A 56,249-nucleotide genomic window follows, 5' to 3' on the forward strand; every position below is an offset into this window, starting at 1 on the left:
ACAAACAGAAAAATCCTCCAGTGTTTCTTTGTAATTTTAACATTGGAGTTTCACAAATACAAAAAGGAATTATAGCAAAGAACTGTCTTTTCCTGTATAAAATTATTGATTTACAGGGAAAAGAGTTAAAGGCCTACTACAGTGTGAGAAGTGGTATTGAATGCATATATAAAAACCTACTATTTTAATGTGAGTATATTCATAATAAAGTTGGTTATAAAGTATAGCTTAAAAGCCTGTTTAATCTAGTATGTATTTCAAAATGCTGCTTTTTAAATCTCTATAGATAAAGCTTAATTTCAGATACTGACACCATACCTGTACAAAATAGTGTAGGTTTTCAGCCAAACTCACACAAACATTTCCTCTTCTTATATTTCTATTTCATACAGTTTAAGCACTGAAATAAGCAGCAATTCACAGTGGATAAGAAGTTTAAGCTCTTTGCCATCACCACCTTTTTGGTAAAATATATTTTATCTTGACTGTGCAACGCCCTTGGGCTGCTGGGAAATGCACTGGAACAATGCAGGTTTATGCCTGTTCTACTAAGAACACAGTTGAGGTACTAATTAAGAAAGCAAATCCCACACAAGCCTAAAACTATGACATTTTATAAGATATTTCCTTTAAATCCAGTAGTTAAACTAACTTTAAGTTTGATATATGGGGGCGGAATTAAAGATGTCGAAATGTCTGAGGCACAGACTAAAAACTGAGAAAAAGAGAGAAAGGGGAGAGAGGACAGAACAGTAGGACATGGATCCATTTCTGGAATGAAAAAGAAACCAACAGCTATTGTTTTGATGGAATTTTTTTTTTCAGAAGAGATACCCCTTTTCCTGAGATGCAAGATCAACTAATATAATTTAGCCCTATTTCCTACATACATCATTGTATCTCTTTTTCATAGTGGGAAATGGAGAAAAATTGTATGAAGCATACATAATCTAAATCAAAGTGACCACATTTTCAATTTTTTTTTAACTTACCCTTATTATTTTTTCTTTTAATTTCTTAATCCATTTTTCTTCCTTCTCTCTTTGCTTTATTCTGGTTTCCTTCAGTTGACTTTATATGCTTTATTTTGCTTTTTCTGTTTTCTGTCTTTAGACTACAAATCTAGATCTGGTTTATCCTTCTCATCTTCTCTGCATCTTTTCAGTTTCTCCATCTTTTTCTCATCCCTCTCCATTCCTGGGCTCTTTTCTGCTACCCGTTTCCTGCACCACTACAGAATTGCGTTCTGTACTTGCTGACCTTAGCCTCCCTTCCTGCAGCCAGCACATTTTGCTTTGAAACTCCTGGTATGTTTCTAACTTGTCATCTTCTATAGCTCACACATTTTTCCTTTCCTCTGTATCATTTTTTGTTTGTTTGTCAGCCAAAATTCAAATCTCTGTTCCACTTTCACCTCCTCCACTTTCCATGATAGTCTCTTTTCTCCCCTTTTCTTTGCCACCACCTGCAAACATACCCCACTGTCCCCAGGAGCAAGAGGTGCTGCTTCAGCAGCCAGTGCCCAGCTCACTTCTTCAGGCAGTTAGTTGGAGATGTCTAACAGTTGCCTTCTGTTATTAACTCTGCCAGATGTCAGTTTGATTCACACTGCCATGGACGCAGTCATCAGCCACCATGTAAGTGCTCTCTCACCATCATACAGCTCAACTTTTCATCCTTGCTGTAAGTCACAGGATTCTCTTTTAAGTGCTGTGAAATGTCATGAAATGGTCAGTGGTGACCATCCCAGATGCCACTAATTGCCTTCCAACTGCTGTGGGAGTCATCTTAGTTCTGGCAGCATACACTTTCCTATAAATGAGCTAGCTCTGTAGTTACATACTCTGTACCTTACCTCCAGTCTCCAAAGACCACAGTTAGCAGTGGTCCAAAATGCTGTGAAAGCTGTGTCAGCTGCTTCCAAGAGGTGCAGCTCTGCTAGGATTCTTCCCAGTACCATGATCTTCATATGAAGCCAGATATTCCCTCTTCATATGAGGGCTGCCCAAGATCACACACTTGTAATGGATTTACACACTGAAAGATGCTTTCTCATCCCCCTTTCTACACATAATGGGGGAGGGACTTTTTAAGATATCGGGTCGTGATAGGACTAGGGGGAATGGAATAAAGCTGGAAGTGGGGAAATTCAGGCTGGATGTGAGGAAGAAGTTCTTCACCATGAGAGTGGTGAGAGCCTGGACTGGGTTGCCCACAGAGGTGGTTGAGGCCCCATCCCTGGAGGTGTTTAAGGCCAGGCTGGATGAGCCTCTGGCCAGCCTGATCTAGTGTGAGGTGTCTCTGCCCATGGCAGGGGGGTTGGAACTAGATGATCCTTGTGGTCCCTTCCAACCCTGACTGATTCTATGATTCTATAAAACCTCTGTTTTTTGGCAGAATTAAAAACACTGACAAGGCATTTAAAAATATCATGTTGCATTTCTTCTTCCTGATCACTTGTCATCTCTGACTATTGTCAAACAAAAGACACTGAGGAAATGCATTACAGTAAGAATATCTCCCATAGGCTGGTTGATCTATGGCTGTGATGATTATAACTAAAATTCTGTATGTTTGTACACCTCTCCTTTCCAGTGTATAGTTGATGCCACTGGTGCATTCTTCTTTTATCCACACTGCTTTAATTAGTCTTCCTGCAGGATCTACATTGCTGTATTGGTGCATGTGATTGTAAGTAAAAGGATAAGGCAATCTTAATCTCTTTTGTTGTATACAGAATAAAATACTGGAACTAGAGGTGCTTATAAACCAGTGACATTTCAGTGTGCATACAGGAAAAAACAACCCAAACACCAGTCTTTTAGAAGTGGAAATAAGGAAGATTAAACTCAATATATTGTGGAGTTGGAGAATATGAACCAAAAGAGGGAGTACTTCTCTTTGGGTGCATTGCCCATACTGACATAATGTTTCCCACTCAAAATAATTATTTGTGGCTGCTCCAAAGTGAGTAATTATTACTATTACTACTGTTATTATTTGCCCCTTTTTTTTTCCTCCATTTGAACTTTTCCATTTTCTTGAACTAGACACTCCTCATCCAGGGGAGCCAGATTATTTTTTTCATCAGGGGAGTTTCTAACCAGCTGTTTGCCTACTAAAGGGCACTGTTTACTGCAATAAAAATATGAATCTTCTCTCTATAGGTTATACTTAAGACTGAGCTAAAAGATTGACATTAAGGGCTGACTTTCTCTTCACATAGACTGCTTGCCCAATTAATATATAGGAAATTATTTACTTCAACTTTTTTTAGTACTCTCTCCATGCTAGAACAGTGAAAATTTAACTAGAGAAAGACTGCTCAAGTGTGTCCATGTGAGAGAGAGAGAGAAATGAAGGGTGTGTTCCCTGTTCAAACAGGGAGATCTGCTCTCCAGGCTGCATAAATAGCATGAAGAGTAGTGCCATAAAACACGTAAGGTCACAGGGCAGACAGCTTGGGACATTTGGAGAACAGCTCTCTAAGCCGTGGTGCTCAAGGAAGCAGGTCCTCATGACACCAGGATAAACCTGTGGGAGGCATACTACTGTGTCACTGTTGTATCACTGATGGAAACATGTAACCAAGGCATGGGCCCATGCAGCTCCAGCAGACCTTTTTACTCTTAGACAATGGCTCCCGCTGTATTGTCTCCAGCTGCTGGGTTTGAATCTTATTCATTTGAGTCACACAAATTAGTGAGATTTGTGCACTCTGACCTGCTGCCCCAAATGTAACTGCCCTGCCTGATCCCCATCCACCCTCACGTTAGTTAGTGACTTCACCTTCTGCGACTATGTCTGCCAGATGCTACCAGTTGTCTCTCATTGACCCGCAGATGGCTGGGGAGCCGCAGAAGTCCCAGGAGAAACAGCACTGAAAGATTAATTTTCCAGCTGCGTCCTAGCATTGTGGTTCCTCTGTCACAATGTGAATTGCCGCCTTCGTTACAGGGGGTACATCCCGTCTCATCCGATGAACAAAGACACGGTGTGCGACTCATGGGGCAGGACCCCGCCACGCACCAAGGACTCTTCCAACCTCCTCATCTGGAGAGGGAAAAAGGGTCTGGGGAAGGAGGCAGCAATTCTTCTTCTCCTCTGAATGCTGCTGCAGCTTGGGGCAGCGGGCATCCGTGGGAAGTCTTGGAGCTGTCTCTTTGCTGCAGAATCCCAGGGGAGCCTGGTGGAGAAGGCTTGAAGCAGCATTTTTATTGCAGAACCCCTAGGCGTGCCTAATGGGGACCAGGATGAGGCAAGAAGGCTCTAGGGCGAGAAACGCTCCTCTCAGAGCCTGGCTTGCTAGCGGAGAGGGGACGGGGAAGGAGGCAATTCTTCCCTCCCCTTGCGTTACGTGACAAAACCTCTGTCACACGAGCGAGTGAACAGCGACACAAGGCTCCCCCGTATCGGTACTGAAGCCCACCCCCCACTGCCCGCGCCCTCCTCTCAGCCGCCGCAGCAGCAGCGCGGGAAGAGCACGAGCTCTCGCCCCGCCCCCGTCTCGCCCCGCCCCGCCCGCCAGCGCACGTGGCACCCTCGCCTGGGCTGGTCACGTGACGCAGGCCCCAGGCTTCCCCCCCCGAGTCTGACCCCGTCTCCCGTCTGGTCAATAGCAGGCGGTGGCGGCGCATGCGCGTCAGGGTCGCAGTACTCCCCAACCCTGCGTCTCCCCCCTCAGCGCGTCTCCCTCCGCCCTATATAAGGCGGGCGCGGTAGGACTCCCGGCTCCGCAGTGTGCGTGGGCGGCCGCGGCGGCTCCGCGCGGCTGTGCGGGGACCCGCGCGGCCTTTCTCCCCTCGTCCCGGCCCAGAGCGCCGCCGCCATGAGTTCAGGGACCCCCTACATCGGCAGCAAGATCAGCCTGATCTCCAAAGCACAGATCCGCTATGAGGGCATCCTTTACACCATCGACACCGAGAACTCCACCGTGGCGCTAGCCAAGGGTGAGGCGGCGCTCTGAGGCCCTCATGGGCGGTGTATGGTGGGGGGGGTGTGTGCGGATGGGCCTAGGCTGGCTCTGGCGCCGCGGCCCGGTGCTCGCTGTGGGGACGCGGGGGGCCCGCCCGCCTCGCCTGCCGTTTCTGTCCCCTGAACAATGAGCCGGGCTGGGTGATGAGGCAGCCGGAGCCCGCCCGCCATGGCGGCCTGCGGCGGGGGCCCGTGGCCCATCCGCTCTTGGGGCGGGGGGCGACGGGGTTTGGAGCACAGCATCTTCGGCGCTGCTGGTTTCCGTGAGTCAGCATTTGTGAGGCCGCTCCGTGATGCAGAGACGAACCGTGGAGGGGGTTTGCTCTGCCTCCGCTTCGAGTCGGCGGGGTGGGCAGGGCCCGCAATGCTGAACAGCCGTTGGTTTTCACGGCGAGTTTCCTAGTGTCTTGAAGAGAAAGAAGAGCCGCCAGCAGTGCTGGCTCATGCTAGAGCCGGAAAGGTGATGGTCTGCATCGCTGTTTATGGTTTGCTTCCTCTCTTGTTTGTGCATTGATGTCCAGCAGTACCTTCGTGCTTGACTTGAGCAGGGCCCCAGGCCCGTGCTGGGAAAAAAGAGTTGCTATTGATGTGCCTTTGTTCCTTTGGTGATCAATAACTGGACTCTGCTCAGGTGAAGAGAGTGAGAACTCATGTGCAGGACACTGTGAGCTGTCTGCACGTATGTCTGGCTCTTTCTGTCTTTGCAGGCTGCTCATCAAGGCTTTGTGTCTTGTTTCACTGTAGAAACAGTGATATTTTTCTTCTATTTAAGTGGTGTCATTTGTCACCTGTACTGGGAACTCCCATATTTGCTCTCAGAAAAACCTGTCCTGTCTTGTTTGGTATCTCAAACAAGGTCTTACTTCTGTATTGCTTTTAATGTCCAGCTTGGCTACTCTAGCTAATGTACATCAGCTTTTTCTTTCCCTCACTTTTGCCCTTCCTAGTTCTGAGAAGTTCATACTTTCTTCCTTGCCTTCATCAACCCATCAGGATTGTCCCCAAATAAGATATCTTTTGTTTTGAAAGACTATCTGTTGGCACATGAACTTACTTGATTTTCAATTAACCTCAAGGTATCTTGTGCCAAAGTGTTTATTCGGTATAATAATGTTTATGTGGTGCTGGACATGAGTATTTGACATCTATTTGTGTGTGTGTTCTGGAGTTAAAAATGTGAATTGTCGCTTTTTAGCTGCTTATTTAAATACACAAATGGGGCTGTTTGTTAGTGTTTCACTCAAAATAATTGAGAGGTTGGAAGAAGGATGAAGCTCATTTACTGCGCATGCAGGAAGGTTTCTTCACCTTTACCCAGAAGCAAGTAGAAATGGCTTCTCACAAGGTTCTGACTTCCACATGACACTTGCTATTTCAGAGCTGAAGTGGTGTGTTTCAAAGCCATATATGATTGAAGTGCTTTATAGTGTGAGAAAGCACATGGTCTGTATAAGATTTCTGGCAGTTCTTCTATTGATGGCCTCTTAGTGTTCAATTTTGATGACCTGGAATGCCTAAGAAGTAGTTGTTTCAATAGATAGAGAATACCTTTTTCTTTATTAAAGTGCTAGTCTGTAAACTTTGAAAACCCTGCTTTTGATTTTAGCTCAGGGCGGTCTTCAAATTTCGAGACTTTTTATCAAAAGTAGTGTCAGAATGATGAACATAGCAACCATGTTCGAGTTGGTGGCAGTGGTATCAAGAGTGTGCTTGGGTGGGCAGGACAGTGGTTTGAAAGACTTGATTTGAAGGGTGAGAAGAGCCATGAATTACTGGCATGCAGTTGAAGTTGTCCAGATAGGTAGTACATTATTATTAGGTCCTTGATGCCTCGTTTAGGACTCAGGTAGCCTCAGTAGGTAAGTGCTAGCCTTGACTTGTATCATCCAAGTGATATAAAGAGAAATTTATATTGAAGGAGACCTCAGGAAGGAATCTGGTTCAGCCTCTTGCTCAGAGCAAGGCTAACTTAAATTTGTTTGTATTTGATTCCTGTTTAATCTCAACAGATGCACAATATCTTAAAACACTGAGCAAGGACATTCCGTGTGCTTGATTAAGCACTGCAAGAAAGTTTTGGCTTGTTAGGTGCTAAACTTAAATTGCAAACAAAGGGAGTTTGTCCTGCTGGCAGTGAATGTCAGAAACTTACTCCCTCTTCTGTAGAAGTCTGAGAAAACTACTGTGTTTGAGCAAGAAGTAGCTATATAAGCTCTGCTGTCTAGACAGCCAGTCACTAAAGTTATGCTTCCTGACCCTTCAGAGGTACAGCTCAACTGAGCCCTCCTTACACATGAGCACAGTGTGGTGTGGGACTGATTTCCTGTTCATCTGAAAACAATAACCCCTGTAACTCTTCATGGGACACAACCCTTTGGACCTCCTCAGGAACTTAAAGCTGTGCTTTGTGATGGACTGGAAATTGTTAAAACACTTAAATGCAGGGGCAGGCATGCTCAAGCAGTCTGAAATGCTCACTGCTGCTTTATATACCAACAAGGATATAGTTTTCTAATCTTTTAGTTGGAGACCTTGGGACCAGCCATCTGAGCTTCAGGCTTTGCAAGTCATGTGTTTCTCCATGTGGAAGCTGACAGACAGACAGAGGTTGCTCAAAGGCAATGTGGTTCTTTCCAGGCAAGCCATGAGATTCTGCAGTATGCCCTGGATAAACTTAGTAGGTCTTGCCATGAGCTGTGTGCTGCAATAATCTAATCTTGAGCATGGATATCAGTGGTACAGTTCACATCTAAAAGGCCACAAGGACTGTTTGCAGTTTATAATCTGTTTGTAGTTGACTAGGTTACAGCTGTAATGTGATCAAACAGCAGCTGGAGGTCTAAAATAAGTTGGAGAGGTTATAGACTCTAGGAACTAATGGAAGACAGCCTTTCAAAGGAAGTGACTGACAGCTTCTCCTTTTCCGGTTAAGATTCTCTTCCAGTTAGAGGTGTTGAGGTGTTAAACAACATCAGCATGAGAAACAAAGTTTGACCCTTGCTGCTTGCTGCTCCCTGAGAGACTATGTATGTGTTGGACAGAGGTGAAGACTGCTTGCAGCACTAACTGCTGCTTGGTGAGGAAGCCACCTGTCTCTGGGAACAGGGGTCTTGATGAGTAGCCCTGCCTACAATCATCAGTGGTCCTAGAAAGTTAACAGTATAGTACACCAGGAATACTCAACACTGGGGTTGAGTGGATCCACTTTTGCTGCCCTTTTTCTGGCCAAACTGTGGTGTCCCCTGTCATCCATGTGACAAAGCTGTCCATGCTTATCTTTCCACCTGTACAGTGGCAATGGCAACTGGCTGGCACATCACCATAGACTGTGACATGGCAGTGCTTGTGAAAGGTCTGTTAAGGATGTCATTTGTAAAGGTATTGCAGGAATCATGGCATGTCCTGGCAGGGAAGTACTTCAGTGGTGGGTAACCTGTTAGAAGAAAATGATGCAACTCCAATACAGGATTCTTCAACTGGCAGAAAACGTGCATCAAACCAGTACGTGCTGGTGCTTATCTCAGCTGGCAGAGCCTCTCAAAGACAGAAATTAACTAGACTAGTGCACTGGATAAGCTTCTGTGACTTGGAGCCATCTCTGTACAGACCATGCTCATTCACTAGCCCATTTCAGTTTTCAGGTGTCAGTATCTGTTGTAACCATGCTGCCTGTTTTCCTGCACTAACTGTCCAGTAAGTCCCAGTCTGACCTCTTAGTGGCTCAAATTCACTTACACTTCTACCTGGTAGCTGCCACACAGTCAACTGCAGACGTCTTTCCACTCTCCTGTGTAACTGGTTAGTACCTGCTCAAGTGTTCTGACAGCTTGTACTCAATGAAGCCTCACTAGGCACTGAGGTTTTAGACTTATCACCAAGCTGTGGGTATTAATGATATAATCAGTGGCATGGAGTAGTGAGAGTTTTAATAGGAAGTTCTTGTAACTGATAAAACTTTACCTCTGTGTAATGAATATATGAAACCAAAGGTGAAAGTTTGAGCTTTAAAGTGTTCTAAGATTTTTTTTTTCTCCCTGCTCCTCTGGGGGCCTCTTCTGTGGGCTGCTGCAGCAGCAGTTGTCTCGAGCTGAGTGCCTGCATGGGACAGGTGCTGGGAGGGAAGGGGAATGTGGCAACACAGTGCTGTAGGGAAGTCCTCATCTTTGGACCAGGATTCTTCACTCCAGCTGGTCTGCAGTCTTTACCTTCACAGCTTGATGTAAACAAAACTGTTTGTACAGGCTGCTGAAAAATTTGGCATTTGATGGAACTGATGTGTGTGATAAGGAGATTCAGGGTTCTGGAGGTAGCATTTTGTTATTGTTGTTAGAGTTGGCAAGTATTGCAAAAGGACTTTTAATTGCTTAAGTCTGAACTCGCACGGCGCTGCAGTGGTAATTCTGAGCTAACGATCATCTTTTCCATGAAGTGCGATCCTTCGGTACTGAGGACCGGCCCACAGACAGACCTGCTGCTCCAAGAGAAGAAATCTATGAATACATTATTTTCCGAGGAAGTGACATCAAAGACATCACTGTCTGTGAACCTCCAAAAGCTCAACATACTCTGCCACAAGATCCTGCCATAGTTCAAGTAAGTTAGACTGAAATGTTGATAGAAAGCTGTGATAAAACATTGCTGATGAAAGACTGGATTTTGGCATACACTTATAAAAATGAAGACCAGTAAGTGTCTCCAGGAATCTTCCGATTGTTTGAAGCATCCTGAATTTCACTGTAATGTTTAAAATAGCAGCAATGTTAAAGACTTCACTCAACAAAAGCCAGAGCTAGTTTACCTAGCTGAGAATGCAGGAAAATCGTAAAGAGGTAAACTAACCCTCCTCAGTGTTTAATTAAGCTTTAGTAATGCTGTATGTGAAGTAAAGAATCACTGCCAAAGCAAGCTGACTTCTGAACACTGTAAATGGAAATGTACTTTGTCTTGTTACAGTCTTCACTGGGCTCTGCCTCTACATCATCCTTTCAGCCACATGTGCCTTACAGCCCATTCAGAGGTATGCCACCTTACAGCCAGCTTGCTGCCAGCTCTTTGCTTAGCCAGCAGTATGCAGCTTCCTTAGGTTTAGGTAAGTACAAACTTTACTTGCTAAAATAAAGATACAATCCTTGTATGCAGCTACTGTGAAACCAATTAACCACGTAACTAATACCACATTCCTTGCCAAGTCTTGGTCTGCAATAAGCAGTGCATAAGTAGTTAACAACTTTGTGCAATGATCTTACTGCAAAGAGGCCTGTGTTTCACTTGCCACACGCATGCACACGAAAGAGAAACAATCCAAACAGCTGAAACTTTCTTTCTGGAAGTAATGTGAACACCTAACAGTTGAAGCCAGTCTATTTCTAACCTTACACACATCACATGTGAAAAGAACTTGTACTACCAGAGAGGTCTGTAAATAAGCTGCTCTAATGCTGTTCTAGAGATTCTTGGATCTCTTTCCAAGTCCTTCAGATGTTTCACTACCTTGTATCTTATCCACGTATCTTTGCTTTCTCTTCTTCCCTCTATCTCTTCAGAGAAATTGGTAAGCCCTCCAGCATCAGCAGCTGCTTCCAGCCCTAGTTCTTCTCCGTCTCCACAACCTGTTTCAGAGCCTGACATGTCTTCAGAGCCCCATCAGCTCTCTTCCAAGGGTAACAGCAGTTTGAGGACTCCAAATATTTGGAAGAACTGCATGGCACTTGCAAACACTCTGTTCTTGTTAACCCCTCCTAGAATGATAGTACTTACGTGGGTAATGCTAGCAGAACTAGTTTGTTCTCAGCTCTTTTTGGCTTTCATTACATGAAGTATTTCACCTGCCCTAGAAGTATCAGGAAAAAAAATGTACAGGACAGTGGATCCTCTTGTGTAAGTATCAGGAGAGGGCTAAGGTGTAGGGATGTTCATGTGGTGCATCCTATCCAGGAACATGTCACCTCAGGGACTGAGTTAATTAGCCTTTCCTGGAAAGATAAGCACACTGCTTAAATTGTGGGTGGCCCCAATGTGAGAGACTGAGGTTAACAGAAAATTCAGGAGTACTGCTGCTATTGAGGAAACATCGGGATACATTTCATGCATGATGGGGCATGATACCTTGTCAAGACTCCCAATTAGTAAAGCATGACTAACAGCAATTTCTGAGTTGCGGTAGGTTGAGATAACGTAGTTCTGGGTGCTTGCTTCTTTGTGTAAAATACTTTCAAAGAAGGTTGACTAGAGATACTAGACTGACTGTCCTCAGAGCAGAGAGACCAGGTGCAGCCTGCGTTTACACATGGTAATTAGTTTAATCTGTTTTTAACTTAAGCATGTGTGCTTGTTTTGGCATGAAACTGTTTGTAGTTACCCTGGGTTTGGCCATCTATCTGTACATACTTTCTCAATATTCTGGCTAAGCTTCAAAACTTGAGTTAAACTTGCACAGCAGCTTTGTCCTACTGAATAATCCTTAGGATGTGTCTGTCTTCCTTGCAAGTTTTCCAGGTGTACACTAACTGAGAGCCTGCATGATGTTACCTACTGGGTATATCTCATGTGGACTTGGGTGACCCAGAAGTGTCAGTGGCTTGGTTTGTGTGTACTCTTCAGCTTTTCACTCTTCTTGCTCTTAAGTATATTCCGTTAAAAGTTTGCTTCCAAGCAGTTCTTATGCATAACTACATAAACCTGTAGTAGCCCCAAAGCTCTAATTAAATCTAGAATGCAGTGTTTCTTCTGAGTACTGAAGACTGTCACTTTTTAATATAATTGGTGTAAGGTATACCAAACCATGAAAAGTATTTACGTGTTTTGTAGTGTGAATAAATAAGCCTGGATGGAAGAGCAACAGAAGTCTTGGTAACACTTTGGCCTTGACCAAGAAGGAATTTAAAAGGGTAACTTTGAGATCCTGGTCTGGTTTCAGGTTTTCTTTGTCTGACAGCTAACAATTTAGCAATGAAACTGAAGGACTTCTAAAAGCGGCTTACCAAATGGGATAGAGTTGAGATGGTTAAGCTTTTGCTGCAAAACGTTTGTGGTTTTTCTTTGGTTTTGGTTTTTGGTTTCGTTTTTTCTTGACAAAGTGGGGAAGCTTTCTTGGCCAGTTTGAAAACTGAATTTTTGCCTCAGATTTAAAGTGTTGTATAAAGTAAAATCCTACATAACCAAGGATACACCTAAACAATAGATTTTGGTATAAACTGTTAGAGACTGACCTGACTTGCTTATCTCATGTATGTCTAACTTTTAAGAAATAAATGGGTAGATGTCCTGATTTTAAGGCTCTGGATTAGAGAGCCACGACTGGTACGGCAGTAGTGCCTTACCTAGTGTGTATATGCCACTTAAACATCACATGTAATGATAAACATTCATAGCTTTGAGTAATTCCTGACAAAATGGTTTCTCCATAGAGGTGGGTAGGGTTTGAGTAGTGCTGACAGATTTTTCAAAAGGCACTTAGTCACTGGGATTTTTTCCAGGTGCTGGCTTTCCTTCTGTTCACCCAGTCCGCAAAAGCCCCATGGTAGAGCAGGCAGTTCAGACTGGCCCCGTTGACAACGTGAATTCCCAAAAGCCACCCCCAGTGAAAGTGACCCCCGGGGTCCAGCGCAATGGTCGGCAGGTTCCGCCGGGCAGCGGTAAGACAAATGGTAGGTGTGCACCGCTGCAGCCTGAAGTGTTGTTTTGAAGCGTCCTCCAAAGGGGCAGAGCAAGACTGAAGTGGTTTGGTTCTGTTCTTGTGCCCCTGTAAAGTTTATCCTTCTTGTTCAGTAGATACAGTCCAGCCAGCACCTGTGCAAACCCAAGGACAGGTGAATGATGAAAACAGAAGACCTCAAAGGAGAAGATCAGGTAGGTTAACCTGACACTAAACAGTCACGTAAGTTCATAAAGACAAATATTGCTAACTTCTGTGAAGGATTATAAGGCAGAAGATTGGGAACCAAATAAAGCTTAATAAGGATTTGGGCATCCAAAGATGCTTCCCTGACAGAATAGGTTCTGGAGTTACAGAAGTCCAGACTATTACAGGGACTGTCTTTCTAGAAACTTTAAGGTACACTGTAAAAATGGGTGCTGTGACTTGGCAGCCGCAACTAGGTTTCTCTGAAATGTGAAATGTTTTTACTGGGAAGGGCAGCCTTTTTAAGGCTCTCCAGAGCTCCCGTAACAGAGGAGCTACAGAGTCCTTGCTTCCATAGATCAGAGTTCCTATCTTAAGACTGCATTTTAAGCACAGATCAGAAGGCAGCAAAACTAAAATCAAATATCACTGCCCAAGTTAAATAAAAGTCAGGTGACAAAACTGCAGACTCTCAGGTCTTCAATTCAATTTACCAGAGGGCAGCACTGTAGAATGGGTTATAGCCCTTCCAAAAAGGAGTTGTTGGTGTCTCAGTTGAGAACTAGAAACTATACAAAGTACAATCTCCCTTTGTGTGTGGATGAATCTTGGGTGGGTTTTCTGAAACCAGTGACGTCTTCCACTTCACCCATTGTGATGGGGTTGTAGACTAATTATGGTATTATGCTTGCAGATGAAGACCAGACAGGCAAGATAGTTTTCCTCACTTCCCTCAGCTTCAGTTGGTGTAATACTTGTTCTGATTTCCTATGTTCACACTGGAAGGGAAGTTGGTCTGTCTTAGTGGTAAGACTGACATCTAGGAATGCTTTTCAGAAAGTTAAAGTGTTGCTGTAATGTGTCTTCTACAGCCAAGTTCAGAAGTTTCTCTCAAAGAGGTGTGGCCTAACCACAGGACTGGAAGCCAGAAACTCCTGAGTTCTAACCCTGGTTTCCTCTGGTCTTGAGCAAGTCATTTTAACCTCCTTGTGCGATACCAAGCGTTTAAACTCTCCTGCTTTCAGGAAACAGGAGAACCAGAAACCGTTCTAGAGGACAAAACAGACCAACAACTGTGAAGGAAAATACAATAAAATTTGAAGGTGACTTTGACTTTGAAAGTGCAAATGCACAATTCAACAGAGAAGAACTTGATAAAGAATTCAAGAAGAAGCTAAACTTTAAAGGTTTGTGACTTCATTAAATATGAATTGCTGAGCTAGTAGTAAACACTGCACAGAAACTCTTTCTGAGAAACTGCATGATTACATGTGGCAGCATCTCAAATCTTGTTTGAGGCAGCAGGAGAACAGATGGCTCTTCAGAATGCATCAAGGGAATGTAATACATTTTATTATCTTCAGATGACAAAGCAGAAACAGGGGAAGAAAAAGGGGACCCTGGAGTGGCAACTCAAAACAAGGATGGTAATGCGGAGGAGGACCTTCTGGGACCCAACTGCTATTATGATAAATCAAAGTCCTTCTTTGACAACATTTCTTCGGAACTGAAATCTAGGTGAGTGTGCTCTAAAAGCTTGCTTTTTAAAAATGCAATTTTAGGTGTAGAATTCTAGAGGTATGTCACATAGTTTGATTCTTTAAAAATCTTAGAACACAAGTCAGCAGAAGGGTCTTTAGGAGGGAGTGTCACCATGGGGTTGGTGGCACACAACTGATCTTAACCTAACTAAAGGCAGTGGGATCAAACAAAGCCTAAGGATTTCAGCTGATACTGATATACTTGCCTAAACTACACTACAGGAATTTCCAGTTCTGTTTCCTGGTACTGACTTTGAGCCCATTGATTTCAAACAAATTTCTTATCTCATTTGTGGGAGGAGCCATCAGCGTTGTACTGTGCTGAAGATGGTGCCACTTGCAGACAAGAGCAAGCTAAGCTTGCAGCTGGGGTAGGGAGGAGGTCAGGTTTGTCCCTGAGAATGCATCAAGTTAAATTTTGGGAATATTAAAGCTTCATCTTTTGCTGCAGACACTTGATATTACTGCCTGGTGAATTCAGACTTCCTTTTAGCGTCAGTGTGTGAAATCCCCTTGGTAATGGCTCTGCTTCGTTTCTTATTGAGTGCTTGCTGGAAGGTGTTCAGGATTGTGCAGCTCTGCTAAGGAAGCAGCATGCTGGAGCTGTAGAGCTACCTCAGCAGCACTGCAGAACCTCATCTGGGACAGGGCTTCCTGGATTTCTGGAGAGGCTTCACTGGAGTCAAGAGCTTATGGTTTTTGAGAAAACAGAGTAGAAGTGTCAGTAACATTGTGGTCAAGCCTTTTTCTAGGCCCATCTTCAGTTTTCCAATGTGAAAGTAGCTTAAGAAAACCAATAGGTGTCACTTTCAGATTTGTGCTTAGCAGGGGAGTTCAGTTAGTGAGTGTGAGTGCCACAGCTGGCATTGGTTGCAGTTTAGTTGCAGAAAATGGGGAAGCCTGAGGCTTCCTGGCTAGCTGGGTTGGTGGCCATCTGATGTTTAGATGAAATCTGAATGCAGTGTGCTCAGTTCCAGGCGCACCACGTGGGCTGAAGAAAGGAAGCTCAATACAGAGACATTTGGCGTGTCCGGACGGTTCCTCCGTGGCCGCAGCTTTCGTGGTGGATTTCGAGGTGGAAGGGGTAATGGAGCAGCACGGCGAAACCAGACCACTCACAGAGCTGGTACTGGCAGAGTGTAACTTCAGAGGCAAGTGTTATTTTTAGTCGGAATAAATTCTGAGTCAGGTTGGTCTCTTACCCTTTGCCTGGTCTGTGCAACCTCTTTCTCTTCAGTCTCATGGATGTAACAAGAATTGTTCCTTATTGGATCTGATCAGTCCTAAGTGGCAGAAGGCAGTATGAGCTATTCTGATGTGTTATTGATTGTGTTGATTGTTCTGTTGATTTCTTGGGCCAGCCTTCTGTTTGAGCTTGTGTTAGCTGAGGCTCTAGTTGTGCACTTCAGTTGCTACATGGGTGTGAACTTTGCTGCTTTTCTTGGGGAAAGATTCCTGTGATGCCAAATCTAATTCTGCCTCCTCTTCTGAATAGGTTCTCACATATCTCCTGAGAGGATGAAACTGTATATAGAAAGAAAACCACCAACTGCTGCACTAATGTGGGAAAATGGTTCATATTGTTTACTGTCTCAGCTCAAGCGACAGAACTTCATGTACTACTGCTTATATTCTGGACTTATTTTGGACCAGCAACTGTCAGCTGGAATATTCTTTGGAAGAGGGAATGTGTTCAGGGGTACCTTCTTCAGGGTGTCTTTTTTTGTGTTTGGTTTTGTTTTATTTTTTCTAAGTGCAGATTAACTTACATGGTTCTTCTTTCTGGGTCTCTCAAAGGCTGCTACAGTCTAAGCTTAAAGTCAGACTCCTTTTCTGAACCCTGAAGAAGATAAATCATGCTATTTGAACATGGAACCAAAGCTCACTTGAAACAAACCAGCTATAATTTTTGTTCTGAGGAACCAAATGGATTCTTTGGTGCTGCTAGTCTCACTGTTCTTGGCAGCAGGTGTGAAGTAGCACTTGGTATCTGAAAGAATGGATTCCTGGTGCTGAAGGAATTGTGTATATTGTCACTTGGGAATACTGGATTGTTGATCATGTAGTAGTGTAAGTGATTGTACAGCTGTTTGTCTGCTGGTACTAACAGGGAGGTACTGCAGGTTCACACACAACTATGAATTTCTCTGCAGCTGGAAAGTGCTGGGGGCTCCTCAGAAGCTGGGAGTGCCCTGCTGGGTGAGGGCAGTATTGGGGGATAATGCTGCATCTGTGGTGGGACAGGAGAAACACATGTCTCTGCTCACAACAGAGCTTTTGGCAGTAGCTGACTGTCTGGGAAGGGGATCTGTAGCTCTGACCTGGCCTCAGTCGGTACCTCGCTCATGGGTAGTACCACACAAACAGTTCCGTACACTAGTAGAGTGTGGTGGAACACTATGGAATGTTTTCATTAAGTTAGGGATGGGAGTCTGTATAATGAAGCTTAACAGATGGGCATGTTAAATTTGTTTCCTCTGTGCCCCCCATACTGTAAATAGTTTAGTTGGTTTTCTTTTTGTTTTTAACAACCTGTATGTGGGGAGAGGGGCTGGGAGGGAGGGGTTACATTTGTTTGCATGACTAAATGGGTTAAATTGCTCTAGGCATGTGTCCCCTTTTTGGTTGGTAGGGAATTTTGTTGAAAAAGCACCTTGACGACTGAACCCCTTACATAGCTAGAAGTTTTTAGTTATGCGTTGACCTAGGTTACTGTAAAAGCTTGGATTTATTTTTGTAGGACCTTATTGCTAAGAATTAGAACATAGCAGTGGGGCTGCTCTTTGGAGTAATGTAAATTGTAATTATAATAAACATGTAAATGTTTAATGTTTCTCTTTTGCTCTGTTCTGACTATAGCTCAGTATCAGTTCCTACAGCTTGTCAGGTGCCTGTGTCCAGGCAGCAGGATTCAGATCTAAGAGAAAAGCACGCTGCAGGGTATTACAGAGTGTTTGAAAAGGGCTTAAAACCCCTAATCCAGACACTGACACCCCTCTTTGTCACTGCTACCCTGTTTCTGTGTTCTACTCTTGCAGAGGAATCAGCCAAGTGTTGCTGTTGCCCAAACTGCCCTGAGCATTCACCTCATGGTGTGACTGCCAAGTCCCTGGGCCGCTGGGGCTTAGCTTGAGTTTGCTTTGGGTGGCAGCATGCTGGGCCAGTAGCCACAACAGCCTTTGGTCTCTGGGCTCCTACCAGCAGAGCAGGGCGTGTGCTGAAAGGGCTGCTGGAGAGGCTGCTGCAAGCCTCTAATTGCCCTGCTGGCAAAACAGCCAGTGTGACAGTGAGTGCAGCAATGGAACTGCTCTGCCAGAATCAACTGACTTGTCCAGGGTGGCTCTGACAAAATGAGAACTCATAAGGTGTGATAAAGCCTTTTCATTTACTTTAAGGCAATAATTCCCCTTGTTTCTAGAGCAAAGCCTAGGGATCTAGCATGAGATGAAGTCATTGTTACTGGCACTGCTGAAGTTACTGTACTACAGAAGTGTCCCAGCCTTTCCTAGTTTGCTGTACCTGGCTCATTCCAGTGCAGAATGGCTACCCTGAGTGGCTGTGGCTCAGCCCCTGGCTCATTCACCTCAAGCCCTTCCCCAAGGGGAATATATGTGCATTCCTCTTGGGGGGGCTGGGTTGGCAGACTGCTGTTCCTGGGGATTTGCTGCAGCCCCATCAACTTGCAGGTGGAAATTCCCAACATGAGGGAATGATGGAGTTGACTTGTGCAGGAAACCAAATAGCTTTTAACTGAAATTCAACTCAGGGACTGAAAAATAAACCAACAGAGGCTTCCAGCAGTTTGCTTTCTCTAGCTGATGTCCAATACTTTCCTGGCAGGACCATGGCTCCTGTGCTCTGCCAACACTTTTGCTTTGCAGCCTTTGACTTGTCATTGTGGAGTGAGGCCAGGAAGTGTGAGGGTTACTGCAGGTCTCTGCCTTCTGTCTGGAGTAGGCCAAGGATGCCTGAGCAGCACTGCCCCAGATATCCTGGGGCAGGGATTCCTGTAGCTGAGTTGCCTCTTCCAGCGTTCTGTGATGCTTTCAGTCCTTGTTCCTATGCACAGCTCCAGGGCTTGGCTCTAAAGTGTCTGAGTGAACACTTTTTACCTGACACCCTCAGATTTCTCTACATTAACAGATTCTCTGTTAATGTATGCACTGAGTAGATGACACAGAGCACAGCCTACCTCTCACCACTCTGGTACCCAGCTGCAAAGCCAGGTCCCTACATCCCTTACACCATTGTCAGTCACCTCCCTCTGCTTAAGGGAAGAGAGAACTGGCTCTCAACTGCTGGGACTGGGAGCAGCAACCAGGCTCCTGTCATAAAGCATAGTGCAAAAGCAGCTGAGGGGAAACACAAAAGGAGCAGAGCTGGATGCTTTCATGATGTTGTATGTGACATTTGTTGAGTTATTTTTAGCACAAGTTACTTAGACCAGTAAGTAACTGGTACATAAATCTCATGGGCAACAACAGCAACATGTTATTCTGAACCAGATGAATCATGCATGGTCTATGTGAGCACCAAGTCATGCACCCCTGCTGCCATGCCATGCCTGCAGCACTCTGTTACCATGATGACCTCCAAAACCAGACCCCACTACCTCTATACCATCCTGCAGGGCTGACACCCAACCCATGGCCCTTTAAGTGTGAAGACAGAAGTTAAGGCAGGATGCTTTCTCTTCCTTATTAGTGCTGTTGAGGCTACAGCACAACCCTTCTGCCACTTAAAAACAAGAGATGCAAAGGGAGACTGTGAAAAAGAATCATTCAAGTGAAGTGTCCCAGAAAAAAATGCAGACAGTCTTTGTCCTTTAATGGATTGCTACTGCTGCTCTGAAGCCAACCAACTTATCCTAGAGGATCAAAATCCAAGGAACAGAGATTGTTTTAAAATAACAGCTTTAAAAAAAAAAATCAGTAGGTTTTATTGTAGGTCTCCAGAGGGGCACAGTATGAGTAAGTGGAATGCCTACATGGTGTCTATACAGAGTAACCCATCACTTGAATTAAAAAGAAGCAGCTAAGCAGTCAAACTTCATCATGATGTTTTCTTCTGTTTCTTCTTTTCATTTTCTTCCTTTTCTTTTTCAATTTCGGCAACATACTTCTCGATTTCTTCAGGGTTGAGGATCTAAAACAAACAACAGGTGATCCTCAAGACACTAGTGCAACTTGGAGGCTTTTATTGAAGCAATCCCAGTTCTGCCAGGGCAAGAAATTGCTGTTCTTCCAGCCTGCAGGAACCTTGAGTGGACACAAGGTTCCTTGGCCACTAACAGTACACAGAAGCCATTGCTGGCGCAGAAGGGGAAATAAAAGGGCTGGAAGCTAGGGGAGATCAAGGACAGAAACAGAGCTACAAAGGGAAAAAGGCAAAACAAAAGGCAGTACCTTCAGTGGCTGTTCTCGCCTCATTACTGCCAGCTCAATGTTCTTCCCACCAGACTGCACCACCTGAAGGAGAGTCAGATTTGGATATTAGGAATGTGTCCATTAACAAACCCCTTCTGGGTTGTCTTAGAAGGAGAAGGGTATGTATGAGGAGTACTTCCCTCATGAGCCTTAAGCTCTCCACTCCACTAGCAGTGTAACACTCAAAAAAATAAAGGTCTTCCTGCTGGCAGCCATGTGCCTGGTGGCTGAGGAACACCTCATTCCACCACCTGACAGTTGGTATCTTCCAGATCTTAAGCTTCAATACAAAATTGATTATATATTGGTTTATACTACATCTTCAGTCTGTTTAATGCCCAGAACTGAAGTATGTTTCCCTTCCCAGATTGCTGCTAGGAAGTTCTGGGTAAAGCATAGAAATTGTTACCTGAAATACTCTGAACCTCAAACTAACCCCACACCTACGCCTGCAAGAAGCAGTTTTCAGATTTTCATAGCTCTTTCCTGTGATGTGCACCAAGATTTTCATGCGCTCACATTTGAGAAATTCACCTAGACAGTGAGGTCTCAGCAGGGAACAGAAACACTCACCTCCAGCAGAGCTTTGATGACCAGTTTAATGGTCAGATCATCTGTTTCAATGGCTTCATCAGTATAGTTTTTCTCCAGGAATTCACGCACAGATTTGGCTCCTCTGCCAATGGCATTAGCCTGGGAACATCAAGAGGAAAAGGATGATGACATTTAGGAAAGACTTCATTTACAGAATGAGCAGGAAATAAGAGTCCTGCAATTACATAATCTGAACCCATTTTCTGGTCAGGACACTGAGTGTGTCACTGCCCAAATGTCACACAAAAAGACAGTCTTCAGGCACAGATGGTTTTTGGGGCACAGGACATAACTTCCCAAGGAAAGCTGACCTGCAGGCTGCCACTCTCACTAAATGCCATCAGTAATGATTTCTCCAGCTGACAGCCAGCACCATCTGGCCAGCAAGTTCTCCTTTCTACACCCATTTCTCTTCAAAGGAGAGAGTAACCCACAAATATTTCATTACTTCTCCATGAGAGAGAAAATCAACTCACCTTCCAAGCATGGTATGTGCCAGAGGGATCAGTCTGGTACAGCCGTGGGGTTCCATCAAAGTCAAATCCCACAATAAGAGCAGAGATACCAAAGGGTCTGCGGCCATTGCTTTGTGTGTACCTCTGACAGAAAGAAGAGAGACTTCAGAAGTGGTTCTGAACACGTTTCTAGAGCAGAGACTGCAGATGTTAAACAGAAAAGGTACCAGAAAGTTTTAGCAGGCTCTCTTCCCACCAGTGTGTTAAGTTTTGGCATCTTACAGAATCAAATATCTGGCTGGTAAAGACTTGCAAGACTGAGTTCAACCATTATCATAGAATCACAGAATGGTTTGGGTTGGAAGGGACCTCTGAAGGTCATCTAGTCTGGCTGCCCTGCAGTCAGCAGGGACATCCTCCACTAGATCAGGTTGCTCAGAGCCTTATCATTCTCTAATGCTACCAAGCCTGTTGCTTAACCATGTCCCTCAGCACCACATCTATGCAGCTTTTAAACACCTCCAGGGATGGGGATTCAACCACTTCCCTGGTGAGCCTGTTCCAGGATTTGTGAACCCTTTCAGTGAAATAGTCAACCTGAACCTCCCCTGGTGCAACTTGAGGCCACTTCCTCTCATCCTGTCACTTGTCACTAGGGAGAAGAGACCACCACCTACCTCACTACAACCTCTTTAAGGTAGTTGAAGTATCACAGGAGATCCTAAACAAGGCAGTAAGAGGTGGTGGTTGTTCAACCCTGTTCCTAACACCCACTCAAGTTTGCTGTGTGATTTTAGCTGTCAGGACATCTCCCTCCACTGATGGGTGATGCTGAAAGTACAGAGCCACATCTGCCAGGCTGGGTGTACCACTGTCCTTTGATGAGCACATTTAGGGAGTTAGATGATGACAACACCTGGATACAGTTTTCACCCATGATTTGCACCAATTCCATGGGAAAGCAGGGCCTCCTCTGTGGCAAGAACTGGCAACAGTGTTACAGTGGGTCAAAGTCCCTGCCACCATGCACTCCAAAAGTGCACAGAACAACAAGGCCCCACACCTGCAGCATCACCCCAGCAGCAATAAGCTGTGTGATTTATGGTTTGTAACCATTTTAGAGCAACACTGAACATGTCAGAATGACAGACACAAACCTGAGGTTACTGTAAAGGAACAAAGTGAAAACTCTGGGGAGCAGCATTCTGCTCTGGCAGGCTCTTGAGAGCTACAGGAATCACACTCTTGTCACCACCACCACACTAACACCTGTCTGGGCATAAGCAAATGAGACTTGTTCTAATTCCCACTAGTTGCTGAACATGACTTGAATGCACTGGCAAAGGAACAGTTTTATCACAGAACTCAACTTGGTGTACTTTGACCCTATAATTTATTTTAAAGTTATGAGTATCCAAAGAAAAGCGTATTAAGTACTGCACTGATTTGCTCTCCTCTTACTCCTCCCTGCAGTGGCTTAGTAAGAGGGAAAAGGAGCCCTCAAGACATTTTGAGAGTAACACAGCACCATGGTTCTGGGAGTGACTAGATCTGTAGATGAGCAGAATGTTCCTGATGGTATCACAAACACAGTTAATGCCGTCCTTACAAGTACTAATTAATTTCTTCATCTTGGGGAGAAAGAACTCCAACAGTAATCAATCCTTTTCTGTTACTGCATTCTCATTTGCAATAAACACCCATGATGTGCACTGTTGTGCTGACTTTTACCATCTGAGCAGAACAAGGCCAAGACAGACACTTCACATACTCATCTGGAAGGGCTGTTGGTCAGGACATGTTTTTAAGCACCTCTGTGTGGTCCAACATACCTGTTTCAGACTAGCAATGTAGCGTGTGATGTACTCCACAGTGACAGGATCCTCCACAGTAAGCCTATGGCTCTGACACTCCACACGAGCTCTATTTATAACTATCCTGGCATCAGCTGTCAGCCCTGAAACAAGAGTGTGCTCTCAGGTTCATGCTCCTTACCATACACACAATAACACCACCAGCCCTGCCCTGAAACTCACAGAGTCAGTGTCAACAGTGAATGAGAGATCACACCTTCTCAGGTTTGCTGAACAAAAAAAAGCATTTTAAGGCAACAGAAAGAAGCTAATGTATCAAAACACATAGAGGACTTAGTTTACAGCTTCCCTGTTTGTGATACCAAAGGGTAACCAGAGTATTTCTGACAGACTGGCAGCACTCCACCTAACAGCAAAATAGCAAAGCAATCTCAGAGTTCACATATATTAGGTTTGTTTCTCATGCAATCCCCCTAACTATAAAGCAGCTCTATCTGCACATCAAATCTTGTCTAGCTGATGAGGCTACAGCTGTGTGATGTTAGGTAACAAAAAAGCAATTATGAACCTTAAAAAAAATTAAAATATTTCTTATTGTACTACTTAGTTAATGTAATTTTCTTTTACAACCTTGTTTCCATTAGAGAACTTCTCTTCAAGCCTGTGAACCCACCTGCAGGCATCACAACCCTTTGCTAAGAGAGCCAGAGAGAAACCTCTGAGCTCATCAGTCCTGCACACCAAATCTCAACCTCATTGTTTTTGCTGGATATAAATCAGATCTCCCCTTCAGGCACTACTGACACCATGATTCTAAACTACTTGAAGAGAGGACAAACCTTCTGAAATCTATTTTCTTTCTTTTTTTTTTTTAAACTTTCATGCCTCAAATTTCAGCTTTGAACAATGGAAATCGAGGTATTTGGAACTGTCCATTCAGGAGGCTCCAAACTAGAACAGAGATTTTTCTCTGTTTTATGCAAAAATTTAGCTTTTTTTGAATGTGGAAAAGGGTCCATATAACTGACAAATATCTCCTATAGATCCTGTGATATGTATGAATAATAGGTATTTTATACAGAAGATTTTAAATATTTAATTTTATATACATAAAAAATATTAAGTGAATATATGCATATAAATTTAGATCTATATTTAAAAGAATGTATGTGCTAATGACACATCAGTTCTGTCTTCATCTTCACATCAAACCTAGAGGACCTCAGTAACTTTAACACCTATTTCCTTTCACTAGACTGCTGTCTCTCTCTCTTATTTATCCACTTAGGATACTCAATCTAAGAAAGAATAAGCAGCCATGGAAATATATTCATTCACCATAATCCTCAACCAGTTATGCCAAGTATTTTATGTTCTCAGAATCCATAAACATAGCCAAAGGTGCTCCACTAACTGCCACCCCCCCCGAAGGGTTGATTTACCTGCAAACGCCATGCAGACGTTGTCATCGAGAGCACAGATCTTCCGTACAGTTCTTTCATCCTGAAGTTTTGCCACAGACTTCTTTTCCACCCCAAGAACAACAATGTCCTTCCCTCTTACTCCAACCTTGGATTCATTAAAAGGAAAAGAAAGAAAAAGTTAAGCTAAGCTCAAAAAAACCCAATAGTTGCAAACTTTGCTGAAACAAGTAGAAAAAAATAAACACAAACTCCCCACACTCTGAACAGTAATTCAACTTGGAAGTCAGTATTTTATTTTGTATTGCCACAACCTCCAGAAAAGACAACAAAAATTGTGTTAGATGCAGTTTCATAACCAGCTTATACCAATTTAAATCCCTGTGGTTTCTAAGAGATGCATTCTCACTCCTCTTACCAACTGCATTCTCCCCAACTCTCTTCAATACTGCAGCCACAGAAGCAGGATCAATAGCAAAACTACCACTACAACTTGTGCATTGGTATTGCTCAAGGCAGAAATCAACACTGAACTTTCAAGTTCGGACCAAGTAAAACCTGTGAGCAGCCTGTCAGTAGCTTGCTGCTTTCATGTCCTAATTCATACTTTAAATGTGTTTTCCAACATCAGGGAGAAAAAAAAGTTGACTTTTCACAGTCATTCCCACTGATTCTCATAGTATGATGGCACTACATCTTGTTACATTTATTTCCATCCTGAGTGCAGTAAATTTTTTCCGAGGCACTTTATTACTTGGGTATTAATAATTTTCACCCACATTTAAAAAAATTAAATAAATAAAAATTCCACACTTAATTGAGCAAAAGCTTGGGACAACTGCAAGTCAGGAGCTAGAAAGTTGCTTCTACACACCTTTACTGCCACATTCCCCAGTCCGCTGGGAACCTGCATCATGCACAAGTGCAGAATCCCACCGTTTTCACCACATGCAGAATAATGAAATTGAGGATTGCTATTCTCCTGTGGGATCGCTGCGCTTTGTTCCTCTCCGAAGCAGCTCTGCTAACTCTACCTTCCAGGGCTTGTGGGCTGAGAGCAGCCAGTGAGTGCAATGGCTGTCAAGACCATGGGAGGGACACTTACCTATACCGAGACTCCTATTCAATGACTCGATGCCTAAAAACTCCCAACATTCCCATAACCGCGCGGTAATGGCCTGAAACAGAGCCAGAGCTTTATAGACAGCACGGCATCCACTCTGAAGAAAACGGGGATTGCTGAGGCAGCTCCAAACCCAGCACCGAACCCGAACGCTGCTGCAGCCTCAAGACAGATCTCTAGAAGAAGGTCACACCGTGACAGACCACCCTTCCCCTCGAGCCCGCTCCCACTCGTGCCATGGGCCCGCAGGCCGGAGAGAGCGGCGAGAGGCAGGCCCCACTGCGGGCCTCCCCTCCGCCAGGCAGTCCGCCGCCCCGCGCTCGTTCACTCACCGCGGTGGAGCCCTTCTTCACCGCCTCCTGAGCGTACTCCACCTGGAAGAGGTGTCCGTCTGGGGAGAAGACGGTGATAGCCCGGTCGTAGCTCATGGCTGCCGCCCGTGCGTCCCCGCGGGGCCGGAACCAGCCGCCTCCCTCAAAAGAGCACACTCATCCCCCGCCCGCCGCTTCCGCAGCTGCGCGCCATCCCGCCTCACGCCGACGACGCCCCCTACGCCAACTCCGTACGCTGCACTCCCACAGCCCCGCGCGGAGACAGGGGAAGGAGTTGGGGCTCCATCTGCGCTCTTGGCGTACGAAGCCCACGCTACGCAGCCGGCGTAGGCAGCCTCGCCCTGGCGCACTTAGCGTAGAGGGCGGCCGCCCTACGCAGTTGACGCAGCTAGCGGCTGGCGGCGGAGGCAGGGAGCCGCCGCTCGCCTGCGACAGGAAGCCCGGCGGCAGGGACGCACCATGTGTGGCAGTCGGGGAGGAGGCGGCGGAGGGGCTGTGGCGGTCGTCTCCCGCCCCTTCCCCAAATCGCCGCCGCCGCCTCCCCGCTCCGAGGCGGCAGCGCGGGCGGTGGGGCCAGGGCGGTGCGTGGCGGGCCGGGGGTGCGGTGGCGGCGGCTGATTGCGGGGCGCAGATCGTACCATCTGCGCCGGGCTCCCCTCGCCGTGCACTGCGGAGAATCCGTGCACGGCAATAGCAGCCAGATAATAACAATATTATTAGAGCCGGGAACCGATATATTATAGACACATAAAAAAAGCCCCAGCATGTCGGTTGCCTTTGCTTCTGCTCGCCCAAGAGGCAAAGGGGAGGTCACCCAGCAAACTATCCAGAAGGTAAAAGAGCATGCTTTTCTACAGACAATTCTAGACGTTTATTCCGTCCATGCTCCCGCAGCGGAGGAAGGAGGCTGATTTCTAGGGCGAGCAGGAAAACTAGTGAATTTACGAGGTCTGCAGAGATGGACAGCTGGAGAGAGAGGTGGGGGAAGGAGGAGGAGGTGGAGGTGGAGGAGGTGGAACAAAGCAAAGGTGTTCAGATCACTGCAAAGACAGAGCGAGAGGACTTGGGGAATAAAATTGGGATGGCAACGGGGTCTGCTGCTCGCAAAGGGGAGGAAAGCTGCCAATAATACATCGGGAAAATGGAATAAAATATGCAAATACATGATTCATTTCTGATGGTATGTCAGCTTCTGCCCCCTCTCAAAAAAGCCAATCTCCAGAATTAATTACAATAAAATCCTGGATTTGCAAGGGTTTTCTTTTGTACTTGGATGCAGAATTTTAATCTCTCAGAAGATAGAGGGAGCACCGACCACCGGTATTTTTCATACACTATTGCCATTATTTGTGATGTGTTTATTGACGTTTAGTGACAAACAAAGGTTTTGGAAGGTTTTCTCTGGAGAGGAGACCTCTGCGTCGGTCTCTCGTGGAGGCCAGAGCAGAAGGCTCTTAGTTGGGAAGTTATTGTCTCCCATTCCGCAGGGTTGGCAGCAGGGACTGTGCACACATGCCCGATACCCTTTCCTTCTGCAGCAGGTGACGGTCAGTGAGGAAGAGGCTGGAAATGTCAATAAAGAACATGCATGGTTTTACTTTGACCGCTATTTGTCATTTGTACTCCTACCGTGTTCTTGGCGCGTTCCCCACCGCCTAGGTGTTTTGTTGATGTGGGGTCGTGCGGCGTGGTGGCAGCCAGGTGTGTATGTTCTGCGTGGTCCTCTTGGAGTGACCAGTGAAGAAGTGTCATTGCTCATACAGCAATTAACTGCTCATCAGTGGGGTTTGCAGCCAAGCCATTACCTGGTGCTAATTTATGACTCTCGGGGTGGGGGGGGGGGGCGGAAACCTCAGTGTAAGGCTGTAACAGAACAGAGGTTAAGGCAGAACAAACTGCCACGAGAGACTGAACAGGTGACTGGAATCGTAGGAGGCTGGAAACTAAGTCCATTTTGTGTAGCTCTTGCAGCACATGTGGTATTGTGAACTGGTTTAAGTACTAAAATATGTCAGGCTCAGTGGGTAAGTTTTTCTCCTACCTCCAGGTTGGTTTGGGTTAGGACAGAATTTCACAATTCAGGCAGTTTGTACTTAAATCTGTGACTAGCCACAGACAAAGGGCAGCCAAAATATCTTCAGTTTGATTTTCAAGCCCTTTCCTTTTTTGCATATTCATAAACTTTATGGAAGCTTCACAATATTATTTCATTACAAATAATGTGTAAAAACATTTGCCATCTTGGGTACATTTGCTGGCATGTTACTTCAGGACTGTTCATCACTGTTGGGCTGTTGGCAGTGATTTTTGTTTTGACAAGTTGTGATGCTGAGGGGGAGACTTGCAGGCACAGGAACTGGGTGGGCTTTGCAGCCAAGAAATGGGGCAGTGAGAGAAGGAGCAGGTGCTGGGCTAGGAATTAAAAAAACTTCATAAAAATTAGCTCTTTAGTACACATACAAATTTCACTAGAAAAAATACTATTTTGATTTGCTTTTGTACTATATAAGCAGCTTATTTTTGTTTATTAATTCAATTTTGATAGCCTTGCAAAGCTGTTATTATTCCAGTATCAACTATTCCTAAAACAGATATCACATGGAGGAAGTTGGAGCTTTGACAATACAGTAGCAATGATGGTGCTTTAAAATACTTCATCAAATAGCATCTACAAGGCAGCAAACTTAATTTTTTTCTCTGTAATGGAGATCAGAACCTGGTCTTTTTTTTTTTTTTTCGATTAAGCTGGGAAATGAGCTCTTCCCAATTCCTTTTTCAGGAGGCAAAATGTTCTTCAGCTAACTGTAGAAAGATAGCCCTTTTCTGACAAAGAGATCTGTAATGTTGCTTGGACTCTTGCTGCTGAGTACAAATCATAACTGAATATGAAAATGTTGCCAGTGGTATTTGCTGTGGAAAGTGAAAAAGAAAAGGGTTGTGTTCTTTGCTAATTCTCTGTGCAGAATTTCCACTGACACAGGTGAAAATTCTGTCCGACAGTGAGTACAGAGCAGGAAACAAAGAGCTGCACTGTGAATCAGCAGGAGTATTTTCCCCTAAAATGATATGCTGTGCTCGGGTTGCCATGTGAGCACAGGCACACATGCAGGAGAACATGGATTCTTGACTGACACCATCCTGACATCCCCTGTCAGCGCTGGAGAGCAGCGTCCGACATGCTGCGCAGGCCACAGCAGCACCTCTGCTGCTCAGACCTTGCTGGCTGGAGCTGCTGCAGGGAATCACTGCCAGTACCAGCAGTCAGAGCCTGTGATGGACAAGGGTGTCCAGCAAAGGGAAGACCAGCGTGCAAATGACGAGCCAGAATGATGAGCTGAGTTCTCCAAGGCACTGACCAGCTAGACTGCAATCACGTCACAAAGACCCTTCTGCTCATTTTCTTCATCACCCCTTGCATCTCAACAGGTCAAGAATTTGTTCTGACCAGAGCACATACCTACACAGATCAATCCACATTTAATTCATACGAAAACATGACTCCTCTCAAGAGTTCTTCCATCCTGATGACGCAGTGGTTCAAAGGCCCAGTCTTGTACTCGACAGCAGTGGTGCTTACAAACTGCTTTACGTAGGGCACTTTTGCCAGAGTTTGTAAATGCTGCTGTTACTTTTGCACCCATTCACCTGCAGAAACTTGCTTCATTCACAGGAAAGCTGGGGAAAGAGACAAACTATTGTATAGGAATTTTTCAACTAAATCAAGGGATATTTTAAATGTATTACAAGTTCATTAAATAAAGGTCAGTGGTCATTTTGTCCAGCAGCTCTGATCTTGGGACAAGTCTGTCGCTAAAATTTACCGAGTGGAGCCAAGGTGGCAGCCACTGACACACATCAACTAACTGATGACAATTACTGTGTGCTTTCATTTTAAGTTCTCCATGTATTAGGTAGAACTGAACTATCCAAAAGGACATATGGGGATGTAATTCTCTTAAATGTGGTTTCAGTAGATCCAGCAGTGCCAATTTTCTGCACCATCAGGTTCAGCAGTCTGCACACCCCACTCCTGTGCAGGAAAATAATAGGTTCAAATTGTTTGAAAGTGTGTTTGTAATTTGGAAGTAGGTATGTTAGTCAAATCCAGAGTTCTGGAAGGGGTTGGGTGATGTTTTAGAAAGAGGCAGAGGTATTTCAGAGTGAAAGTGTTTTCCTTTTTCAGCATAAAGATCTACCTGCTATTTAAGGAGCATAAAAGGTAAGTTCATTAACTGTGGCTGTTTGAACTGCCTCCTCCAAAGATAGCTGTTCACAAATAAATGATCTGAAAAGCACAGTCTTGTGGCTCAACTAAGTCACATGTAGGTACTTTGTAATATCCCAAGGCAACAAAACTGCACAAACACCTTCCACTGCCAAGAAGGTTGAATGTGGAGCATCACACCAGCATGGGACTTTATTTGGATCCTCCTAGTAACGTGTTTTGATCATATTTCTTTTATGCAGATGCTAGATGAAAATCACCACCTAATACAATGTATTATGGATTATCAGAGCAAGGGGAAAACTGCAGAATGTACTCAGTGAGTATTGTGAGTTTTGGGTTGTGTTAGAAATTTTTGGTGTGCTTTTTCTCAGGAGCAGTTCTGCTTATTGATCACTGAGAAAATACTTGGACTATTTTTTTTCAGAATCACTTGCATGTGGCTTGTTCCTGGAACATTTTACTGAAGTATTTGAGTATTTAGTATTCACAGTATTTCTAACAGATCATTTATTAAAATAACTGGAAACAATTCTGGTTATTGGATCGCTTGCTGTATGCATGTTCACTAAAGGCAAGCAGAATCAGGCACAAAGTTAATAACAGATTTTCATCAGAAAGTAATTAAATGTTAAGGATCAGCCCTGTGGTTATCTAGGGCTAAACCAATATGGATGTAGACGTGACAGTTTGTGTCACAGTTTACTATTCCTAATCTTGAAAGCAAAATGTTTTTATAAACTCCAGGGGTTAAATCTCAGTCAGGAAGAGTAGCCAGTTCACCCCATGAAAGGTCACCTTTGGGGTCAAACCCAGAAAGCTGCACTTTCCAAAAACCTGTCAAAAAAGGATACCTTTGCCCACTTCCCAGCAGTTTTCCCCTTATCAGGAGACAACTCATGCCACAAAAATAATTTTCTCTCGCATTCTTGGAACCTTCCCTGTTTCCAAATGTTTGCCTTTTTACCTTTTTGAGTGGCACAGCTGTTGGATTGCTTTTGGAAGCTCTCCTCTTCTTTATGATGAGCTTTTCCAGTTCAAGAACTGTGAAGAAGTGTAAATGGTTCTGGCAGTGCTTACTTGAGTAAACACTCCAGTTAGAGCACTCTTGAAAAAGATTTTGTTCTTCTCATCTTGCTGGCAGGACACACAGGTTCAGTGTTTGGAGTTCTGAAATTTCATTGCTACTAGGATCCTTGTTAAAGAGAGGAAGAGAAAGTGGCTAATCGTTAGAGCAGCTGTCGGGTGTCAGTTCTCAAAGGCTGAGGTCCCAGCTTCACAGTTCACTCAAAGTGCTTTCACAACAGAGTGTGTTTTACCTTTCCCTTCCCCCAAGTTGACCCATTTGTAAAAGAGGTGTTGAACCTGCTGATCCTTGGTGAACAGTATGACAGTGCAGATAGAGGTCGTTACTGTAGCTATTTATTAGGACGGATGAAAAGTAGGCTAATGTAATTTAATAATCATTTGGAAAAAAGAAAAAAAAGATAAGGGTTTGGAATGTTCTGTACTGTTAACCCTTTCCAAATAAGCTTTGCTCCTTGTTCTGTAGATACCAACAAATCTTGCACAGAAACCTGGTTTACTTGGCAACAATAGCAGATTCTAACCAGAATATGCAGTCCTTGCTTCCTGCTGTAAGTACCAGTGCTACCATCAGATATATTGACTATGCCAGAGGGAAATGTTCTTTGATTCTGTTACTGATCACTGGCAATAAACCAGGCTTTTTCCAGCTAAAAGTTTTGGAGTGGTCAACCAGGCCACTAACCAAATCAAAAGTTACTTTACTGTGTTTAAAATGCATTCTTTGGGACATTTGTGTTAACCTCTGTCCCCATAGCTCAAATTCTGTATACTATAAATGGAGCAGTGGCACAGATCTGAACAGCCTCCTTCTGTTCCAGATCCATTATTCTTTACCTATTCTTACTGTATTCTTTACTCAGGAAAAAAAAATGCTGCTATAAAAAATCCAACTCAGCATTTGAGTATTGGGTTGTCTTTAAACACTGTGTTACTCTTGCTAAATGGATTGATTTTGGAGGTACCACACAAAATACAGCATAGCTTTATGCTTGACAAAGGTCAATTTGTCAACATGCTCCTGTGTTGCCTCTGCTAATGTATCTCCCCTCAGCAGTTATGCTCTGACCAGCACAAAATGAAATTCATGTAAGTACGGAAGAATGGGCACAGAAGCCAGACTCTGTTAAAAGCACAATTTTAAGATCTCCACTGTGCTCCCTGCTGGCTTCTCCATATCAAGCTGGATGTCGTTCACAGAGTAGTCAAATGAAGAAGAAGGTTTATGCAAACAAGCCCTAAAAGCAAAAGAAGCACATACTTAGCTGAGGCAGTTTTTAGTCATAGTCAAGCTAATCTGGGGGTGATTGTTTTTCTAATTAAAAAACCTAACCAAAAATTTGCTTCTCCTCCTTGTTATTTGCAGCCACCAACGCAAAACATAAACTTGGGCCCAGGAGGAATGACTCAGAGTGCATCCAACCAATCTCTCCATTCACAGAGCAATCTCAGCGATGCGATTGGGACGGGCCTGCCTCCTTCCTCCCTCATGCAGAGTCAGATTAGCAATGGTGAGCTTCAGTCCCCTTTGTGCTGCTTTGCTGTTGCTTAGCAACTAAATCATTAATGCAGAATATACTTAGAGAGCTGTAAAAGACCTCTCCTAACTCACCTTTCAGGCATATGGGGATTTCAGGCACATGCTGAAATCATCACAAAATGGCTACAGTCAGTAATGATGTTGGCTTCTGCCACTCTCCAGTCTATTAGTATTTCTACAGGGGAAATTAAACACAGTTTGTTTAAAATGCATAATGAAAATCACTGAATAAAGCTGCATCCAAGTTTTTAGCATGAAACAATAGATATTGTGGTATTTTTATCTTGAAAGTGGTGGGGCTAGACAGGGTAAAATGGAATTGCTTGCATGACTAACCACAGAACCCAGTCTTCAGATTACAAAAACCTTGCAGGATACATGCCTCTGTAAAAATAATTTGGTGCTGTGTCAGTCTTTGTCCTCTACAGAAGCTTGCAGAGATTCTCATAGCCAAAGAGTTTGCACAGGCATCTCATATCAATAAGATAATATGCTTTGTCTATTTGGTTTTGGACCTGCAACTAAACTAAACTAATTAAAAGCACCATTTTTTATTTTTAAATATGTTTTTACTCTGTGCATTTTATGGTATGAATAATCTGTTTATTTTGTCGTACATAGTTCTTTCATCACTTATTTTTTCTGTGGGGCTTTCCCAGTGTGACATAGAGGGAAAACAGTTTCTATAAATAGAAATATCTGATTGTAAAATCACAGGCCTTGGCAGCAGGACTCAAGAGCAGATGCAAGCCGTGAAATTACTGCTGACTTTTTAAAAACCCATTTGTGGTCAAGTTGATAGTACCTTTGAAACTGATGGGTGAGGGACTTTAAACTGTTACAGCCTGTGAAGTGAATTTACTCAATTTATCTGGGCCTTCATTTTGAAAGAACTATTACATAGTGTTAGTATTCTAATAAGTGTTTTGTGTTACTAGGAATCTCCATTTTCAGTGATATTGTTTCTGGTTCCTCTTAGTTGCCCCCCACCCTCCAGTTCCCTTTAGTAGTTTAGCGTTGATTAGAAGAACCAGAGTGGCAGTCCTGAAGACTTGAGTCATCTGCAAAACAGAAGCAGCCAGGCCAGTTTGCCTCCTACTGCAAGTTTACCTCTTTTTTGCCCTAACTCAGTAGTAAAAGCCCAGGCTGAGTTGTGGGGATCTCAAGGTAGTTCACTCTCTGCCCTCTCACTGAGAGTTTGTCACCTGGGTAGTGCCAGGTATTGTAGATTGGGAATATCAGTGCACTGGAAGCCAGACTGAGGACACAGCTACAGTTCAGAAGGAAGGTGTGACTGGGGGCGTAGCAGCTTGCCTTGTCCGAGTAGCTGAGTTAGCAGCAGTGTTGGCACGTGTTCTGCTGGTAGTACCCCCTGGGAGAATGGCACCTTTACACCCCTGGGCCTGGGGACACTCCCCTTGGCTGCCAGCCTCTACCACTGCTGTCTCTGTGCCAGCTAGAAACAAGTTAGCACAGTCATGCTGTGTGACACAACAGTCCGGATGTGTAGAGAGACTTTGAGACTGAGAAATTGGTTTACACCAGTCAAATATTATTGGACAGTGGTTTTTAGAAATTAGGGATAAATATGCACAGACAATTCACACTTGTGAGAACTGAATGGATGCAGAAATGTGCAAAGTGTTTCTCAGCAACTACTGTGCTTTCCCATTGTTCTCTTCGGTGTGAAGGGGAAGGGGAGTGCACAGCAGCACTGAGCAGGGAAAGGACAAATTTCAGAAGGCTTGGGTTGTTTCCAGAGTCCATGTGTTTTCTGGAGTATCTGAAACTGCTGGGATGTTTCCAGAGTCCATGTGTTTTCTGGAGTATCTGAAATTGCTGAAATTTGTTCTGCTGCCTCTAAGGGCATTGCTGCTAGTTTTGTTCTTCTTGTCTGTAGCTCTGTACAGCCTGGATCTGGCTGCCATAGAGGAAGCTGTAGGCAGTTTTATTTTGTCTGTAGATAATAGATTAATGAGGAAATTTTTGTTTTGTTTTGCCTTATCATCAGGTATTTCAGAAAGGCTGCGAGGGCTTTAATGGTCACTGTACATTGCCAATAATAGCACAGATTTTCTTCTTGCTCTCTTTAATTTTTCTAGGTCCTAATCATGTGTCTATGCAGCAGTCAGGCCAGAACACTATGCCCACAACCTCTCTGAGTATGACTGTCAGCAGTCATGGAACTGGGCCTGGTTATAGCCATACAGTGCCTGCATCTCAGAACGTGCCAATGCAAGGCCAGGGGTCAATAGGCAATTATGTCTCTCGAACAAACATCAACATGCAGTCTAATCCAGGTAAACTCCCTCTTCCTCCTTCTGGGCCAATTTGACTTTTCAGTGACCTCAGAGGTTTACCACACATGAATATGTTCTGTAAATATTTTCAGTAGACAGCCACAAACATACAAGAGGAAAAGACAGCTTTAAGACATCTCTGAATTTCAAGGTGTCAGGCCCCAGTGTCAGAACAGTTTCAGACTTGCTTTACCTCACACCACCTTGCTGTGGTTAGAAGGAGTTGGGGAAAGGAGGGTGAGCTAAAAGTGCAGCAGTACTATCTGATACCCTCTGGCAGCAGATTCCCACAACTGTGGGAGGGATCTGAGCAGCACCTTTATCCTTGCTGAAAGGGCCTGCCAAGGAGTGTTACACATTTACTGTTTGTACATTACTGCCACACTCTTGTTATTTTATTGATACTTCACACTGCTTGCAGGGCATAGAGACACAAACACACAACTCAGAATCAATCCCTTGATTTGTAAATATGTTTGCTACTGAGTATTGAAGGGAGGTCCAATCCTTAAGAATTCTTTACAACAATACGAAATTTAGAGATCAAATCTTAGAATGTCAGTTTATTTACATTGTATAACCATCAGGTATTTAATAAGATGGAATTACAAGAAAGAGTTGATTATAAAAGAAATGTAGCAATGAATTAGTCAGGAGATAGAGAGGAACAAGCATCGGTTCTTATTTCTTTCTTAGATCCTACTGTAACAATTATTATATTATTTTAAATAACCTAACAATAATCAAGGCTAGATGCATTTTTAAAGTCTTACTGAAGCAAAGGGTGAGAACTCACCGTGCAGTAACATCCTTTCTGCATCACAGTGCAGAAGAGGTACACGCATGTATTAGGAAAACATCTCCCCCTGTGGAAAATCCACAGAATTAGGAGGGTGCACATTAGTTGAAGGTTTTAACTTGTTTCCAAAGAGACTAGGGAGAAAACTGTCGCATCCTGTCAGAAAACAGTGTTTTCCATCTACATTGTAGTCTCCATGATGCACCAGCAAGCAGCAACGTCACATTACAACTCGGCGCAAGGTGGCAGCCAGCACTACCAGGGGCAGTCCTCCATTGCCATGATGAGTCAGAGCAACCAAGGCAACAGCATGATGGGGCAGCGACCAATGGGCCCTTACAGAGCTTCACAGCAAGGTAAGATCTAGTATTAGATTATTGAGATAGTTATTAGGAGATTGATCACATGCAGTCCCTCCTGTGGGGTAAGTAAATCAACAAGATTTCCAAGTCACGTTTATGAACAGCAAATTCCATCCAGGAACAGAGGAAACCTCAAATCGTGGAAGGATCTTGACCATCAGGCAAACGTTAATCTCTTCTTAAGATTTATCTATTTAAGGGATTTATGAAATTAATTCTTTCTAGAAGGGATCATCTATCTCTAATGAAAAGATGATTTGATACACAGCTCACTCAAGCCACTGGGAATCTTTTCAGTTGTTTCAAATGGTATCGTACCGACCACACGTGGCACAGTTAACAAGGAACACACAGAACATTTCTGCAAAGAAGATGTAGTTTGCCAGCAATTAGTATGAAAAATTAGACCAAGGGGAGGAAAATGCCAGAGGATAACCACTGTGCTCTAAGACCTCTCTGGGAAAAGTTCTAACAGGTAATGAAGCTGCTAGGCTGATTGTAACATAAACTGAATTTTGCTAGGAAACAAATTCATACATTAATTAGAATAGATATAATTCTGTCTGGGTTCTTGAGCATGGAATGCATTGCTGAGATTTCTAAGAACTCCGATTAGTAGATGAAATGTAGCCATTATGGTTGGAATTGCCACAGAGTGAGTTTAGGACATGTTACTGACACATGTGACTGCACCATTTCTGAGAATACAACTGTATTTCCTTTTTCTCATGAGCAGAGCATCTTTGAAACTGCTCTCAACTTAGATAACTTGTCTGCTTATTCGGGTGTAAACACTGTTTTCTTAAAGAAAAAATAGATAAGAAAAAGCTATCCCTTAGGGGTGTCTGGGCTCAGTTTGCTCTTTCTTGTCTTTGCCTTGCAGGTTCCTCCCAGCAGTACATGGGTCAGGAAGAATATTACAGTGAACAGTACAGCCATGGGCAAGGCTCCTCAGAACCCATGAATCAGCAATACTACCCAGATGGTAATTCCTCTGAGCTGCAGTCACTGTGACGCTGATAAAGTGGAGACCAGTGTGACTGCCACATCCAAGGGCATGGCAAACCCATTACAATTCATTTCCATTTTAAATGCTAGAAAATTCTAATCCCAAGGCATGGGAGGCTGGTGCACAAACACACGCATCAGCGCATCCTGCCATCCACGCTGCTTCAAAGAGCACAAAGCCAAGTATGGATTAATGAACACATGAGATTTATCCCCAGGTGTCTTTCCTTGCTATGTATTTGGCCTCCTACCTGAGGGGTCTGTGTTTCCTCTTAGCCTCATCTTTGTGCACAAGCAGCTTCATAATATATTCTTCAGCAATATATTTCTAGTTATATTAACACTGTATCTGACCACTCTTTGCAGGACATGGTGATTATGCCTATCAGCAGTCATCCTATACTGAGCAGAGCTATGACAGGTCATTTGATGACTCTACACAACACTATTATGAAGGAGGTAGGAAAATACATTGGCAATCTTTGTAAACCAGAGCTCAAATGTAGAAATATGACTTGCAATTTCTGCATCACGAACTGCTACTTAGCCGTTACTTAAGGAATGGCCAAGAAATAGAATTTAGCTAGAATATAGCATGGTTTATAGTGAGGCTGTCACAGACTCGTGTCAGTAACTGTATTGTGAGGTAGTTGTGCTGTGCAGCACTGGGGATCACTAACAACTTCTGTGTAGTTCCATTATCCATTAAGAAAAATATCCCCGGTTATACCTGAGCCTGCTGGAATTACAGCTATGGATAGTGATTTTTTTGTTGCAGTAAGAGAAAAGACTTCTAGGATATCAGGATCCACCACTTCTGCAAGACTGTTTAACAAATATTTTATATAATGCAAATAAAAGTGGATGTGTTAACATAAAAGGTTATGCTGACAGAGGTAAACTAGTGTTCTATACTTAGAAATAGGGTTCAGAGCTGGAAAAAAAGAGCCAAAAGTGGAAAATTCTCTGAAGTAAGAAAGTCTGCTGGTTCATACAGCAGCAATCTTAACTGATTCACAAATTGCAAAAAACAAAGGGTTAAATTAAGCTGATCTTTGAAAAAACAATACTATGAGTTAACAATTCTGCTATTAAAAAACTCTAGATGGTAGCACATCAGTAAATTCAGTGATAATATTAATTAATACCTGAACTCTAAATTAACTGCAAAAATATGAACTTAATTATGATACAGCAAGGTGGCATTTAGGAAAAGCAATGACCTCTGTATAATTCATTTTGTTGTTTCAAGATAGTGCAAATGGAATTTTCGTCAAAGATGTTTAAATAAATACCAGTGACAACTAGCTAAGTCTTTCTGGGACATATGAATAAACATAATTATCTAGAAGGAAGTGCAGTGGGAGAGCTTTTTGGGAAGCCAGCTGTTTACCCTGACATCCTTATCTTTGTGACTGTTTTTTTTTCTGAAACACTCCTGGGGTAAAAGAAAAAATCCTTTGGGAAACTGCTGCATTTGATTGTTTACTGATGTGTATAAATGAACAACTCTCTCCTGTTCAAAAGAATTAAAATTCACTGAAGAAATAAACATCCTCATTGGCAAAATGTAATTACCTATGTCTGAAAAGAGTACTTGTCTGTAAGTTTCAGACCAAGGCTCCTCACACCTTTCTTTTCCTTATGATCCACAGTGAAATACATGCCTCAGCTTTAACCAAACTCCTCAATTTTTCCCTCTTTAGGAAATTCCCAGTACAGCCAGCAGCAGGCAGGATACCAACAGGGAGCTGCACAACAGCAAACATATTCCCAGCAGCAATACCCAAATCAACAAAGTTACCCAGGACAACAGCAAGGATATGGTAAGAAAACTGTCACTGACCAGTCAAGTGTCTGCAGTATTTCATCCTGACACCTCCAATCCTAAACTAAAATATCCTTTAAGACATTTCCTTGATTAACCTTGGACATCCACATACCAAAACTAGCCAAAGAGAGTGACATAAAGAGGGATTCTGGGCAGTAACATCTCTTACTGTAGTACTGCATTCCATACTGTATGTTAGCATGCTGAATCCCTCTCTGTTTTGAAAGAGAGTTGCTAAGTTTGAAAAGATACTTTTGCCTCCTGTTGACTTCCTGCTAAGCATCTGCAGCAGATCACTGCCTGAACCTTCCACACATCTAACAGTGACAGGAGAAACTAACATCAACAGTCTAGAGAATTACTACTCCCCCATGCAGATTTCTTGCAGCATCACAGCAGGGGTTATTATTTGGTGAGGGACTGAGGTGAAAATAGAGAAGTGGAAGTGCTGTAAACATGTAGATAACACTGGCACAGAGCTTTCAAACCCTTCAGGTCACCAGTGGCAGATCTCCCCACTGCCATCACGAGACTCTGAGTCTGATGACTGTCTCAGAGTTTTTTGACCAAATGGAGGCAGCTTGCATGTTTCCTTAGCCTTTGGGAGAAAGAAACCATTGAGGTTATTTATTACAGAAACATGTGCCAGAGAAATGGGATTGATCTAAATCCTAGCTTCAGTGCAAGGGACTTCTGGTTCATCTCCAGATGTGATAGTACTTGACCTTGAATTGTCAATTTTAACCAAACTGGATAAATCAAGGCCCCTTCCAACCTAAACCATTCTATGAATCTGTGAGTCTATGAATTGACGTTGACATAAACAGAAAACCTGCTTTAGCAATGTAAGATCACATGAAATAGAAGCCACATGCCTAAAAAGTCAATAAAATAATTAGCATCTGACTTTGCAGCACTAGTAGATTGGACCACTCAGACCAGATACATTTTGTGAAATTAAACCAAAAATTCAGTTTATGACCTTAAAACTTGGCTTCCTCTTTATAAAGGTTCTCCTTCATACAAATCCACCAATAATGCTAAAAGGAAAGTGCACACTGGCTGCTATACACACAATACAAATGAAAGGAAATCAATATCCCCATGCAGCTGTAGGTCTGATTTACATGATCAAAGAGATTTCTCAGGTTGTGCCTGGTCAGCAGTGCTTACAGGGCACAGGCAGGTTAAAACAAGAAGTTAAACATGCAGTTGTTACTAAAATAAAGGCAGGTAGCTTGCATCTAGGTAATATTGGGCTGGGCCAATCCAGATTTCAGAGAAGCAAATCACTTGAAAACATATCAGATTTTCTGAGCAAAGCTGAAAACCTAAACTGAAGTTGACAGCACTGTGACTATGTCATTATTAGTGTGAACTTTTCCCAGTCTAAAGTGAGAGGGGAGGTCTAAGCAAAATTTACTAATTTACTCACAGTTTGCACTCATAGAACTTTGTTCCCATCACACTATGTTAACCATAAGAACCCACTGCTAGCAAATCAAGCCATAGTAATACATTTCACTGCCTTCTCAGGTCCTGCACAAGGAGCCTCTTCACAGTATTCCAGCTACCAACAGGGTCAGGGGCAGCAATATGGAAGTTACAGAGCTTCTCAGACGGGCCCATCCGCTCAGCAACAGAGGCCTTATGGCTACGAGCAGGTAAACTCTAAATCTCTGCTGTGAAGAAGCAGATTTAGCTGTTAGTTCCACATAGAAAGCCAGCTGATAATTTGGTGCAGGCATATTGTTGATCCTTCATGGGTCTTTCAAAATCCATAGACCAAAAGAAATTATCTAACTTACTGTTTGTAAATGTCTGACACGTTATTTGCCAACATTTTTCTTTCTCTTTTCTTATAGGGACAATATGGAAATTACCAGCAATAAAAGAATACTACCCTGTGTCAGATACCCTTCAATAGTATCTCCATCTTTTGAACTGGATGTACAGGCAGTTTTGATTAATTGTAATATGTTGGTTACCCCTTAGCACAAAGCAGCGTCTGTATGTGAACAGTGTTCATTTCATGCTGGATATGAAGCAGTGCACTACTGGTAACAAGACAATGCTTTAATGGTTTGATATTTGGTGCTGTGTATAGTACTGTATGTTGATACAACGCAGAAGTTTTTCATTTACCCCTCTTCCTTGACCCATTCTTGATGTTTCTAAATAGCTTTAGCATCATTGATCGCAGTTGTGCCCCGTTCTAGAAAGCAGCCAGGTTGTTCTCCAGTCTGGCTCAACACAAAGCCATTCCATCATATATCAAGTCCAGGGACATGTCCTTGGGTAGGTTATTGACCTTTTTTAACTGAATGCATCGAAGATTACCTGCCAGTCTCTGAAATTCACAGCTCTTAACTTTATTTCTTAAGAATAAGGGGATGGATGCATTTCATATGCGAAGACAGTTCTATGCTACATGCTAAAATTATCTGCAGCTTTGGCCATACCTACCAGGGCTAACTACCCAAGTCTTACAATTCAATAACCTGCATAAATCCGTGTTTCTGTTGTAAAAAGCACAGAAAGAAGATCAAAACTTATATTCAAGGTTAATCACTAGAGGCACCTTTTATATAGACATGGAAACTAAGGTATTTCTGTTGTGGAAAGAAAAATAGAAAGGAGTTCTGAGATCTGCAGTGTCAGCCTGCTAGACATCAAATATTGCTTCATATTGTACTTAGCTGAGAAAAACACCTGGCAAAACTCCAGTCTTAAGTACACAACTACAAATTTTATAACAGGCATATATATTTTCATGCCAAATTTCACAGGCAGGTGGCTGGCATCCTTCTTTATTTCTGATTCTTCCAATGCCCTTGCTCAGATTTTCCAGCAAGTATTATAAACATAGATATTGTCAGATTTTTTGGTCTATTGTTCTTACAGCTCACCATCACTTTTATTTTTCTCTTGTTGCTTGATAGAAAATAGTTCAGAAGTCAAAGAAAAAAAAATCAATTTCTTATTGCAGATAAACAACTACATTCAGCTTTAATTGTGAAACAATATGCATATAGAGGGGAACTATTACTGGGGTCAGCCAGTGAGAGAATAACTACAGAGGAAAAATTTAGAAATAAAGCCTAGTGGTATGTAAAAGCCAGTATGAACAACGTAAGTCACTTCTAGTCAGTTTTATATGTTCCTATAAAGTGTTGAAAAAAAAGCACTTCTAAAGTGCTTATCTAAATGTTGAACAAAATACCATGCCCAACCTTCTCAGAGGCAAAAGGCTAGGATGACTATACTCCATGAGCATTTTTTAATATGAGATTAACTGCAAATTTACACTAGAGAGTAAATAAATCCTCTGTAGGATTGTCTCCTTTTCTTTGTTTGAACTGGTGTCTTTATGAGATTTCCAGTTCTACTACTTTATACTTTGAAAAAACAAGACCACAAGGAAAATACAAGATTTCTCGGTTCATTACATTTATTTTCCCTGTAAAGTCTTTCCTGGACAACTGAAGAATTTGCTATTAAATGTTGTCCAAGCACTGCCCTTGCTACATTAATAATTTTGATTACTGATATGAAGACTTTTTTTTAAAGTCAGTTCTCATTTATCTCATCTTTCCTGCTGGTATTTTCATGCAAATAAGTTCTCTCAAATAGCAAGGAAGAGAAAAGGAGTAAGATTGTTTCCTTTATGATATATTAATATTACAGGTAGCCAGAAGAATGCAATATTGCTCTTTGCCAGCTTGGAAATATGCCTTTTATTTGTTTTTTTAAAGTGCTGAAATACTTTTGAGAGAATATGAGCAACACTTAAAACAGCAACATTACATCAATCTGAAATGTCTTACATTAAGAACTTCCTGAATGTTGTGTATATAATGTATTTGAAAGAGCACTTTGGAAATAGTTTGTACATTTATTTCCTAATTTATACATGATTTTTGGTGTTAATATTTCTAATTGTTAATAACAAAATGTTTATTTAATGTGTTGTCCATTTTTATGTATTAATGTGGAAACAAAGTGATCCCAGCATTTTGACTTCTTCCATTAATTGTATCATTTTCTGTTTTGTAATACAGAATTGCTTGAAAATTGTTTAGGTTAAAAATTACCTGAAAATGCAGTTGGTGGTACCTTTCTTACAACACAGACCTTTGGAAGCAACAGATGAAGGGAGGCTCTTTAAAGCTGCACCTTCTCCCCTACTTCTCTGTTACACTTCATAGTGTATGATGAAAGCTTGTCCCAGCTTGCAAATTATTTGATATGCAAAGATCAAGTGCTCTGTGTGCGCAGAGTGGATGTAGGTAGTTAACAGCTCATCTCAAAGACAGATGTGGAGCAGGGAACATGTGGCACAGTGCCTGATGGTGCAGGAGGACTCATGGACTCGGACTCCCTCAGGGGGCCAAGATGCCTTTCAGGGGAACGTGTAAGAAAGACGGGGACATTCTTTTTAGCAGCGCCTGACGTGACAGAACAAAGGGTGATGATTTTAAAGAGCGAAGTTATAAGGTAGATAGTTTTTATTATGCGGATGGTGAGACGCTGACCTCTGTTACCCAGAGAGGTACTAGATGCCCCATTCCAGGACAGGTTGTCTGGGGCTCTGAGCAACCTGCTCTAGTTGCAGATGTCCCTGCTTAGTGCCAGAGCGGGTGGACTACATGACCTTGCAAGGTCCTTTTCAACCCATACCATTCTGTGACTCCCCGGCCCTCGGTCAGCCCCCCCCAGCCCCACGGACGTTATTTCAGCTGCCGCAGCCGCTCACTCCAGGCTCCCTGCGGAGACAGCGACTTCTACCGCCGTTACGAGGCAAGAGGCCAGGAGGCTGAGCGCTCTCCTGAAGGTAAAAGATCATAAACCGGCTTCCCGCCTCCCTGCTCACCGCTCAGCCCCGGGATGCGCAGCACCGCGCTTTCAGGGACTAGCTTAACCCTCACGGGAGCGAGTTGCGGACGGGAGGTTCGAGCCTGGGGCACATGAGGAACCACGGTCTCTTGCACTTAGCCCAGTGTCCGGTCTGTCCCTGGAGCAGCGGCTGTGACGCACGGCGGCACAGCCTCCGGGGTGCAGGGGGAGCCGGGGGGGGGCTGCAGACAGACAGGAGAGGAACGTCCGGAGGCCGAGGAACGCAGCTTCCCGCGCTTCCTCCACAGGGCGCAGCTGCGCCGACGCGGCGAGGCGGGCTCGCAGCGGAAGGACGGGATGCGGCTGCGCCACGGCCGAGTCGTCCCGGCTGCTGCCGGGGTAGTGCTGCTGCGGCAGTGCTGCGCGGTGCTGAGTTCAGGTGTTCTGGTGGCTGCCACCACGGTGCTGCCGAGGTACTAGGCCAGGCTGGGCGGCCATGCTGCCTCGGTGCTGGGCTGTGCTGGGCGGCCGCGCTGTCCCAGCGGCTGCCAGCGCCGTGCTGGGTAGCCGGTGCCAGTGGAGGCCGGCTCACCTCCGCCTCCTCCTCAACCCCGTGGCTCAGGCGCAGGGCCGGCAGCCGGCTTTCTCCACCACCTGTGTGAAGTGCTCGAAAAACAGGCGGCTGAGGCAAAAAAGAATTATTTCGGAAAGGAAACTGGTAAGTCCTGGTGTAAATCAGCTGTCGGTGTCTGTCGGTACATTGCTGGGCGGGCGCCACCCGGCAGGCGTCAGAAAGCAGAGCTTCCCTGTTCCGTGCTGTTCTCACAGTAAACGCATGTTTTTGATGTGGGGAAATACTTTTCTAAAATCTGATAAGCTTGCTGAATAGCGAGGAAATAAGTCTGCTGTGTGACATTGCCAGTGTTCAGAGGGGTTGTGTAGCGGTAACAGCCTTTAGCCGCAACACTTGGGTTGAAAGCATGCATGGGTCGAGAAAGCAAAAAGTCTTACATAGTTTTAAAATTAAACTACTGGCTTTTCTCGCTGTTTGTATAGTCTTACATAGTAGTTAGGTGCTAAATAGCATTTTTTTTTTTTAGAGAAATTGTAGGCGTCTAGAATTTTTTCTTTGCATCCTTCTGATTGTATTTCTTTGCAAAATCTTGTTTTCTGATGAGCAATAAATCACTGCCAGTTTAAAGCAATGCTTTCCTTTCTCACCGTGTGGTGGTGCCAGATGCTTTTCTAAAAGAGGCTTTTTAAGAAGTCACTGGTTGTAGCACTAACTCTAAGTATCAAGAGTTAGAATCTTTTTTTCTGGGTTGCTTTTGTATACTAATATCATAATACCAGTAAGACCTTTTTCTCCCTCACTGTCTAATTAAAATGACCCTTATTGTTCATTTTTACTACGAAGTCTGTTAGTAAATGACATGATTAGATTGTTGTCACATTCAAGGTCATGCTTTCTCTTTTCATCCTACTATGTAAACAATTTCACCTGCCTCTGTGAATCTAATTCTCTACTATTTCCCTGTGGGGATTTCAGGCAGCTTCCTAGAGATGGCTAAATATCATCAAACCTATTCTTCTGGCAGAAAAGCTGAAACACAATGAGTATAATTCATTTGCCAGAAGTCAAATACTATGTTAATGTCAGAAATAGAGCCAAGATCTGGAATTCTTTTTATGCTGTATTTTTTTTGAGCCCCTGAGCAACAAATTGTGGCATATATTAAGATTTCTTCTGCTTATGATGTTTGCACATACTTTCTATCCTTTGCCTTTAATACTTAATTAGCAGAAGATTGAAATTTGCCTTCATTTCATCACTGGGTATAGAAAGTGTAAATCAGCATGAGATTATTTTGTTTTGCTATTGAATGAACTCAGCATGACTTAAAAACAGCAGGTCTACCTATTACTGAGTTTTGCAGAACAATCAACCTCTTGGGAGATGACTGCTAAACTATACTTAAAGGGTACAAACCCCATGCTTGTTACAGACACGCTATTTCGTGGATCACCGGAGGGTGCGTGTGGTTGGAGGACAAGGAGGAGGAGGGGGACATTCTTTTCATAGTGAGCCCAGAAAGATATTTGGAGGTCCCGATGGTGGAAATGGAGGAGATGGTGGTCATGTCATTTTGAAAGGTAAAACTCACTAAATCTGGTTTGTTTCATGTTGTCACTTAACGCTCCATCCTGCCCCCTCAGCAAAACTAGCATATATGGTAGGAAATGGTAAATATAACTCAAAAATGTTGAAGTGATTATTTCTGTGTAAGATGTCTTTGCTTTTTAATTTTTGTTTTGAGCTGTGGTAACAGGGACGTAGGTGACACAAGCCCTAGAAAGCAATTTGAAAGTCAAGATATGTTACAGATCCGTTGTAGTGGCCTGCCTATGTTATGATAAGGCTGGGTTCTGATCAAATTTTACTCTTAAGATGCATAAAGGTGCTCCTGCTTCCTGCAGCAAAATCTGCCAATGTAGCAAATGAAATTTCTATAATATTTTGTAGTAGTTGATTTTAGAGTGGCAGTTAATAAAGTGTGGTTAATAAACCTAAGCAGATAAGTAAAGGCAGTTAAATTATTTCATAGGTTATATTAGTATTAGTCTTCCTTGGTGTGTTATTGTTGAGATGGTAAATTCATGCAGTACTCAAGGGAAGAACAGTTGAGAAGCTGCTCTTCTCTAACTCTTCATCTGTTTAAAATACACATGTTCTGCTTCACAGCTGACCGCCAAACGAAATCACTTTCTTCAGTCCTCCCCTTCTATCAGGGTGTTCACGGAGAGAGAGGAGGAAGCAAAAACTGTTACGGAGCCAATGGTGCATGCGTGTATGTTAAAGTAAGCAGATTACAGTTGCATGCTGGTTTGTTAGCTTTGTGTTAACCTTGCTGATTTTCAGGCTGGATGACCTTACTGTGAGAGAACCTCATGTATGTTTTTTCAGGAAACCTTGTGCTGTCTCTGCTGAGACAGGGCTGGTTGGCACACAGGCAGATCAAGCTGCTTTTAAAGTGCTTGTAAAAATCAGACTTTGGACATCTGGCCAAAATAAATACAGTTGTAGTTTCTTTCCTTCTAGGGGTTGTATGCCTAGAGCAAACACAACACAGAACTTTTGAACAGGAGCAGACTTTTTTTTTTTCCTTTTAGACTTTTTTTTGCCTTAGCGTGTCTGTTTTGGTGCACGCTTACAATACATTTCTTAGGTCACTACTGTGCTTAGGCTCCTTTGCATAAAAGGAAAGGAGAAGGGTTATATTACTGTTAACATTTTAATGAAGTATAAATGTCTGGCAGTGCCATTTGGGTCCATAAAGTGAGTCTTATGAAGTACATTTGTCTTTTGGATTCCCCAGCATGAAAATATGGAGAAATGATTTTCAACAAAGGCTGCTAAAGGAACAGCTGAAGGCAGCTCTGCTGCAGGCTTTGAGCACCAGTGTAATGCTTGCACCTCTCTTCACTTTAAGGTCCCTGTAGGCACATTGGTTAAAGAGGATGGGAAAGTTGTGGCTGACCTCACACAGGATGGTGAAGAGTATGTTGCAGCTTATGGAGGAGCTGGAGGGAAAGGGAATCACTTCTTTCTTTCCAATGAAAACCGAGCTCCAACATTATTTACTCCAGGAGAACCAGGTCAAGACAGGGTTCTCCACCTGGAATTGAAGACAACAGCTCATGCAGGATTGGTGAGTCTCATTGTGGTTCTTCAACATCCTTGCCATTGTGGGATGACACTTGACTGACTGAAGAGATAATGTTTGATAACGTTTTTGTTAGCCTTTTGGCTTACTTGCTTAGAGATGCAACTAGATGCTTTCTTGCTGTTACTTGGTAGAAAGGTGTCCAGAGTGATTTGCAGAGCTGTCACTCTCTTGCTACTTGACATCATCCTGCCTTAGCTAAAATCAATGCTGTATATAGGAAAGCCATGTGCAAGATTGATCAGTGTTTAACAGACTCACTGATGGATAGGCTTTGTCTGCAGATGAAGAGTACAGAATGGAGAGTTCTTCTAAATTAGTTTTTGTTTCCTTGGTATTTAAAAAAAAATGCTGAAGTTCAAATCACCTTGTATTTCATCCCTATATTTCTCTCTTTACAAATAGTAAACCTTTGACTTTGTTAGTTCCAGGTTTAACATCCTCTGAAGCGAAAAGAGATGTGATAGTCAATTTAGGGTTTAAGCTGTGTTCATTTCCATAAGGTATGGAAATGTTTTAACACCAGCTGGTGATGTTGTTACAACTACATTTTGCTGCAAAGAGTTCTTGCCCTAGTTCAACTGCAGAATGATTCTCTGCTGTAGCAGAATTTTGTGCGTTTATTTAGAAAGTAAGAACAGAATTGGTGGATCAATACGCTTAACTCTAACCAACTGGTCATTCTGGTCCATTTCTCACACTCTTGGCACTGATTTGGAAGTCTGAGATGAATATATTCTCTTTTACTTCCTCTGACAAGAAATTGAAGTGTCTGACATCAGCAAATAGAATTTAGGATTTGATCTGCTTTCATCTGGTGATTGTTGACTATCTGTGTAGCTATTGTATGTCAACTGTTTGGTGTATCTCAGAGTAACTTCATTTCTGGGATATGTTTGTTTAAATTCTTCTCTGTCAAAGGCCAAGTTTCAGCTTAATTCTTTGATGTCAAGACTATGAAAATCCCAAACTGTCATTCTGGTTACTTACAGGCCAAACTATGTTACTAAGTCAGAGCCAAAGCCACTTCTGAATTCTTTTGGAACATAATACATTGGAGTCAGAAAAGGCAAATAAGGATGTGCAGGACAAAGTGTTATGATGTTATTTCAGGGTAAAAGAGATCTTACAGTATATACCCTTTTGGCTCTGAACAAGGTAAATACTGAAGGTGGTACAAAACAAAGGGGACCTTTCTTTGAGCAATTAAATGTTCAGGAGAGAGAACAAAGGGAGAGCAGGATGCTTTTCAGAACTAAGTTTGCAAAATTAATGTTATATTGAAGCTAGAAGAATTTTTGACATGTCTGCTAAAGCTTCCATTGGTTTGTGGTTTTGGGTTTTTTTTTGTTTGTTTGTTTTTTTAAATCAGAATTAACCCAGAACTGTGGCTTTAATGATTCTATTCCAGGTGGGCTTTCCCAATGCTGGCAAATCATCGCTTCTGAGAGCCATCTCCCGTGCAAGGCCAGCTGTGGCTGCCTACCCTTTCACAACCCTGAATCCCCACGTCGGCATTGTCCACTATCAAGACTATGAACAAGTGGCAGGTATGCTGTGTGTACCTGAATAGCAGTTTGTCACCTGGGATGTTCTTTGAAATGCTGCAGAAGGATATTTAGCAGTTCTGTAGAATTCTTGCCAGTTTGCTGCATGAAAAACAGAACGGGCAGAGGATCAAGGGAGGTGACTGTCCTTCTATTCAGCTCTGGTGACACCTCACATCAACTACTGTGTCCAGTTCTGGAGCCCCCAACACAAGGACTTGGGGCTGTTAAGAGTACATTCAGAGGAAGCCACAAAGATGATCAGAGGGCTGCAGCACCTCTCCTATGAAAACAGACTGAGAGAGTTGTGGTGGTTCAACCTGGAGAAGAGATGGTTTTGAGGAGACCTTAGAGCAGCCTTCCAATAATTGAAAGGGTCTACAGCAGGGAGTTGGAGAGGGACTTTTGACAAAGGCATGGAGTGACATGACAAAGGGTAATGGCTTCAAAGTGGAAGAATCTGGGTTTGGATTAGACATTAGGATGAAATTCTTCCCCATGAGGGTGGCGAGTCACTGGAACAGGTTGCCCAGAGAAGATGTGGAGGCTCCAAGCCTGAAGTTTTCAAAGTGTTGGGTGGGGCCTTGAGAAGCTTAGATGTCCCTGCCTATGGTAGAGGAACGGGAACTAGATGATCTTTAAGGTCCATGCTAACCCAAACTATTCTGTGATTCTATTGAACTTCAAGCAAAACAATAATGAAAGCCCATTTCAGATTCACTCATCTGTGCCCTTAATACCAGGCTAGCAATCTGTATCTGACTGGAATAATCTAAATCCAGGGGATTTAAAAGCTAAGAGCAACTGAACTGCACAGGAGATGTGCTTTAATAGTGGCGTGTTGAGATGTAATTCTAAAAGTACTTGGCACTGACCAGTGAAAGAGTGGTTTTGATTTTTGTTGGACATGTTGGATTCACTGTGGCATTTCTCTCACTGCAGTTGCTGACATTCCTGGCCTAATAAAAGGTGCTCATCAAAACAGGGGCCTTGGGATGGCCTTCCTTAGGCATATTGAACGCTGCCACTTTCTCTTATATGTGGTGGATCTCTCAGTGTCTCACCCATGGACTCAGCTGCAGGACTTAAAATACGAACTGGAGCAATATAAGAAAGGATTGTCTGAGAGGCCTTGTGTTATCATTGGGAATAAGATTGACCTTGCAGAGTCCAGGATCAATCTGCCACTCCTTAAAGAGCGAGTAGAAGACCGGGTAATTGCCTTGTCTGCGTTGAGGGGAGACAACCTGGAGGAACTGTTCTTGCACTTGAGAGAACTGTATGATGCTTATGTGAAGACGGAACAATCACGAGGGCAGAACCCAGTCAAGTGGTAGAAACCACAACCACTCTGATCTGTACTGGAGGAAAAATAAATCCTAATTTGATTAGATTGTATCTGTGTGATTTTGGGGGGTTTATGGTTTGGGGTTTTTTTGAAATGCAAAGGGGCACAGTGTGTGGATTTGTCCTGAACTGCTGCATTGGAAAGATTTGTTTTCTTGTTCACCTTTGGAGTCTCAGGTGTTTTACAACAAAATTTGAAAACTGTAATCATGATGGGTGTTGAACTGGAAACCTAGGTCTTGTTTGGCATTAGATAGTTAATTATGGAATGAAGAGAATGCTCTCTGGTGGAAATAACTGAAGTTCAGGATCTGCAGGAGAAGCAGATCAATCACAAAGTAAACTCGTTAGCACTGCCATAAAATAGGAAGGTGAGATGTTTGTAAACTTGGGTTTGTTTTCTCAGGAAATGTAACACTTAAGGACAGTTTGGGGCACTGTAAAACATGCACTTACCAGTTGTCTTTGGTTGAGCTTTGTTAGCTTTCAAATAAGGATTTCATTATGTTTTAAATTGGCTGTTTTCTACTCTGCCAGCAGTACTGGGAATTACTTGATGGGTTTAAAAGAAATTCGGCTGTAGCCTCTAATCCTTTCTGTAGATTACAGGAAAGGTGGTAATTCTCTCTGCTGCTACCACTTTGCACATTTTGTGTGATTTCATCTCTAATACTGTAATGTTGAATGGAGCATTCTCAAAAGATGATTCTATGAACAATGGACTTTTTCCCTGACTGCTTACAGCTGGAAAGGGGTGATCTTGTTCAATATCTAAATTAAAGCTCCTCTCACAGCCTCCTGCTGTAGCAGTGTTGGGATCAGCTCTGTGATGATGAACTAACCTTCCCTGCATAAAAAGAGAAAATACAGACTCCTTTTTTTTAAGAGCAGCAGGTTTTTATTCTGGAAAAGTACAAGGATGACTAAAATGCCTGAATTATTATATAAAAATATGGACAAACCAGGCAATTATCCTTCCTATATTCACATTATGAGTATTTTGATTTGTGATCAGGTGAGGAAAGTAATCTGTGTGTTATAAGCAGTGTTACAGTTATAAATATGATCAGGAAAAAATGAAAACAAATTAAATCCCAAAGTCCCTCTCATGTTTAATTTCATCCTTGCTTCATCCCTGGGCTTTACGCACCTGAATTAGATGGGAGTTAATACTCAGTTCTGTCCTTCTGTTTGGGCTTTTTAAGCTTCACTGTCATTTTTCCTGTTATTGCTACTAGATGTTTTTCAGGCACTTTAATAAAGCCAGGAGAATATTGCTTGAACACAAAAGCTGGTGCAGCTTCTTTGCAGAATGCTTGATATCTACAAATACCTTGGATTTTCTCTGTTTCGGTATCTGCAGACTTTGAGAAAGAGGCTGTTCTAAAAACCTCTGTACTCACAGGAGCTCTCACCTTTCCTTCCTAGTGCTCAGCAACCTCTTTTTGAGGTTTTTGAGCTGTGAGAGTGTTTTGTGTACTGATGTGCAAAAAGCACAGCAGGTTGCTGGATGGCTTAACAAAATGTCCTGTTGGTTGTATAATTAGTTTCTTTGTTCTTAACATTTCAGCTACCTGTTCCAAGATGACAGTACCTGACCATGTGTTTGAAGGGTTCAGGGAGGCTTCACAGGAGCAGATATTCCTTCATTTGTCGATGAAGAGTGCCAGCTAGCTCCAGCTTTACTGTTGGAACTGTTGAGCTTGAGCTTGCTGTAGTCAATTTACATCCACACCAAATGAAGAAACCTCATGTTAGAGGTCCCTGCGTTAAAGCTGAGCAGAAGGAGAGGCTGGCTGCTGCTTAGCAGTGTACAAACACAGCAGCTTGTGTCCCATTTCTTTGTTGTGCTCATGCAGCACTAGCAAGAAGACCTCTTACATCCCATTTGAATTACGAGGTACAGAACCTCCAGTTCTGCTGAAAATGAAATATTTGAAAAGGAAACTTGTTTTATGTCTAGGAACAGAGAAGGAGAAGTAATCAGGTTAAGAAAGCGAATGATGAATTGTTTCAGAGAAGAATGTTGTGCTGCAGGGCATCTTCCCACTTCTTTTTTGGCCAGGGTTGGCGTGGGTGGGCTTGTTTTGGTTGAGGTTTTGAGGGGGACTTGGTGGCTTTCTTTTGTGTGACTTTCCTTAACTAGCTTTTGTTTTCCTCTGCTGCAATCTTTGATGTTGTCCTTGGTTTTCCAGTTAACAAGAGGAAAGAGGTGGGGGATTTAATTTCTTATTCTGACAACAAGCCTTCTTTCAATGTGAGTTGAAGTCCAGTTGGCATCATATTTCCTAGAAAAGCCTGAGCTGTAATTTGCTTTAGCACCTCACAGTTCTAGCATTCATCTTTCAAGTACATTTTTTTTTAGTACACTGTACCACAGTATTTTAGTGGTAACTGGGCGGGGGGTAGGGAGTGGGGGAGTGTATTTATTTACAGTCCTCCCCCTTTGTAACTTGGAAAGTGCAGGTGGTACCAAATGAACAGAAAAAGGTGATGTAAAAAACAGCCCTTAGAAGGGACCACACTTTAAATAAGGTTGCTGAGGACTCATTGCAATGCATAAACTGAACATTGAATCGGTGTTTAGGTGTGGTACTTGGGGTTTTGTAACACCTTTTTTTTTTTTAATTACATAATATTTTTTGGTGTAAATCAAGAGGTGTTTGCAGCTGATTGAACTGACAGCAATAAAAATTTAACCCTTGCTGAGCTTGTGCTTGGTGGTTGTGCCACCACCACCCTGCTTCCAGTGCTGGGGAGGCCATGCAGATGGCACTGCTCAGGTCCTCAGCACAGGGCAGGAGGTGCAGAATGTGATACCAGATGCTATGTAATGCCTGCCTTCATCCTGCTCATAACTGTACTTAGAGTTGCAATACTAAAGTGGTGGTAGGTCACAAGTTGCTTGAATGCAGTGAAAGGCTGCCAGAAGTATCAGATCTCACTTTATTTCTTTTTCCATTGCAGGGGAAGTTTCTTTCACTGTTTTATGTATTTTATTAAGCCTCTTCATAATGATTTTTATTTGTAAGTAAATTAGTGGTAGGTGCTCTGACTAGAACATGCTTAAAACCACATAACCTGCTGGTTTAAAATACTGACTCAAATTACAGAATTAGAGGAATGGCTGTGAACCAGAGATGCTGCTGCCAGTTGAAAAGGACCTTTCCATCATTTGCACACATTTGTACGAGTTACTGCAAGCACACCACCAGTCCAACTTCATTGCTGTCTTGTCTTCCACAGCCTATTGCTAACTGGGCTCACTGGCCAACACCTGTCATGTTTAACCCTGGGCTAGAGGCTTGGTGTGTTACAGCTGTGCAGCTGAATGAGATATTCATTGAATGGCAGGTGCAACATCAACAGGGAGCAGACAGTCTTGCTGCTTTGTTGTTCACTGTTATCTCTGCAGTGGAAATTAAAAGACAATTAATAGATGTTTTGGTTTAATCTTTCTACCAACATCAGTGTCATGCAAAAACGTTGGTTTGGAAGCTCTTGTTTTTGGGGACACCATAGGCCATAGTCTGTAGATCATTGCCTTGCATACAAGTTAGGAGAGAGGCTTTTGGGAAAAGTTGATGCATTTTACAATGTAGGGAGAAGAAGCAAGTTTGGAGCTCAGCATTCCCAGCGGGTCTACAGCCCTGTCATTTCTGTGAAAGTTATGTCTTGGCTTTAGACCACTTCCATTAATAATGAAGTTCATCACCTTTGTGAAATTGAGCTTGCTATAAATTAAAACTCCATCTTGCAGTTGCTAAACTCTTGCCAATATTGGTGTGTGCCTGGCCTTTAAAGAACAGGTTTGTTTTACACTGTCTCCCATACTGTGATTTCCAGTGCTGTTTCCCATTAACAAGTTTCCCTGTCTTGTTAAATAGGGATTAATTGTGGCTGCACCAGAGGTCTAAAATGACTGAAATTATTAGTATTTGGAGAGGAGGTTTTATATGCGTGCCAATAACGATAAGGGATGATTCTGCAACTCTTGATAAGAGAACAAAGCTTCCTTCAGGCTGCACTTTGGATTTTTCTCTGTGCAGTTCTGAAATTTATTATGTGGTATGTGCCCATTTTTCTGAGACATAAGACACAGCTGGCAGGACAAAGGCAGAGAGATTTTTATCAGCCTTTTTTTAATATTGAGATTGTGTTTGTCCTTCGTTTTCCCACTGAGAGTAATTTATCATCTCCTCTTTCCTGATTGAAGCAGAATTGTCCAAAGAGGCCTTAACAGCTGCTGATTTCTTAGCCAGAAGCTTATGGTTTGGGTTTTGGTTTGTTTTTTTTTTTTTTTTCCTCTGCCCTTGTTTATCTGAAACACAATTTTGGTTCCTTGAAGTGTGCATTTCTTGTTCAGGCTTCTCTATTTTGCTTATTGTTGTACTGTTACATCACCAAGGTGGAAGTATCGGTGCATTAGATATGTATTTCCTGAAGCATGAGTGAGAACAAAAGCCTAGCCATACTACTAAACCACATAATTATGATTTAATAACTAACTCATGTCTTGCATGCTCAATTTCAGCACAAGGTAATGGGTATAGCTGGTTACTTTGTTAGAATCCATTTTGTTCTCCTAACATTCCATTAATTTTAATTGCAGTCACCCCAGCATAATGCAGGTGTGACCCCAGCCCAGGCTGTTTGAGGTTTTTTTAACCTAAGTGTAGCATTGCAGGATTCTCAAATGCTGTCAGTTTATGTCATGGTTATTGGGTAAAATAATGCACAAAACCTGAAGAGCCTTGTGCTTATTCACCTCTGCTGAAAATGTTTTATACAGACTAAACTACCTTTTAAAATGCACAATTTAGAAATGCACTTAGATCAGACTTATTAGCACTGACTGAAAAGCAGGACTAAAAACTAACTTTAGACCAAATTATCTTTTGTTGTTCAGATCCTCAGTGGTGCCTTTTTGTCTTTAACTGGAGAAATCAATAGTCAATGTGTAAATAAGAGTCAGTGTTTTAGAAAACATCTCTGGTTTGGGGTAAGCTTTGGCTTATGGAAAAGCTTGGTCATAGTTTTAAAGATTTCTCATTTGAACCTTGACATTTGGTTCCTCAGTGCTTAATTAGCATTGAGATTGGGACATTGCTGTCTTCCAAAGACATGTGAATCCCCACCCACTACATCCTTTGTACAGACACTACTCAGCCATTGATAGAAGTTAGGTATTGACTGGCTAAATCTAGATAAATTAGTCTTCCACTAAAATTAGAAAATGCTTATGAAGAAAAATATTTGCATGAGGCAATGTAATTGCTAAAACACTGGTTATCCACAGGACATCTGGGATATTGTGGATGAAGTATCTATTTTGATTATCTTATTCATGAAATCCTACTGGTTTGTGCCTATTGATTTCCTGTTTTTTTTTTTTTTTTTCCTCTGTTACAAATCAGTAAGATGAGTCTGGGCAGATAGGTTGCTTTGTCCAGACAGGATGCACATTAATCACACTTAGAAAACAACCTGGTAAAAGGTCATTGTATTAAATCAACTTTCTTTTTACTGCTCTGTTTTAGGTCACATTTATTCTTTTCACTCATCCACCCTCACACCAGACATGTAGCATCACAGTTCATAACAGGTATGGTTGGGACACTCAGTTCTGTCTAGAAGAACACAAACTGGTAACAGTAACTTCAGTGCCAGAAGTTGTGGATTTGAAGCTTGCCCATCTATGCAATGGGTCAAGTCCTGTGCTACCTGTGCAAGGTCCTTGTGATCCCTGTAACTCTAGCTGTAAAAAATGTATTTTGTTTTGCTAAGCTAATTTATCTCTGTTTCTCCATCAACCAGATTTTTCTAGCTTCAGTAATTAACTTATGACCATTAGGAAAATGGCTTTGAGGGATGAAAATTTAATGTGTTTTGCATGCTTTTTATTTTTTATAAATTGCAATACCTTCTGTTTGAGAGTGATTGATTTGGCTTTCACTGGTAGAAGCTGAATCACAAGAGGCTGAGGTACAAATCTAGCCAGGCTGTGAAAAGCCCACAGCCTGATGAATTTCAGAATTTCAATATCTGTCTGGACTTAGACCCAGTGACTTGCACAGTCATACAGAAATGCTGTGGCAAGGCAGAGGACCTGGAATTTGTAAA

At 42.9% G+C, this 56,249-nt stretch overlaps 4 protein-coding genes across 7 annotated transcripts; 3 read left to right on the forward strand and 1 right to left on the reverse strand.

Moving 5' to 3' along the window:
• Positions 1–4,828: 4,828 nt before the first annotated feature.
• LSM14B (LSM family member 14B) lies at positions 4,829–15,500 on the forward strand. Its single transcript, XM_054391794.1, has 8 exons — positions 4,829–4,949; positions 9,404–9,567; positions 9,928–10,063; positions 12,450–12,620; positions 12,745–12,822; positions 13,840–14,001; positions 14,179–14,332; positions 15,327–15,500. Exons 1-8 carry the CDS (start codon positions 4,829–4,831, stop codon positions 15,496–15,498), a joined length of 1,158 nt encoding a protein of 385 aa, XP_054247769.1. The 3' UTR covers positions 15,499–15,500.
• Positions 15,501–19,184: 3,684 nt separating this feature from the next.
• On the reverse strand, positions 19,185–25,663 carry PSMA7 (proteasome 20S subunit alpha 7). 4 transcript variants are annotated; one of them, XM_054391774.1, is made up of 7 exons: positions 25,521–25,663; positions 24,087–24,213; positions 22,663–22,787; positions 20,852–20,974; positions 20,355–20,474; positions 19,761–19,823; positions 19,185–19,500 (listed from the first exon to the last, which is right to left on the reverse strand). In XM_054391774.1, the coding sequence occupies exons 1-7, from the start codon at positions 25,614–25,616 to the stop codon at positions 19,408–19,410; spliced, it is 747 nt and encodes a 248-aa protein (XP_054247749.1). In that variant the 5' UTR covers positions 25,617–25,663; the 3' UTR covers positions 19,185–19,407. The 4 variants fall into 4 exon arrangements, with proteins under 4 accessions (XP_054247749.1, XP_054247750.1, XP_054247752.1 ...); XM_054391775.1 differs by having other exon boundaries at positions 22,663–22,805; XM_054391777.1 differs by lacking the exon at positions 25,521–25,663 and adding an exon at positions 24,940–25,083.
• Positions 25,664–26,284: 621 nt separating this feature from the next.
• Positions 26,285–40,563, forward strand: SS18L1 (SS18L1 subunit of BAF chromatin remodeling complex). The gene is made up of 11 exons (XM_054391867.1): positions 26,285–26,353; positions 29,988–30,064; positions 31,298–31,382; positions 32,198–32,342; positions 34,474–34,671; positions 35,662–35,826; positions 36,716–36,817; positions 37,207–37,299; positions 38,547–38,666; positions 40,208–40,335; positions 40,537–40,563. Exons 1-11 carry the CDS (start codon positions 26,285–26,287, stop codon positions 40,561–40,563), a joined length of 1,209 nt encoding a protein of 402 aa, XP_054247842.1.
• A 3,440-nt stretch (positions 40,564–44,003) lies between these two features.
• Positions 44,004–50,140, forward strand: MTG2 (mitochondrial ribosome associated GTPase 2). Its single transcript, XM_054391741.1, has 6 exons — positions 44,004–44,225; positions 45,514–45,661; positions 46,251–46,366; positions 46,999–47,217; positions 48,644–48,782; positions 49,722–50,140. The coding sequence occupies exons 1-6, from the start codon at positions 44,004–44,006 to the stop codon at positions 50,114–50,116; spliced, it is 1,239 nt and encodes a 412-aa protein (XP_054247716.1). The 3' UTR covers positions 50,117–50,140.
• The last annotated feature ends 6,109 nt before the right edge of the window (positions 50,141–56,249 follow it).

Source organism: Indicator indicator, chromosome 24 (genome assembly GCF_027791375.1).
Source record: "Indicator indicator isolate 239-I01 chromosome 24, UM_Iind_1.1, whole genome shotgun sequence".
NCBI lineage: Eukaryota > Metazoa > Chordata > Aves > Piciformes > Indicatoridae > Indicator > Indicator indicator.

Bases quoted from the DNA above. Each gene is read 5' to 3' on its own strand.
- LSM14B (XM_054391794.1), top strand. From the start codon at position 4,829: ATGAGTTCAGGGACCCCCTACATCGGCAGCAAGATCAGCCTGATCTCC. The intron at 4,950-9,403 runs GTGAGGCGGCGC...TTTTCCATGAAG, and splicing joins CACCGTGGCGCTAGCCAAGG to TGCGATCCTTCGGTACTGAG. The intron at 12,621-12,744 runs GTAGGTGTGCAC...CTTGTTCAGTAG, and splicing joins GGGCAGCGGTAAGACAAATG to ATACAGTCCAGCCAGCACCT.
- PSMA7 (XM_054391775.1), bottom strand. From the start codon at position 25,616: ATGAGCTACGACCGGGCTATCACCGTCTTCTCCCCAGACGGACACCTC. The intron at 24,214-25,520 runs GTGAGTGAACGA...AATGAATCCAAG, and splicing joins TGAAGAAGGGCTCCACCGCG to GTTGGAGTAAGAGGGAAGGA. The intron at 19,824-20,354 runs GTGAGTGTTTCT...ACTCTCCTTCAG, and splicing joins TCATCAAAGCTCTGCTGGAG to GTGGTGCAGTCTGGTGGGAA.
- SS18L1 (XM_054391867.1), top strand. From the start codon at position 26,285: ATGTCGGTTGCCTTTGCTTCTGCTCGCCCAAGAGGCAAAGGGGAGGTC. The intron at 30,065-31,297 runs GTGAGTATTGTG...CTTGTTCTGTAG, and splicing joins AAAACTGCAGAATGTACTCA to ATACCAACAAATCTTGCACA. The intron at 38,667-40,207 runs GTAAGAAAACTG...CTGCCTTCTCAG, and splicing joins AGGACAACAGCAAGGATATG to GTCCTGCACAAGGAGCCTCT.
- MTG2 (XM_054391741.1), top strand. From the start codon at position 44,004: ATGCTGCCTCGGTGCTGGGCTGTGCTGGGCGGCCGCGCTGTCCCAGCG. The intron at 44,226-45,513 runs GTAAGTCCTGGT...TGCTTGTTACAG, and splicing joins TTATTTCGGAAAGGAAACTG to ACACGCTATTTCGTGGATCA. The intron at 46,367-46,998 runs GTAAGCAGATTA...CTTCACTTTAAG, and splicing joins GTGCATGCGTGTATGTTAAA to GTCCCTGTAGGCACATTGGT.